Source organism: Elephas maximus, chromosome 1, assembly GCF_024166365.1.
Source record: "Elephas maximus indicus isolate mEleMax1 chromosome 1, mEleMax1 primary haplotype, whole genome shotgun sequence".
NCBI lineage: Eukaryota > Metazoa > Chordata > Mammalia > Proboscidea > Elephantidae > Elephas > Elephas maximus.
In genome coordinates this window covers 89717507-89787033 of record NC_064819.1, presented here as the reverse complement: position 1 = coordinate 89787033, position 69527 = coordinate 89717507, and the positions used below count along the sequence as shown (strand labels likewise).

The following is a 69527-nucleotide window of genomic DNA, read 5'->3' as shown; positions in this document are numbered from 1 at the left end:
TTTTGTCAAATTTTCTTGTGTCTTAGCTACAAGGTGGTAGTAATTACTATTTGTGAATGAATATCAGTAACTTTTGATAATGAAGTAGTAATTAAAGGAAAAGGAGAAAAATTTAAAAAGGCTCCCACTCAGTTACTAATAGTATTGTAACTAATAATGTTGTAATTTAATGTAGATTTTACAAAACAATTTTGTTAGCATTCATATAATCTAAGAAATACTACATTTAAGTGATTTACAACTGTATTTATCACATATTATTCTGTGATTAAAATTGATAATAAACATTACTATGGATTCTGTATGGTCTGGCCAGGAGGAGGTCCATGGGCGGATGACACGATGAGTTACTACACTGGGTGACACCAACCCTAGTGACACCACTGCTCTACCTCAGCACTCTTCAATACTATCCATCCTTGAATATTCAGGAAACAATCTATTTTATACAACTATATATGCGTAAGAGGCACTTCAGAGAAATCACAGAAAAAGGTGCTCTGCTCTGTTTGGTGATGTAGTTCTCAGAAAAACAGGAGCCTCGAGATTTGAGAAGAAGTCCTGGTGGCACAGTGGTTGAGTGCTCAGCTGCTAACTGAAATGTGGGCAGTTTGAACCCATCAGCTGTCACATGGGAGAAAAGAACTGGCAATCTTCTCCCATAGAGATTACATCCTAGCAAATCCTATGGGGCAGTTCTACTCTGTCCTATAGGGTCACTCTGAGCTGGAATCAACTCAACAGCAACACAACAACAATAAGATTTGAGGCTCAAAAAACATGGAGAACTCAGCAGAGACCTTGAGAGCTGCTGGCGAACCTAATAATTTCTTGGTGGAATCCTCAGAATCCCACCCAGTGGCAAGGAGGAAACAATTAGCCTGAAATGTATTGAAAGTATTAGTTATTCACCAGGCTGAATAACTTATTCTGAGTTCTGTGGAACAGCTCCTGAGGACCGGCAGGTGGACCTGTATGGATGCTTTGGTTATAGAAGGACCTGGTAGACAGGAATGAATCCACCCCTTTAATGGAATGTTTAAGTGGAGACCAGTTGTCATTACTTGGCTGGACATACCTTCTCAACAAAAAGTCAGGGCTAGGCAATTAACTACTTCCTCATAATAGGTGAATTTATGAGCTTCCAATTCCAAACTCATTCAAGGAAGCATGGAGAAGAGTCTAAAGGAGTCAGCAAGTACAGACAGTGATGTTAGATGAGGCTGAGAGTGAGGGTCAGCCTTAAGAGGGACCCCAGCAGGGAAAACATCAGAAGCAATCTTGCTACAATGGCAGGGTGGGCAGAGGTGGGTCTACAAAGAAGCTCCTTATTTGCACTGGCTCTTTCCAAGGCCCTGGGAGTGGCCCTGAAAATGTGTTTACATGGATGTAATGTCTTGTAAAATTTTCAAAAGTAGTATACCTTAGCCACAGTCAAGACTATTGTCTCCTTCTATTTCAACTTCCCTTTGTCACATTTTCCCTTGGACTAGGTGGCATTTTTGGGATCCAGCTAAAAGGAAAGTGAGTTGGGCTTACATTGTTTGGGTTTACTAAGAGACATTATGTGGTTCACAATCACTTCTCTGTATTGCTAGCTGTTTCCACATAGGAATGCCTTCCAGGGACACCCCTACCACCCACTGAGACAGCTCACCTGACATCAGAGACTAAAGTTTGGGGTCAGAGGATGTGTCATGATAAAAACGTGTCATGTGGCATGAGGCATCCGACATCTGAACAGAGAAGCCTATAAATTCTTCACCCCTCAGATGTAGAAAATTTTGAGTGTAGGATTCAGTTCTCATCAATGCCTAGTCAGAATGGAAGGTCTCTTCTTCAGGAATATATTTAACAATGTAACATATATAATTACCTACACACCCAAAAACCCATTGCCATCTAGTTGATTCCAACTCATAGCAACCCTGTAGGACAGAGTAGAACTGCTCCCATAGGGTTTCCAAGGCTGTAATCTTTACTTTACAGAAGAAGACTGCCGTATCTTTCTCTCACGGAGCGGCTGGTGGGTTCAAACCGCTGACCTTTCAGTTAGCAACCGAGCATTTAACCACTGCACTACCAGGGCTTCTGCATACATACCATACAATAAAATTATTTTTTACATATTTCTATATGAAATCAATAGAAATTATTCTGGCATCAAAAAGTGACTTGGAAGAAACTTTTTTCTTCATATCAAACCAAAATCAGTAATTTTTTGAGAGGACGAGATAAAGTTCAAATAGCAGTAATGAATGAAATGATAAGTTTAGACAGAAGTAATGAATAGAATGATTTTTTATAATCAGTTGGTGAATGAACTATACACACACTGAAACTTTTTAAAATGTCTTGCTTTGACATGAAATATTGGCATCTTCAAAGATAATCTAGAACTTATAGTACACTTTTGCAACAGAACAGAACAAAGACGTTAATAGCCTTTATTGATTTAAAAAAGTATTTAAGGTTAGTCATTAAGAAAACTCGAAATGCCCTGAAATCTTAGAGCTCACGTAAGGAACTCTTGACAGAGGTTTCCCCACATGTAACAGTACTAAAAATTGACTTGTTATTACCAATAATGTATTGTGGAAAGCTGAAATGAACTTTTCTAAACTTTCAATTGTGGAAAATAAATTTCGATTAACCCCACTAGAAGCAATACCAAATTATTTATTCTCTCCAGAGAAAATACATTACAAAACTGTTGATAAATGAAGAGGCAATCAAAAAGCGTTGTCAGGAGGGATCAGTCCCTGGAGAAGGACATCATGCTTGGCAGAGTACAGGGTCAGCGGAAAAGAGGAAGACCCTCCACGAGGTGGATTGACACAGTGGCTGCAACAATGAGCTCAAGCATAACAACGATTGTAAGGATAGCTCAGGACTGGACAGTGTTTCGTTTTGTTGTGCATACGGTCGCTATGAGTCGGAACCGACTCGACGGCACCTAACAACAACAACAATCAAAAAGTATAAAGCTAAAAATGCAGGTAAAATACAGCAGTGGTTCATGCCGTTAATGAAAATATTTTTCCGGATTTTTTCATCATTGTGGTATTAGCTTTTTAAAATTTTGTCTTTTGTTGTCATTGTTTTCATTCTCAATAAATACCTGCTTTGATTCCTAATTTTATATTTTTAACTCTGTATCTTTTTGCTTGAAAGAGGACTCAAAATTTTGCAAGCTTCTAGCCCCACACACCTGGGTCCTCGCACTGGACACAAGACTTTTCAGGCAGTGAGAGGGCAGACGGAGCCCAGTTTTCCACCAGGAGGTCCTGAACAGAGTTGATTCGGGAAAACAAGTTACTTGGGAGGACTGGTGAGCTGGCCAGGCTCATTGGACAGTGACAGGTGACAAGCAGAGCTCACACCCAGGCCCGGTGTGCCTAAGGGCAAGCCCAGTTGGAAGTCTTTCCAGCCCCGTTCCGTTCCGAAGGGGCTCCACATGCTGCGGCTGTATTTTCAGTTTCTGTCTTCTCAGGGCTCCAGAAGAATTCCTGTGGTTTGCAGAAAGCCTTCACCGATAAGCATATGGGCCCTCAGGTGTTTCCGGCCCCACCTCCTCGACTTTTTTTTTCTTCTTCTTTTTTTTTTTTTTTTTGGCTTTCATGATTAAATATATGCTTTAGGATTTTAAAATTATGTTTAACCCGTCTCTACTGAAGGTGGAACAATATAGTCAGGGTTACTCCCCAATAAGTTGTTTTTTAAATATTACCTTTGAAAACTCTGTTATTTCGGTTTGGGGGCGCGTGGCCCGTCCCTCCCCCAGCGCGCTCTCATCCTCGCTCGCGCCCCAATCCCCCCAACCTCTCCAACGTTCCGCAACCACCCCCCAGCCGCCCACTCCCCATCCAGCTCCTGCGGCGTCCTGCCTCTCGGCACACTAACCCCGTCGCCCCGCCAGAGGCCGCTACCGGGACCTGACTGCCCTCTTCGCCGTCAGCTGGTCCCCTCGAGTCTCCACGCCGCCTCCCCCGCGCCCCTCTGTGTCAGCAGAGTTCAGGTCGGAGCTGCAGATGCCTCACCTCTGTCAGTTGCCCTTGAACCTCTCTCAGCGTAGCCATCTTCTGCTCCAGTCCACAGATGGGAAACCGAAGCCCATAGCGCTGAAAGGCGGGCCCCAGCGGCCCCTGAGAGTGGTCGCCCACAGCAAGTACTGTAAGTGACCCGGGAAAGATGAAGACTTGATTTCCTACAACGGACGCAGCCACGGGAAACCGGCCTCCAGATCTTTCCCCTGGCGACCCTCGGTCCTTCAAGTACCCCTACAGCAATCCAGTTAGCAAAAAGCTTTAGAAGTAGGCTCTAGGAGTAGTTTACTCCTAACAATGCTGTGAAAATCCTCGTTCAGAAGAGGAACCACCTAAATCGTTGCTGGCCTACAGGTTCTTAATGCATCATCGTCATCTACGGGTGATTTCTGTTTGGCTCCACTTTCTGCCTCTAGAGCTGACTGCAGCTCCAATCTTGTTGTCACGTCCTGGTCTGCAAACTGAGACCTATCAGGGGCCTTTATGCCACTGGGCAGCCGTTATGCTGGTGTTGCGCTAAAGGTAGAACTCTCAGAGCTGCAGAGACTCTGTATTTTAGAGGCCTTGGCCTGAATACATGCGCATACAGGCTTTTGTTTCTGAGCCTGGTGAGGAGGACTGCTCTGACTCCAGCTCTTATGAAATATTCGGTGAGCAACATGGAAGATTCTCTTCCAGCCCTGACTGGAGGCGGTGGGGGGACAGGATGTGTGTGCAAGAATTTTTTTCTTTTTTTTGAAAGCTAAGGTCCAGACAAGAGCAAACGACTGAGAAACCGAGCCCTGGCTCAGAAGGGCTTCCACTCCTGTTAGTGGACTGGGTGGTTGAGACCTACCCTCCAAGTGAAGACAACTAAAAAGCTGGATAAAATATTTTTAAAGTGTCTTTCTAAAATAAAAACCTTCAAAGGGTTATTGAGGAATTGCTGGGTCAAAATTGGGGAAAGGAAGGGAACATGTAGAGGCTAGCCTGGAACATAGGGTTGCTTCTGCTCTGGAGGCTTTTGCAGATCCTGAAAAGGGGGCTGAGACTCCAAGCTGCATTTTTAGCAGCCGTGAAGGCCTAAGGGAACTAGAAGTGGAATCCTTGGCCCCAGAAAATCTCATCTTGAACTTAAGGTGATTCTAGACTGGTAGTTGCAAAAAAAAAAAAAAAAATCCTTTGGGGAGGAAGATGACTTCATCCTAGGCCTCAAGTTATTTCTACAAATACTTTTTCAAATAAAATCTAGCACACAAGAAAAGATGACCAGGTTCCAGAGATATAAGACACCAGAAGTAAGGAAAGCAGAAACAACAGACAGCAGAATCAGACCCACGGGGACTCCAGACACTGCTATTATCAGACACAGACTATACAACAACTATCTATACACTGTGGTCAAGGAGACTAAAACCAAGCTCGAAAAACTTGGCAGTGAGCTAGAAAATATAACAAGCGACATGGCAGATTTGGAAAAAAAAGGAAATTCTAGACTGAGTGGAGAGGAATGCTAGAGTTGTAAAGTCACAGAGACTCAACTATGGTGCCTTTGTTGGCCCATTTGTGAGTCCAGGAAGAAACAAAGAGAGACTATGTGACCACAGAGAGAAATGGAGGGAATAGCTTCCTATTTTCCAGTTCGGCTTTTTGTCATGACAAAAAGATATCACCAAAAATTGGAGTAAAATTTAATTTTAAGTACATAATTTAATTTTTTTCTTTTAAATCCAATCTTTTTCTTTAGGGATTGGAAACATTACATATAAACTTACTGATATAGTTTAACATTGTATGTAGTACATATTACTAACAATAAGATGTACAAAAAAAAGAAAAATAGATGGTCATAAGTACAGCTCATTGTAACTCAAAAAAGGTTTTAAGTTGGGAACTACCTGTACACATAATTTTCTTTGAAGTTCACAGTCACCTGATCAAGAAGAGCCTCATACAGACCTGACAGGGAGTTTGATGTAGTGACTAGATTGAACATTGAACATTGGGCTGTCTTCCCTGAGACTGGGTTCAGGTATCCTATGTGTGCGAAGGATACAGTAGAGAAATGGAAATTTGATGACTAGAAAAGGCAGGCGCGGGCAGACACTATAAGTGCCTACCAAATATTCATATGTTTCCACCACAAGGTACTAGCCTCTACCTAGGACACTTACAACAAAATTTGATCGTGTTCCCCATCTTTGTTGCTCATCGTATTTGCTAGGAAGTGATCACCTGGAAACTCACAACCAGTAGCCAACCAAAACCATTGCCCTGTCTTCCGTGGTGCCTTCACTGAGGCCCTGCCCTGCTCTGCTCTCCCCTGTCCCCTGCCCTTGAGTATGCTGTCCAAGCCCCATCCCACAGTGAGCTTTTATAATCCTGATTATCTGCCCTGACACAAGACTGCCCCTCCCTACAAAACCAACCTGTCACAGAGGGTGGTGGCATTTGCCCAAATATGTCTATGCTTGCCTCAACATTTTCTCCTTATGAGAGAACTAGCCCCGCAGTTGGCTAATAACCTTGATTTTATAATTTTTCCCATCCTATTTTGTATTAATAGCTAACATTCTGCCTTCAACTATGATCTTTTCTTTTTTTGTGTACTTTAGGTGAAAGTTTACAGAGCAGATTATCTTTGAACAATTAATACACAAATGGTTTTGTGACTTTGGTTACCAACCCCATGATATGTCAGTACTCTCCACTTCTCAACCTCGGGTTCCCCATTTCCATTTGTTCAGGTTTCCTGTCCCCTCCTGCCTTCTCATCTTTGCTTTTGGGCTGGTGTGCACATTTAAAGTTGCATACATGCCCTGAGGGAGCAGGAGATCAATGGGATGCAGACCCCAAATTCTCATAAAAAGACCAGACTTAATGGTCTGACTGAGACTAGAAGGACCACAGAGGTCATGGCTCCCAGACCTTCTGTTGGCCCAGGACAGGGACCATTCCCAAAGCCAACTCTTCAGACAGGGATTGGACTGGACAATGGGATGGAGAGGGATGCTGATTGAGGAGTGAGCTTCTTGGATCAGGTGGACACTTGAGACTATGTTGGCATCTCCTGTCTGGAGGGGAGATGAGAGGGTAGAGGGGGTTAGAAGCTGGTGAAGTGGACACGAAAAGGAAGAGTGAAGGGAGAGAGCGGGCTGTCTCATTAGGGGGAGAGCAATTGGGAGTATGTAGCAAAGTGTATATAAGTTTTTGTGTGAGAGACTGACTTGATTTGTAAACTTTCACTTAAAGCACAAAAAAAATTCTAAATGAAAATAAAGTCGCATACATGGTTGATTTACCTGTGTTGTTTGTTTTGTTGTTGCTGTGTCCCATCAAGTCAACTCTGACGGCAACCCTATAAAAAAAAAAAAACCCCTATAGGACAGGGTAAAACTGCCCCATAGTGTTTCCAAGGAGCGGCTGGTGGATTTGAACTGCTGACCTGTTTTGGTTAGCACTGAGCTTTTAACAAAACACTATGCCATCAGGGCTGCAATTAGTCCTGTCTAATCTTTGGCTGAAGGGTGAACTTTAGGAGTGACTTCAGTACTGAGTTAAAAGGGTGTCCAGGGTCCATATTCTTGGGGTTTCTCTGGTCTCTATCAGACCAGTAAGTCTGGTCTTTTTCGTGAGTTTGAATTTTGTTCTACATTTTTCTACTGCTCTGTCCGGGACCCTCTATTGTGATCCCTGTCGGAGCAGTCAGTGGTGGTGGCTGGGCACCATCTAGTTGTCATAATTTGATTTTTAAAGGGTTATATATTCATTGGATTCAAAAATTAAAATATAAAAAGGTGTACATCAGGAAAATTTGCAACTACCCTGCCCCTGTACATCCCATGTATCACAACCGCCATCCCTGCCCCACAGGTGAACACTTTTATTAGTTTCCTGTGTATCCTTTCAATGTTTAAGCAAATACAAGTATATATATTTGTATTTTCTCCTTTTTATTAAGCGAAATTTTGCATGCTAAACATACTGTTCAGCATCTTGCATTTTTCACTTAACTATATGGCCTTAAGAGAACCTCTATAAAATGGCTCAGTTTAATATGACAGCAAAAATTAAGCACTATTTTACACCAACTACTGCAGTAAGTGCTGAGGACGTCAAGATGGAAAAGCATGGTCATGGGTAAGAACTTCATTCTCACAGTCTTAAAGGGAAATCATTCCTAGAATTTGACCTCGGGAGGGATTACACTGAAGGGCTGCTCCTGGGTGTGACATCCAACTGCTCCCCATCTGTCTGAAATGTGGACATATTGGAATAGGTGGCCATTGCTAGCTGGTTTTGTGATTGGGGACACTGGATGTTAGCCCCACGAATTCCTGGCAGCCTGGGCCCAGCAGCTGCCCTGTGCTAACTGTGAGCCAGAGCACACTGCTGTCTTACAGGAGAGAGAGGAGCATCAGCCATCTACCCTGCAGACTGAACTGACCTTGTGGTGGGACCATGAGTCTGACCAGGAGACCAGCTCTAAGGTGCTCTCAGGTGTCTGTGGCGCTAGTGGAGGGGTAAGGAACAGTGTGAAGCCAAAGGCAGGTCAGGCAAATGGATGTGTATCCTCATTTGGGACAAACACTGCCCATTTTAAAGCCCCCTTAAATGGTCGCTATGAGTCGGAATTGACTGGACCGGAGTGGATTTGGTTTTTTTTGTTTTGTTTTGTTTTAAATGGTTCAACATTAAAAAAGAAAAAGCTATTTTAAAACTCTTGGTTTAAAAAAGTTTTTACCAAAGACATTTTAGCTGAGCTAAGTTAGCTGAACAATTCTAATGAAAGTCCTGTGTAACTAAAATAGAGCTTCTTCTCTAGAGAGAACTTCAGAGCCTTTGAACTTTCACTTGTTGACCTGACTCCTAGCTTGGGGCCTCTGATCATTGGCATATTTTTTACTTACAGGAAAGTCACAATCCAAGGTCAAGAATAAGCCCTCTTAACTAGGCAGGCTTGCCTCTCATTCTCACCCTCCCAGCCCCCAATCCCAGCACCCTCGCTCTCCAACTAAACTGAAAAGATTTGGGAGGATAGAACAGAACGGCTACGCCAACAGATCGGGGAGAAAGATCACTGTAGCACTGCCACAAAATACAGTATATCCAGTTAAATTTGAATTTCAGATAAACAATATTTGGAATAAGTGTATTCCAAATATTTCATTATATGCTGTTCATCTGAATTGAAATTCAAATTTAACTGAGCATCGTGTATTTAAATCTGCAGGGTGAACGCCCAGGCTCTAAATTAAAGGTTAAAGATAGATTCATATTTAACTGAGTGTCCTGTGTTTTTATTTGCTAAGTCTGGCTAACTTACTTGGCAAGATTGGGTCATAAAGTATTAGTCTGACTGGAAAAGACAATTTATCTTTGGGAGGAACCAAGATAAGTTGAGATGGAAGGGAGGAGGCCTGCAGAAGCCCTTACAGAACATCAGAAGTTTAGACTTTGTCCTTTAGAAAAAGGAGGCCAATTGAAGATGGTTTTTTTTAGAAGTCTTATTGATCATGGATTTTTTCCCTAATTGTAAAAGACATTGTAAATGTAAGTGTAATATATTTATAAAGTGTAGAAAAGTGTAAAAGGAAATAATTGCCCATAATTTCATCAGCAACCAATAACAGCTGTTGACATTTTGCTTTTAACTGCCTTCTTGTCATTGCCCAATTATCATTTTCTCAGGCCCATTTTGACCACCCTATTAAAAATTGGAACCTTACCACATGCTCGGGTGCCCCCTTCCTATTTTTTCTCCATGATATTTATCACCTCATATATGACTAGTTAGCTAGTTTATTGTGGGTGGAATCTTTGCTCTTTTCACTGTGGTATCCCCAGTGCCTAGAACTATGACTGGCACATAGTCATAATAAGTATATGTTGAATGAACAAATAAATCCCTTTTCTCTGCATATATATGCCTTTGATTATTTCCTAGGGTAAATTTTTAGACTTGGAATTGTTGGGTCAAAAGGTCTAATGTGCATCTTTAAAGGACGTTAGTACATATTGCCAGAGTGCAGTCCAGAGAGGCAGAACCAACTCACATCCCACCTACAGGACGGGAGAGTGTCTGCCATGAAGAATGTGGGAAGAAGGAAAACCAGCTATGAGCATCGCTGCATCCAGGGGAGGTTGGAGGTATAAGGAGACCCCTCGTAAGGCATTGGAAATTGAAGTCTGGGGTGAGACGGAAGATGGGTTCTACAGCAGTTTGGGAATTAATCTGCATAGAAGTGTTGAGACTGTAGGTGGGGGAGAAATCCCACTACAGACCTTGCAACATTTAGAAGGCTGTTGTTGTTTGTTGTTAGGTGCCGTCGAGTCGGTTCTGACTCATAGGGACCCTATGCACAACAGAACGAAACACTGCCTGGTCCTGCACCATCCTTACAATCGTTGTTATGCTTGAGCTCATTGTTGCAGCCACTGTGTCAATCCACCTCGTTGAGGGTCTTCCTCTTTTCCGCTGACCCTGTGCTCTGCCAAGCATGATATCCTTCTCCAGGGACTCATCCCTTCTGACAACAGCCTTGCCTTCCTTGCTTCTACGGAGCGTTCTGACCGCACTTCTTCCAAGACAGATTTGTTAGTTCTTTTGGCAGTCCATGGTATATTCAATATTCTTTGCCAACACCACAATTCAAAGGAGTCAACTCTTCTTCGGTCTTCCTTATTCATTGTCCAGCTTTCACATGCATATGATGCGATTGAAAATACCATGGCTTGGGTCAGGTGCACCTTAGTCTTCAGGGTGACATCTTTGCTCTTCAACACTTTGAAGAGGTCCTTTGCAGCAGATTTGGCCAATGCAATGCAAAGGCAGCTTTAATATATATTCCTGAGTCTCTTTAGGGCCAAGCCTCGCCAGATTCCTAGTCCATGCCCTCTGCAACAGGATTCCAAAGCTACTAGCCATCCCAGTTATCCTCCTCTCAAGGTAGCTCCAGTCAGTAGGTATCTTTACTAAAATCAGGGAGAGGCATTACAACACTACAACAGCAAGAGCCCTGTGCTGGGCTCTGGGGACACTACTTCCTACTACAGGAATGTTATACAATCCGGTGTGTTCTGATAGAAGTGTGTTTAGATTTCTTCTTGCCAATTTTCCTTAATGTCAGAGCCCTGAGTGGCACAAACAGTTAAGTGATCAACTGCTTAGCCAAAAGATTGGTGGTTTGAACCCACGCCTCAGAAGACAGACTTGCTTCTGAAAGGCCACAGCCTTGAAAACCCTAGGAGCTGTTCTACTCTGTGCTCATGAGGTTGCCATGAGTTAGAATGACTCCATGGCGGCTAACAAGTATCATAACTATTGAGGGTAGGGGTGGAGTGTTGACAGGCCAATCCAATTGCTTATAGTCTCTTTAGGTAACTGAGCCAAGTGAAGGCCAGGTCTTTCATCTTCCTCTTCCTGCCCCTGCTCCTCCCTAAAGTTGGGATGTGGTGTTTAGCAAGCCTGCAATTTCTCCTTGCAGTGGGAGGGGAGTAAGCCTGCCTGCCTTGGGATTTTCTGTTTGCATTGACACAATGGCCTTTAAACTATCTCTGGAATTATCTTTAGTCTGTTCATGAGTCTAAGGAAGCAAACAAACATTACAATTTGTTGTTTTTAATCCCATGACTGATCCTTTTATTGAGCAGCTCAGCCTAATGTTATACTGAATGCCATAACTATTAGTTACAGACTGACCTCTATTTCCCCATATATTTATTTTTATGGTTATTTTTCTTCTCTGTTATATACTCTGTATATACTTTCTGTAGAGGACTTTAAACTCTTTATTCCTTTAGATGGAATCATATGTTAACCTCATCCAATCTATCTACTCAAATAAAATTTGAATTATCATATGATTTTAACAACTGTTTTTATTACTTTCAGTTTCTGTTTTTAAGTAGCATCTAGTTCCCTCCTAGGGATGCTGGCTATGGGATATTTCTCTGTAGGCTGCCCTTCATCTCATCCCTACCCCATAGTCCTTGACTTAACTTGCTGTCTGGAAAGCTTTTTGAAATCTTATTTACATTTTACTTTTCTCATAATATGTTTTCTAATAACCAGTTAATTGCATTTTATATAATTCATTTTAACTACTATATAGTATTAAATATTAATCAATTTTGGTTCCTCCACTGAGAGTCAATTAGATTATATTCAGTATTTTGCTTTTATAAACATTACATTTAACACTCTTAATATATGTCTCTGATACATGTGTATTAGATTTTCTCTTGAGGAGCAGAATCATATAGGGTGTAAATAGGCAGCTCTGGAGTCTACCTGAGTTCAAGTCTCCACTTTACCATTTACTTACTAGGTGACCTTGGGCAAATTGCTTAATCTCTTTCAACCCCAGTTGACTTGTCCTCAAAATGGGGATAATAATACTTGCCAGTATAAATGAGCAAATAAATGCAAAATGCTTGGAACTCTGCCGGGCACATGGTAAGCATTCAATATATGTTAGCTTTTATTAGTAGTAGCAGTAGTAGTAGTACTAGTAGTGGTAGTATTGTTAGTATTATTTCAATTATCATTGGAATCATTATTATTTAACCTTGAAATGAAATTGCACATTTTCAACTCTACCACATATTAACAAATTGCTGTAGTTTGTACTCCCATCAACAGGGTGTCAGAGTCCCCATTTCCCCATGTCGTTGGCCACATTTAATATTCCCAATCTCATAAATTTGAGGGATGAAATGCTGTTCTCCTTTAATTTTATTTGCATTTCCAAGATTACTGTTTTCCTGTGTTTATTGGTTAATAGGTTTTCTTTCACTGTGAATTTCCAGTTCAACCTTTACTCGTGTTTTGTTTTATTATTTAATTTTGTGAAAAAGTAATATGGTTGCATAGCTAAAAATTTACAGCCAGTTCACCTCCTTGAAAACCAAACAAGGAAACCCACTGCTGCTGAGTCCATTCCGACTCATGCTGTACAGGACAGAGTAGAACTGCCCCACGGGGTTTCCAATGATTGACTTGCAGATTTGAACTGCCAATCTTTTGGTTAGCAGCTGAGCTCTTAACCACTGTACCACCAGGGCTTCTTCACCTGCTTAGAGGAAACTAATGTTATATTGGAGCCTTATCCTTCCAGAGATAATTTAAATATAAACCCCGTTGCCATCAAGTCGATTCTGACTCATAGCGACCCTATAGGACAGAGTAGAACTGCCTCATACAGTTTCCAAGGAGCGCCTGGTGGATTTGAACTGCTGACCTCTTGGTTAGCAGCCATAGCACTTAACCACTACACCACCAGGGTTTCCAATTTAAATATATATTTAAAAAAATACATATAATTAATTTTACCCATATGGTAACATGGTATATGCATTTTTATGCATTTTTTTTTCCTGTGTAGCAATATATCTTGGAGGTATTTTCTATTTGTGAATAAAGAACTTCCTCATTCATTTAAATTTTATTCCATTATAGAGCTGAATCATAATTCATTTAAACATTTCTCTGCTGATGGCCTTCTAGGCTGTTTCCAATCTTTTGCTAATACAAACATTACCACAATGGATGACCTTGTCCAAAGTAATTTTACATATGTGAGTATATCTGCAGGGTAAATTCCTAGAGGTGGAATCGCTGGGATAAAAGGAATGAGCATTAGCAATTTTGAAATATACTGCAATATTGTCTTAGTTATCTAGTACTGCTGTAACAGAAATATCACAAGTGGATGGCTTTAACAAAGGGAAATTTATTCTTTCACAGTCTAGGAGGCTAGAAGTCCAAATTCAGGGTGCCAGCTCCAGGGGAAGACTTTCTCTTTCTGTCAGCTCTGGGGGAAAGTCCTTATCATCAATCTTGCCCTGGTCTAGGAGCTTCTCAGCACAGAGGCCATGGGTCCAAAGGGTGAGCTCCCCTCCTGGTTCTTCATTCTTGGTGGTAGGAGGTCCCCCTTATCTCTGCTCGCTTCTCTCTTTTATATCCCCGAAGAGATTGACTCAAGATACAACTTAATCTTGTAGATCGAGTCCTGCCTCATTGACTTAACTACCTCTAATCCTGCCTCATTAACATTATAGGGAGCCCTTGTGGCACAGTGGCTAAGAGCTATAGCTGCTAACCAAGAGGTAGGCAGCTTGAATCCACCAGCAGCTCCTTGGAAACCCTATGGGGGCAATTCTACTCTGTCCTATAGCGTTGTTATGAGTCAGCATCAACTGGACAGGAGCAAGTTTTTTTTTTGACATCATAGAGGTAGGATTTATAACACATAGGAAAATCACATCAGATGACAAAATGGTGGACTATCACACAATACTGGAAGTCATGGCCTAGCAAAGTTGACACATATTTTGAGGGGACACAATTAATCCATAACAGATACTGACCTCCATAGATATCATACCAATTTAAACAGGCTGCAAATTTTTCCATATATTCAAGTCGTTTGTATCTCATTTTCTGTGAACTGTCTATTCATGTATTTTGACCATTTTTCCACAAATCTTAACTGATTTATAGCACTTCTTTTATGTCTTAGAGAAATTGGCCCCTGCTCTGTGAATCACCTGATATAAATTGCTAATGTGTTTACCAGTTTGCTATTTGTCTTTTGAATTTACTTTTGTAGTTTTTGTCACACAGGAAGTATTTTAAGTAGCTAAATGTATCAATATTTTATGGTTTCTGGATTTTCATATCATATTTGTAAAAGTTATAAAATAATTCTCCCATGGTTTCTCCTAGTGCTTTTCTGTTTTCATTTTTTTACTCATAAATATTTGATATGTTTGGGATTTATCCTGGTTTAAGATATGGGGATATGGAGAATCTTATTTATTATTCTATTCTTATTTACTTTTCCCTATGATCTTGAAAATCTGTCTTTCTAGTTCTTAAAAATATCCTGATAGGTATTTTTATAGATTATAGGTTACTTGATTTTACTTATCAATTTATAGGAGTTCATTATATATTCTGGGTTTTAAACCTTTCTTTGATGGTTAAAAAAAAAAAAAAACCAAACCCAGTGCTGTCAAGTCGATTCCTGATGGCTAGATATCTACTTCTATTATGTCTTTTTTGTGTGTGTTTGTGAAATTTTGGTCTTTAAATCCTCTGGAATTATTTTTACCTTGGCTGTGAGATATGGAGCAAATATCCCCCTCCAGGAGGAAAGTTATTGACCAGGCACCGTGTATTGACTACTTTACCACTTCCCCACTGATTGGGATGATGCCTGTATCACCAACCAAGTTACCATTTAAGAATCCATTGGCTCTGGGCTTTCTATGCAGTTCCATTGATCTGTTTATCTCCTTTTGTGACAATATCACATTGTCTTAGTTATTACAGCTTTAAAATAAGTCCTGCTAGCTGATAGGATAATCCCCATCCCCTTGTTTTCTTTTTGTAATTGTCTTGGCTCTTTTGGTACTTTTTCCCTTTTATATGAATTTTAGAATCAATCTATCAACTTTAACATATACAATACACACACATATAAACAATCTTAATTGGACTCTAATTGGAACTACATAGGATTTATGAATGGATGGGAATTATTATATTTACTACATTGACTTTTCCTCTCCATTGACATGGCATATTTTAAAAATTTGTTTAGGTCTTCTTTTATGTTTGATCTTTCCCCATCTTTTGACATTTTTCTTTTATATATATTTTCAAATTAATTGGTATGAAGTTGTTTATTGTGTCTTCTTGTAACTTTTTGCAAACACTGTGAATAGCTATTTTGCCATTTTTAATCTAAATATGCTTCATTTGTGTCTTTTTTCTTGACAAGTCTTGCTAAAGTTAATGTCCATATTATTAGTATTAAAAAATTAGTAATTAGTATTCATATTTTCAAAGAACAAAGTTTTGGTTTTATCGATCTTTTTTTTTTTAATTTTTTTAACAAGAGGAGTGCGCTATCTCATTGAGGGAGAGCAAGTAGGAGTACATAGCAAGGTGTATATAAATTTTTGTATGGGAGACTGGCTTGATTTGTAAACTTTCACTTAAAGCACAATAAAAAAATAAAATAAAATAAATTTTGTTAATAATAAAAAAATAACTGCTTTTAATTTCTTTCCTTTTACTTCCTTTGGAAACCCTGGTGGCATAGTGGTTAAGTGCTATGGCTGCTAACCAAAGGGTCTGCAGTTCCAGTCTGCCAGGCACTCCTTGGAAACTCTATGGGGCAGTTCTACTCTGTCCTATAGGGTTGCTATGAGTCGGAATCAACTTAACGGCACGGGGTTTGGTTTTGGTTTTTTACTTCCTTTGAGTTACCTTTTTCCAGTTCTTTATTTTAAACTCTTAATTCATTTATATTTAGCATTTTATTTTTTTTAGAAATTTCACGTTAACTTATAAATGTCCCTCCCAGTACCACCTTAATTAATCCCACAAATTGTGATACAGAGGATTGCCTTTGTCACTCACTACTGAATATTTCGTAATTTCCATCATAATTTCCACTTTAAGCCATGTATTAAGAGCTTATGTTTTAGTTTGCAAACATATGAGTGAGTTTTTGTTCGAATTATCTTTTTTGTGTTTTTGCTCATTTTTATTTAAATTATAGAGAATATGATCTGCATCATAGAAATACTTTTTGTCGAGACTTCTTTATGTCCTAGAGGGTAATCAGTTCTTTGAGTGATCCATGCACACTGGAAAACAACACGTTATCTCTTTGTTGAGTATAAAATCCTATGTAAAAATATCTGATCAAGTTATGTTGCTCAAATTTTCTATATCTTTAAAAATTCTGTCTCTGTGTCATCTTTCAATTTCTAAAAGAGGTGATAAAAATCTCTCCATATTGTGGATTTGTCCATTTCACTTGTACTTGTCTTGGTTTTTGCTTTATGTCATTTGAGGCTATGTTTTTAGGGAGGTCCACGAAGTTCATGATCGTCATGTCTTCTTGAAGATTTTTCCTTTTTGACAACATGGAGTGTTCGTCTTTATTTGTTTAATGAATTATTTTACTTTTGTTGTTTTTGTTGAGAATCTATACAGAAGAACATAGGCTGATTCAACAATTTCTACATGTACAATTCAGTGGCGTTGATTACATTCTCTGAATTGTGCAGCCATTCTCACCCTCATTTTCTGAGTTGTTCCTCCCCCATGAACATAAACTCACTGCCCCTCTTTATTTCATGCTTTTTATCTTAAATTTTATTTTGTCTGACATTCCTGTTGTTGGGCAGATGTGAGTTAATATTTTCCTACGTCTTTTATCATCCCTTTATTTCTAGACTTCATTTCATTTTAACTTTGTTTCTTATAATCAGCATACAGCTAAATTTTAAAAAGATACATATGCTGCAAAAGACCTCTTTAAAGTTTTATAAAGCAAAGATGACACTTTGAGGACTAAGGTGTGCCTGATCCAAGTCATGGTATTTTCTATCACCTCATATGCATGGGAAAGCTGGACAATGAATAAGGAAGATAGAAGAATGGACACCTTTGAATTACAGTGACATAATTTAAAAAAAAAAAAAAAACCTTTTTTTTTTTTTTACATACATATGCGGGGCCCTGGTGGCACCAAAAGCTTGGCAGTTAAAATTCACCAGCTTCTTCTTGGAAACCCTACAGGGCAGTTGTACTCTGCCCTATAATGTCCCTACAAGTTGGAATGACTCGTCGGCAATGGGTTTTGCTATATATGTATATATATGAGCTATAATCTCATAATCTCTGTCTTTTAAAGGCTATCTTAATATATTTATATTGCTGATGATTACTGATACATTGGACTTAGCGGTGAGAATTACGTTTGCGATGTAACACACTCAGAATACATGCAGAAGAAATATGTAAAGCAGGATCATAAGGTCCAATACTCCCATGGGCCTAACTGACATGATCTAAGGAGCTAGGGGGTGGTGGGGAAAATAGATCTCCTCTCTAAAGGCATCAGAATTATGGTTATTTTTTCAGTCACCATGCCTGACAAACAAAACCTGTCCAAAAGTTAAATTCTGCTTCCAGGGGCCAGCAGTTTAGGATGTGTATAAACAGTAAATCATTATACAAATGTTAAGATGCTTTAATTCATCCTCAAAGCAAACAAACAGAAAAGCCTGGAGGAATAGACTTTCAGAAATTCTTTGACTTTCAGCAATTGCTATAATTAGGACAACGATATAATTTATTGTGTGAACTGAACATTTTGAGAATGAACGGAGAAGGTATTAATAATTACTCCAGGACAATGAAACCAGGGGCTGTCCCAGACAAATCAGAATGTATCTGGCTATAATCTTATAATCATCTGCAATCTCTGTTTGACCTAATATTGATATCCAATGAAATTAATGGTTACTTCCTGGTAAGGACAGAGGGCAGATGCTGGAGAGAACAGAGGTTGGTTAGAAGTCGGAATCCAGATGAAGACAAGTGGGAAGGAGGAAAGGTTAGGACACAATTGTGTTGAGTTACAGAAGGGAGTACAGATGATGCTAGTTAATAAATTTCCTAGTCAGGACAGAAGGCATAGGCCAAGGCAATTCAGGGATCAGAGAAGCAACAAGAATCAGGAAGAAATACAGATACATTAAACATTGTTATTGTTGTTGCTATGGAGTTAGCTCTGACTCATGATGACCTTAAGTATAACAGAACGAAATGTTGCTGGGTCCTATGCCATCCCCATGACAGTTGATAGGTTTGAGTCCATCGTTGTGGCTATTGTGTCAATCCATCTCATTCAGGGTTTCCCTCATTTTCACCGACCCTCCACTTTCCCAAAGATAATGTCCTTTTCTAGTGAAAACAAAGAATGGGCATGGAGACACCAGCATATTTATGACATACAGGAAACGACAACAAAGGACAGACTGGTTCAGGTGCTACACGGAAGTAAGGATCCATTAGGGTCAAGAACAATGTACAAATCAAGAGAATGGACTTGCAATAAATTTCTTGTTTTCCCACTGGACCAGGAATCTCCCCATGAGAGGGATGGTGGCTTTTTCCTTGTGACTAGAAATTCCCTGAGGTGGCTATCTTCCCTAGTTTCAGAAAACTCTTCAAAGTGAGCAGCCAAAGTACCTGACTGAGGTAAAGAATCCTTCCCTCCTCTCCATATGGAGTCCCTAGGTGGTGCAAATGGTGAACACATTTATCTGCTAACTGAAAGGTTGGCGGCTTGAGTCCACCCAGAGATGCCTCAGAAGAAAGGCCTGTGATCTACTTCTGAAAATCAGCCACTGGAAACCCTGAGGGGGCACAGTTCTACTCTGACACATGTTGGGTTACCACGAGCCAGAATCCACTCTCCAGCAACTGGTTTTTCCTTTCCATGTGCTCTCCCAACATCTGGGCTCTGCAGACAAGAGATGTCCAAAGCCATGGCTAGTGAACCAGCTGAACGGTCCCAACATGTGTGACCTCCAAAGGCCTCACCCAGCCTCTCCACGCCCTGCTGAAACTGACAGGAAGTCTTCTGTCCTGTGGACTTCGGTACCATGGTCTTTTAGGAATCAGTTAACTGCCTTGTATCTTTAATTAGTTCAAGGTTCAGAACAAATTGCCCAACCTGATAAGCAGTATATATCCATTTGATCTCAAGAAGTAGTAAGGTAGATTGGCCCATCTGTTCTCTCTCTTTAAAATATTCTCTACATTCTAATTCTTACTCTTTTTTTATTCGTTTACTCTTTTATCCCCCTTTCCCCCCCCTCCCTTCTCCTCTCCTTCCTTCTCCCTTGCTCAAACCAGTGTCCACAACCCATCTCCCCGCAGCTCAGAGAAACCTTCCTGCAGACCTGGTACGACTTCGTACAGACCAGAAGAAGCCCTCCTGCTTCATCATGGCCAGTCCACAGTTTGTCAGTAACCTGCAGGAGGAAGTGATCTGCCCCATCTGCATAGATATTCTGCAGGACGCTGTCACCATCGACTGCGGGCACAGTTTCTGCCTCAGCTGTATCAGTTGGACACAGGATCCATCAGACGGTTTACTCAAATGTCCCCTTTGCAAGAAATCTGTGAGGAAGGACACGCTGAGGCCCAACTGGCTGTTGATGAATCTGGTAGAGAAAATCCAAGCTATGAGTCCCCTTGAGGCACAACCAGAAAGGGAAGAACCAAGATGTCAGAAGCACCAAGAGAAGATCCATTACTTCTGTGAGCATGATGGGAAGTTTCTCTGTACAGTGTGTCGTGACTCCCAGGACCACAAATCCCACAAAGCCAACTTGATAGAAGAAGCTGCCCCAAAGTATCAGGTAAGCATTTTGGGTCCCTTTCCTGTCTCGCCCATCAGACCAGGAGCTCGGTGAGGACATGGGAATGGTTACTTCTTTCCTCTGGGTTTGCACTACTACCACCCCCGCCCCATACACTTGAGTGGGCAGTTCAGAGTCAGGCAGGGTGGGCACTCTAGGGATCTCATCATCTCTGGCATACCATTTAGTTCAAAAGTCTGAAGTGTTTTGAAGTCAAACCATAATGAAAAATGGAAAAGGCAAAAAATTTTGAATCAGAAGGTTCGGGCTCAAGTCCAAGCTCCTGAGTTTTCCATAAGACATTCAAGGAGTCACTTTACTTCTCTGAGCCTGTCTCAGCTTTCAAATGGGGCCAACAGAACAGAATTTACCTTTATAAGGCAGTCTGATAGAACAAATGAGGGAAATCCTTTATTAACCCCAAGGCACCATTCAGATATTAATTGTAATTATTCACAGATGACACATTCTTCTCCTGTAGGTCACTGAGGCCCCAGATTTCTTCCTCCCTATCATAACCAGCTCCCAGCTCCCCCCAGTCTCACCCACCTTCCCGAGAGATCAGGAGGTTTTGTGAGGCCAAGAGAGCTCCCAGGCACAGCTTAGGAAAATTGTCCTTTCCCCACAGGGACTAATTCAATTACAACTCAAGGACTTGCAGCAAAAGGAGAAGATGATAGTAGAGGTGAAAGCACAAGGCGAACGGAAGATCGATGTCTTCAAGGTAAGAAAATGCTCAGGTGTGGGTCTCTCTGTCCAACGGTCCTTGGAAGCAGATACATCTTCTCTTTCAAGCCCCTAGAATCTCTTATTACACTCACCACCCAGAAAAAGACCCAGTGACAAACAGAGTGGCTCAGAGTGGGGCAGAGTGTAGGATGGGCAGGCTGGAGGTACAGAAAGACTTGAGGCATCATGGTTTAGGATGTGTTCATGCCTTCTCCTCTACCACAACATTTGCTTGTCTGCGATAGCACCTTTGCACCTGGCCTTGCGTTATTAGAGTAGGTCAAACACTCCAGTCTCCTCCACCTGGAGATAGTGATGTAGGGAAAACGGGCTGGTGTTAGCATCAGAAATACCAATTTAAATACCTACTTCTGCCTCTTACCTACTGTCTTTACCTAGAGACTGACTCCCCAGTTAAAAAATGAAGACAGTGTAACTCCACCCAACCTCTTTACCTGTTTTGTGTGTGTGTGTGTGTGTGTGGGTGGGTGAGTGTGTGTGTGAAAGGAGATTATAAATTGAAAATGCAAGATAATTTTAAAGACTCAGGCCCTTGAAGGCAAAAATGATTAAACATTAAATAAGTTACCCTAAAACTGAGCTCATAGTAAATGCTAAAATAAGTTAGTTCTCCTCAACTTTCTTTTTCCAAATCTGCCATGGAACATTGTTCTACATTGACAACGTAAGTGTAAACAATAAAATTGCAAATTGGATGAGATGGGTGAGAGCCTCTGAGGCCATCCTGTCTTCTGAGTGTCCATTCTCCTCGCCCCCAGGCCCAGGTGGAGCATGAAAAACAAAGGATCATCAGAGAATTCAAGCACCTGCGTCAGGTTCTAGAGGAAGAGGAGAAGTTTCTCCTGTTACGACTGGACTGGCTGGCTCAGGAGGGAGAGAACGGGGGTCACTTCTTTGGCACTTCCACTGAGGCACAGCTGAACTCTCTCAATAGGCTTGTTGATTTCCTGAAGGCCAAGCAGCAAATGTCACCCCGTGAGATGCTCTCGGTGAGAATCCCTTGGGGGAGAAGCTGCAGAGAGGGACCAGCCCATCCCTAGTCACAGGTCAGAGCGTGACCACCTGGCAGAATACTGCTTGTTGTTTTTGTTAGTTGCTGTCGAGTTGATTCTGACTCATGGCAACCCCATATGTGTAGAGTAGAACTGTGGTCCACAGGGTTTTGAAGGCTGTGACCTTTTGGAAGCAGATCCTAGGCATCTCTGATTGGGTTTGAACCACCAATCTTTCAATTAGTAATACTGAGATCATCCCAATCATTTTACCTCTGGCACAGCACTGTCCAATACAAATACAATGCTAGTCACATATGTAATTTAGAAATATATTGCAAGCCACATATGTAATTGAACTTTTTTTTTCTAGTAGCCACATTGAAAGAGATAAAAAGAAACAGGTGAAATTAATTTTAATAATATATTTCATATAACCCACTATATCCGAAGTATTATGATTTAAATCAACAACAATACTTAAAAGTATTGATGAGATATTTTACATTTTTTATACTGAGTTTTGAAATCTGGCACACATTTTACACCTCAGCACCATCTCAATTCAACTGCTAAATTTTCAATGGCTGAAGTAAAACGTAGTCCTACCAAATCAATAAAGTTGTGTTTGATGGAAAAAGTATTTTACACTCCTTCAGTTTTTAAATTTAAATTTGTCAAAATTCAATAAGTTAAAAAACTCAGTTCCTCATAGTACTAGCTACATTTCAAGTGCTCAGTAGCCACATGTGGCCTGGCTGCCATATCGGACAGCATGTGTCTAGTTGATGCTCAAAATAAGCGGAGATCCCTCCTGAATTCACCTCCTACTCCCATCAGTGCAAGAAGCCATTTCTTTCTTTCAAGAAAGACCATGCAAAGCCATTCCAGTCCTCCGCCCTTCTCACCAGCCCCTGCAAGCAGGGTTCTCCTGGTTTAGTCCCAGAGACAAAATTCATTTTCAGAATCTCACTCCTCTTCCCTTCCTCTCCACTCAGTTCCTCTTGAGGTCTAGCCATTTCCCCACCCACTGGCATATCTTGGAGGAGCCCTTCATGGTGGGTGGGAAGAAAGAGATTGCTCCTCCCCTTTACCTATTCTGCACCACACCAAAGAGGCTCTTTACTCTCTGAGCACCAAGAACAGGCTAAAAGCTGAGGCCGTGCTGTTTCTCTTTCTCTTCTAGGGCATCAAAGTTGTCTTGTACAGGTATGATGGGCCATTCCAAATGCATTTTACACGCTGATTCATTCATATATAGAATACTCAACATGTACTCATATAATACTCAAACCTAATCAACACTCCTGCCCCACAAATGCCCGCAAGCTGTCTAACTTTGTGACCAAATACTTAGGCTACAAGGAAAGGCCTAAGCCAGTGGGATGGTTGTGAAAGAGAAGAGCTACTGTCTCCAGCTTCCTGTTTTTTCAGCATAGCTTCTCCTATTTTCTGGCACCTCCTACATGCCTCTTTGCTCAAATGGATGGCTCCTGCGTGCCCTATTCCATCGCCCTGAACCCTCCATCTCCCTGTGCTCCAACTCATCCCTGACCCCAGGTCCCTTGCCCTGGCCTCCCCATTTCCAGTTCCCTATCCCGTGACTTCTACCCCCACCCCCAGGACTCCAATTCTACATCCCCATCTCCTTGTCATGGTCCTCCCTCCCCAACACCCCCTCCCTGATCTCACCACACAGCTCAGCCCTGTCTTCTCAGGAGTCGAGGGTTTCAATTTCTCCAACCAACCGCTGTTTCTCCGGACCTGGAGAAAAAACTCAGTGAAGCTAAATCAAGACATGACTCCATCACAGAAACCCTGAAGAAATTCAGAGGTAAGGAAGAAGCTCTTACCTACTCTGTCACGTGCCTTTAGGGGATTCTCTCCCCATCGCCCCAGGAAAGCTGAACTGTAACTTGTACATACCAGTAATAAGTATAAAAAGAAAAAATCCAGCTACCATGGAGTACTCTGACTCGTGCCAACCCCATGTGTGTCAGCAGAGTAGAGCTATGCTCTATAGGGTTTTTTAAAGGTTTTTCTTCCGAGTCACTCCTGGGTGGACTTGAACCTCCAATCTTCTGGTTAGCAGCTGAGCATGCTAACCGTTTGCAGCACCTAGGGACTCCAAATAATAATCATCCCATTGCCATTGAGTTGATTCCAACACTTTTACTGGGATTTGGAGGTTGAATCATAGTTTATCAGGATTAGAACTTTCCCCACCTACCCACTGCAATAGCTCGGGAAGTAGTGATTCCAGTTTCTGTTAAAACACTTAGGAATGGGGCCATCATTCTATCTTCTGATTTATTGTCTAATATCAGACCTTCATAATACCACCTGCCATGGAGCTGGTTTGGACTCATGGCAAACCCACATTGTATCAGAGTAGAACTGTGCTCCACAGGGTCTTCATGGCTGTGACCTTTTCAGAAATGCCAGACTTTCTGTACATTGCCGTGCTTCCTTTCAGGCATTCATCTTAATCATATTTTACTTGTTCACATCCCTAACTCCTGTGCGAACCACAGAGGGGGGCCTAGACTGATGTCTTATTGACGGTGACCCCCTGCCTAGCACAGTGGTTGTCAGAAAATTGTGCTAGGTTGTACAGCTACTTGGTAGACCAGACTGGAGGCAGGGCCCTATCTTTCCCACTCAACCTAGGCCTGTGGGACCTCCAGCAAGTGGTTTTGGCTTCCCAGGCCCACACTGGAGCTCTGTCTCTTCCTGACTACAGACAAAGAGAAAGTAGATTCAAAGTCAATGAAATCTGGGGGAAATTCATCTTTGAGCATTGCAGGAAAATAGCAATCAACCAGAACAGAAGTGGATGACTTGGACTCTCGATTTGCAGTCAGATATTTCTTAAGAATTTGGGTTTGCAACTAAGAAAAGTTTCAGTATGTAAGGGATTCTGTACTAGCTTCTTAGTGCTGCTGTAACAGAAATACCACAAGTGGGTGGCTTTACATAACAGAAATGTATTTTCTCACAGTTTAGGAAGCTGGAAGCCCAAATTCAGGGCACCTCTCCATCTCATTCCATTTTCTCCCCACAGACAACCTCCAGGCTGATGGAAAGAAAGATAAAAGCAGAATTTCCAGAGGCATGAGTGGGGATTTGATGAAGAGCTGTAAGTGGGGACCGACGGTTGGTCCTGTCATTTGGGGAAAGTGAGAAAAGCAAAGGGGAAGAATTTTGTCTCTGTGATTACACGCAGCCCAGATATGGGAAAATGCCTAGTCCTCAGGCAATTAAGAAAAACAGGCACATGGATATAAGTTTGATTATTTTAAACTCCAGTAACTCACAAAAAGGGTGGTAGAAATGGTTAAGTGCTCGACTACCAGCCAAAAGGTTGGTGGTTCTAATCCACTCAGAGGTGCCTCTGAAGACAGGCCTGACAATCTGCTTCTGAAAGGTCACAGCCTGGAAAACCCTACTGAGCAGTTCTACTCTGCACACATGGGGTTACCATGATTCTGAATCTACTTGACGGCAACTAACAACAACAACAACTCACAAAACAGCATCTAATCCCAAATATTTCAATTATTCAAAAGTAATAAAAAATTTCATTTCTTCACTCCTCAGAGAAAGGGAGGTAAAGTGGGACAAGGAGGAGGTGGATGCAGCTCTGTCTCTGCAGTATTAGCTGCTCTCAGCCACATACCTGGTTTTTGGGCACACCTCTCTTGGTATGAGGTCAGAGCAGCCCAGGGGATGGAGACCCACTGTAATAACCGCCTGTGCCAAAGCCATGAGTCAGTTCTGCCACCTGAGATGGCAGCACTTGAAGAACCATTTCTTAAAGGCCCACTATGTGCTCAGCACCCCACAACCAATATTTCAAAACCCTACAACTCTTCCAAGGTAGGTGTTATTACCTGCAATATACAAGTGGGGCCCCTCGAACTCCAGAAAGGTGAGAGAAGTTACCCAGCTCACGTGACTATTGAATGGAAAAAAACAAAATTAGAACTCATTTCTCCAGAGCAGTCCAAAGCCAGAGAGCATTTAGGGGTTCTATTCCACCAGTGGAGTTTGTGGATTTTGGAGGAGGCAAGTCTTTGTTGTGCTCCATGACTTGGGCTCTGTTGAATGTTTAACATCCCAGGCCCTCCTGGGAGGCGCTAAAGGCCAGTAGAGGACACCCTTCCTGCTGTCACCGAGACAACCTGAAAGGTTTCCACACTTCCCCATGGGTGGGTGGAAGCCCCCACTGAGACCCACTGATTCTTGTTCTTGTTGGTGGTGGCAGGGTGTTTGTTTTTGTTTTTAATTTGCAGCTTCTGGTTATCATGACCAAAACTGGTTTTCTTTCCCCAATTCCCAGGGATCCTGTTAGAGAATAATAATTCTAAACTGAACAAAACCTCGAAGCCCGAGTCAACCTCTCCAGGTAGGAGTTCTGCTTCCTGATGCTGAGGCTTCCTGTGGTAGAGAGAAGGGAACTCCAAGTGGGCAGTGGTCAACATATAGGAGAAAGGGCTTTTCCCTGTGCTCCATCCGTCCAAAGCACAGAATGGGAATGCACTGAGCTGACACTGCTGGGGAAGGGTGCAGGTTAGACTGTAGAAGGAACTTCCTAACATGGAAAATCATCCTCTCTGATGAGAGTTAGGTGGGATGATTTCTCTCCATTCCAGCCTGAGATGGAAGGGAGTAGGGAGGAGCAGGGACAGGGATTTAGAGAGATTGTAAGAAGGACTGGAGGTTGGTAGAGGGCTGTGGAGCTGCAGTTCTTGAAGACTTCAAATGCCAGAAATGGGAGGAAAGGGGTAGGCATTTCATCTAACTCCTTCACTCCTTTCCAAATTACACCTCCTCCAGGAAATCATGTACTCCTAATCTGCTTAACCCTGGCTTGTTCAGGTGCACTTTTTTGAGTCTCACCTTTATCCCTCCTGCTGTATCTAGAGCTCAGCAGTGCTTTCTGTCAATGGAAGATTATTTCTGCCTTGCTCCCACTGACGTCTCTTTTCTTCTCCCTCAAAGGCAGCGGAACAACTGAACCGGCATCACCAAATCCGCTCCCCTCAACTGTATTCAGTCTTCTATCCCCGATCTCCTCTGTTCGGAAAGCACCCCCTCCCGCATTGCTCCAGGCCAGAAACAGGATGTCTTTTGCCGAGGTCCCTCAAAGCCCAGCCAGTTCTGAGAACTCGGGGAGTGCTGGCTCCGCATGGGGGGAAGAGCTCAAGGTGGCGCCGAGTGAGTGGCTGAGAGTGGTGAGGGGTCACTGCTTGAGTGGAGTCGGGCAAGAAAGTGGGGCCTGGAGGAGAGTGGAAATAAGAGGGGTGAAGACCTGGAGAAGGGACCGGGGTGTCCTTGATCAGAAGGCGAAAAGACAAGCACCCCCTCCCCACAAACCATGCTTCCCTTCTTCTTATTGCTTTGATTGGGGTGCCCCCTGGTGGATAAAGGAAGTCCCTACTGCTGTCTCCTCTCCTTTCCATTTTTCTTTTTCTCCTCTTTTTTAAACAACTATTTACTGAGGCAGCAGTTCAACCAGGTGTGGGGGACCAGAAATGAGTAAGGCCTACCTGAGTCACAATCCACCTAACCCATCCCATGAACCTAACCACTGTCTTCTGCCTCACATTTCCATATACTCCATCTCTCCCAATCCCCCAAGGCCAGCAAGGGAAAATTAATTAATATTGCAGTAAGAGGGTTTGGGAGTCCCTGGGTGATGCAATGAGCCCTGATGGTGCAGCTGCTAAGAGCTCAGGCCGCTAACCAAAAGGCTGGCAGTTCAAATCCACCAGATGCTCCTTGGAAACCCTATGGGGCAGTTCTACCCTGTCCTATAGGGTCGGTATAGTCAGAATCACCTGGACAGCAAAGGATTTGGTGTTTGTTTGTTTTGGGGGGTGCAAACGGTTAACATGCTAAGCTGTCAACTGAAAGGTTGGAGGTTCAAATCCACCCAGAGGTGCCAGTTATCTACTTCTGAAAAATCAGCCATTGAAAACCCTATAGAGCACAGTTCTACTCTTGACATTCATGGGCTTGCCATGAATGACTCCGTGGCAACTGGTATATGAGGGTTTGAGACTAGGTAATAAGTAGGGAGGCAGAATGAGGCCACCCATTCCTAAGTGTTTTAGCAGAGACTGGAATCACCACTACCCAAGTCATTGTAGAGGGTGGATGGGGGCCCTTCCAACCCTGATAAAACTATGCTTCAATGTCCAAATCCTAGTAAAAGTGTGTGTGTGTGAAGGGAGCTAACTATTCCTCTTTCTGTACCACAACCCCACCCATGCCTGTCTTTCAGGAGCCCCACTTTAGAAAATGACTGGAGCTCAGGAAGTCTAAGCCTCAGTATCTCTTGCTGTTGTAGTGGTGGTGTGCCCTCCAGTGGATTCCAACTCATGGCGACCCTACAGGACAGAGTAGAACTGCCCCATAGTTTCCAAGAAGCACCTGGTGGATTCAACTGCCGACCTTTTGGTGAACAGCCATAGCTCTTAACCACGTCGCCACATTGGGTTTCCTAAATCTTTATAGCAGCAGATCACCAGGCATAGCCACTGGTGGATCCAAAGCGCTGATGTTTTGGTTAGCGACAGAGCCCTTCACCATTACTCCACCAGGGCTCCTTCAGTATCTCTTATACTAGCCCCAAATCTTGTTTTAGATAGGTAATCAGAGACTATATGAAACGCGGAAGGATGAGCCGATGGCCTCAGCCTTAAATGTTGAAATGACCCTCCACCACCACCAGTGGGGAGCTCTCCTCTGCACCTGCTGGGTAGTCCATGGTGAAATTTAGGGACTAATTCCGAGAAGGAGGGGGAGGGACCTAGAATTTATTCTTTGGGGACAAGGAAGGCTGAGACTGGAGAAAAAGCCTCCGTCCGGCAGCATCCCGAGGGTGCTCAGAGGTTGGTGGCTGGACAACTTGACCCACGGCTGTCCCTCTTTTTCCTCCCATCTCACGCAGCCCCCGTGACCCTGGACGCTGCCTCGGCCCATCCGGACCTCGTCCTTTCTCCGGATCTGAAGACAGTGGCGCTGGACTTCGTCCCTCCGGGTGACTCAGAGGAGCCCGCCCACCCAGAGTGCTTCTACCCGTTCCGCTGCGTGCTGGGCTCGCCCGGCTTCTCCTCCGGCCGCCAGGCCTGGGAGGTGGAGCTCGGAGGGGCCGGGGGCGGGGCCTGCGTGGTGGGCGTGGCCTCGGAGCACGCAGCGCGCAGGGGTTTCTTGGCTGTGGAGCCCCGGGCCGGCTTCTGGGCGCTGCGCATCGCGGGCCCCGAGTGCCAGGCGCTCATCGAGGCCAACACCCGGGAGGAGCTTCCAGCCCGTACGAACAGAGTGGGCGTCTGTGTGGATCACGAGCGCGGGGAGGTTGTCTTCTACGACGCCATCACGAGCCAACATATCTACACCTTCCAAGCCTGCTTCCCGGGGCGGATCTTCCCCTTTTTCCGGCTCCTTTTTCCTGGCACCAAGATCACCCTGAGCCCCTAAAGTTGTTCCGAGTCCTACCTCTCCTTCCCGCTGTCCGCTCACTTTGGGGATGTGCCGCAGCTGGTAGGGTTAACGCTAAGCTACGAAGAGCTGTTTAGGAGGGTTACACCCTTCGGGCTCCCGGATGTCTGCGCTTACTTTAAATTTTTCTTTTTTCTCTCAGCCCGCCCCCACCCCCACCCATATGCCTAGGTAGAAAAGAAAACTTCAAATACACTAAAAGACTATACGCAGGCTATTCATTGCAGCACTGTAACAGGACTGGAAATAACTCAGATGTCCATCAATAGGTGATGGTCAGAAAACGAGATGAGAGAGCAGCCAGCTGCATTCTGTTTGAGACGCAGGTGCGGGGAGCTGCCTCTCTCTCCCCCTCCACCTTCTCTCCCACAGTCCTCGTGGCCCTGGACGCAGCCTCAGCCCATGGACCTCATGCTTACCCAGTGTCTGGAGCAGTGATGCTGGACTTCGTCTCTCCAGGCGACTCGGCCAGGTTCAATAGCATCGCGCTTTATATCCGTTAGGTAGTTATCGCGCAAGCTATGAAAAGCAATGAGGAATGTCTCTATATATTATAGGATAATTCCCAGGATATATCATTAAGTGAAAAAAGCAAGGTGGGGAACAGTGCATATACATATTGTGTGTATATGTATATTTTTTAAGTGGAGGGATAAACCAAAAACTAATAAAAACCATTACCTGTGGAAGGAAGGGGAGAACCAGGTGGAAGAGATGGAAGATATTCTTCTCTGAATGTGTCTTGTTTTGTATATTTGACTTTGGAACCGTGTAAACGTTTTACATCATCATAAAACAAAATGAAAATGAGACAAAATTAACCTAGCTGTGTATATAGTCATCGACTGCACTGGATTTTCTGGGTGGGTGTATATAGTTGATAGCTTAACCATCCAAAGAGAAGTTATTTTAAGTGACTTTAAAACACAGGAATTTATGCATCCTTAGTGGGATATACACTAATAACAAAAATAATTCCTAATAAATTTTAAGTAATCGTATCTGTGATAATAATAAAGAGCTCTCCCTCAACCATTTAGCTATCCTGAGAGATTTGTACAAAAATGTAGAATAAATGAGTCTCTTTATTTAGAGAAAGGCTATTTCAGAAAGGTGAGTGGTTTTCACTAGTATCCTCCAAAATAACAATTGAGTTTATTCTTAGTTATCACAATTAACTGATGAAATTTTTTTATGTATTTGATGTGCTTCCCAAGGAGGGGAGGAGATCTACAGATTAAAAGAGACTTAAAAGACATGAACTAAATGCAGTGGTGAATTTATTTGGGTCCTAGTTTGAACAGATTAATTAAAATTGAATTTTTTAAGTATGAGAAAAACGTGAACATTGTATATTTGACTATACTAAGGACTCACGTATTTTTAAGGTATAATACTGGTACTTTGTTTTTTGTTTGTTTTGTTTTTAAGGAATTCTTCGAATAGTGAAATTTTTACTGACGACATATGTCTGGGATTTGCTTAATAACCCAGTGGGGAAGGGCGGGGAGGGAGTACGAGGTAATAGATGAAACAAAATTAGTCATGAGTTTATAATTTTTTTTTTTTATAATTGTTGAAGTGGGTCACGGGCACAAAAGAGTTCCTACTGTTTTCACCCTGTGTGTTTGAAATTTTCATAATAAAATTTAACACACACACACACACGCAGACATCCTCTCAGTACAAACATTTAAGAGCGACTCTGACTCAGAAGTCAGACATCCTACCGGAGATGTTAAAAGGTTTTATCACCAATGATTGACTGTAGCCTGGAGTGGGAGTGGATGTAGTGATTCCCTTTCCAAGACAAACCCGCCCGCCTTGTCTGGCTCCCCGCACTCAGAACCCAAAGTTAATACCAAAATCACATAGATGCGCCCTCCCCTCGAACCCTCACCACCACCACCACCCGCAACAAAAATCCTGCTCATTTACAGTGTTGCCATCAGAGGGATCAAAGTTTAGACTCAGCAAAGGACAACCCCTGTTTCCGGGATGACCCTGAAGAAGTAAAAAGGGCGAGGAACTAGGAAGCACCAAGCCAACAGGACGACGAGATGACCTACGGAGAGCAAGACCCAGGATTTGCGCCGGAGTTAAAGCTGAGTGTGAATTCCTTCCTCGCCGGCTCACTCCAGCCGGGCGGAGCTGGGCAGGCGGGCCGAGAAGGTTACTACCGCGCGTTCGGGTCTCGAGCCCGCGCAACGACCGGAGGTGCGGGGAGTCGCCGGCTGACCGCGGGCTCCGGCGCGCGTCCCGGCATCGGGAGCGCGGATTCCAGGAGCTGCCATCAGCCCCTGCCCGGCTCCTCCTTCCAGTTCCCGCCGTCGCCTGCTAGGCGCCGCCTATTACATAAGCAGGTGCGAGGCCTTCACCTGCCTGAGGAGGGGACGCCCACAGGCTGCGGACGCGCGCGGGCCGGGACCCGCCAGCAAGCCCCCTGTGGACTTTCGTTCAGAATCAACGCCACCCCAAAAGAGGGAACAGAGTCCAATATGTCTATTTCCGGTACTCTAACCCCTAATCATTGACATCACGTACTTTACTTCGTGCTTACTTTAATTGTATGGAGATTTATCTTCCTGACTAGAGGGGAGATCTTCCTGAACTGGGACCTTGCACTGTCTTAAGTTGATTTCACGTTTTCTTCCTCCATCTCCTTACCCCTGACATCTACCACAGCCCCTGGAATCAGGTACTTGCTTAATCAATATTTTCTAAATTGACAAAACAAAAAGCCAAGCCAGTTGCCCTCCGGTGATCCCAACTCATGGTGACCCCTATGTGTGTCAGAGTAGAACTGTGCTCCTTAGGGTTTTCAGTGGCTGATTTTTCTGAAAGTAGATCACCAGGCCTTTTTTCGTAGGTCCTCTGGGTGAACTCAAACCTTCAACCTTTCTATAGGGGCTGAGTTCATTAACTGCACCACCCAGGATGCCACCATCCCCTAATTTCCCTCCCCCACAAAATACTGATGTCTTGGAAATCCCATTCAATTTTCATGGCTCAGTGCCACATCACCTCCTCCAGGAAGGCTTCCCCTGGCAGTGTTACTGGCTTTTCCTGCAGGGAGTGTGTATACTCCCAAAGCCATTGCAGCCAGCTCCATCACAGTGCTGATACTGAGGGCAGTAGACTGTGAACTCCTTGAGGGCGGAAGCAGCGTCTTACAGTAGTTTCACTCTCCCATTCTTGCCCAGTACAGTGCCTGGTTCACAGTGAATGAAGGGATACTTTGTGACAAGGTTTACATTTGGAGAGGTCTCCCAACCTGGACCTTAACCTTGAACTATGACCTTCTCCTTTTCTGTCCCTGGAAGGAGGGGATCTCTTTAATATTTCAGAATCGGATATACCTGAAGAGTGTCCTGGCCATTCTTACAGTGTTATGGCTGGGAAGTCAAGTGGTCAGAAAGACCAAGGCCCTAGAATCCCATTCCCTAGTCCAGGGTGTTTTCTACTCCTCCGCACAGTTGTAATAATACTAATAACTTGTTTACAGTGCTTTAGTGTACTAAATGCTTTCATAGACATAATTCTATTTACTTCTCACAATCTCTTAAATTAGGTATCATCACACCCTCACTGATGCTCAAACTCGGGTATCTTAACCCAAACCCCTTGCTGTTGAGTGGAGCCTGACTTTTGGCAACCTCATGTGTCACAGAGTAGAACTGCTCCATAGGGTTTTCTTGTCTGTAATGTTTACAAAAGCAGATTGCCAGGCCTTTCTTCTGTGGCACCACTGGGTGAGTTTGAACCCCCAACCTTTCAAGTAGTAGTTGAGCACAAACCTTTTGTGTCGCTCAGGGACATCTTTTTTTTTAACCCAAAGCACATATAAAAACAATCTTCAAAAATCAAAATCCCAGAAAAGATATGATAGTATAGTTATAATACATAATAATCTTTCCATGGACTTGCCTCCCACCTTGTCACCCTTAACTCCATCTGTCACCCACTGGAAAAAGTGGGTATTAAAAAGAGAGAAATAATGGCATTGGAAAAGAAATTCAAGGACATGATCTGAGGAAGGCTAAGGTAAGGAGAAAGGAAGGTCAGGAAGTGGGAAGAGAGACTATATTCTCCAGGAAACATGAAGTTTGGACACCTCGGCTGGGGGACCAGAGGAAGAGGGGAGATGGTCTTCAAAAGGCAGAAGCGCAAAAAGCACAATGGAGATGAAGCACTCAGAAGACACAAGAGCTGCTCCCTAGGGAGGAAGACTGAGCAAGAGCCACCCATCAACTGGGAGGGTCAGTGAAAACTGGAGAAGAGCCAAGAGAAGGAGGACCAGAGGGCTCAGCTTCCCTTGTCCCCCAGAATAGCCCCCTTGAGGAGGCAGGGACCCCGGGCTTCCAAAGCAGGTTTCTACAAACACTTTGAGATCCTCAAATCATCTTGTCCCCCTCCCCAGATCTTCACCCACTGCCCTGTTTTATACTCATTTGTTGCCACACACCCCCACCCAGCTACCCTCACCTGGGTGTCATCCTCAACCACTTCTTCCTCACACTCAACCCTGTAGACATTACCACCTACCTCAGGGCTCCACCCACTTCTCTCCCTCCTCACTACCACTGTCTAGATCAGGCCATCAGCCCCATCTGGATTATGACAGCTGCCTCCCTTGTGACCCTGCCTCTAGAATTATCCTGCCTAGACAATCCTCCATGGCCCTAAATTCCAAAAATTTTATTATGAAAATTTCAAATATGCAGAAGAGTTGAAAGAATTTTACACTGACCGCCCAAATACCCACCACCTAAATCCTATCAACATTTTACTATATTTGCTTTATCAAATAGGCTTCCATCTACCATCCGTTTATCCATACATCAACCCATATTAAATTGTATGCATTTCAGTGTAAATTTCAGACCATCAAATGTTTTTTTAAAACACAATCTGATCATGTCAGGACTTACGCAAGCTTTTAATGATGTCCCCTTCTCTCAAGGACAAAGCCCAAATTCTACATCATGGTTTATAAGTGCCTCCAGCCTAACTCCTTCCCCTTACCTGCTTCCTAATTTTTATTCTAGAAAAAAATCAAACTATAAAGGTCTCCATTCACCACGCTGTTTCTCATCTCCCCGACCTACTCTCATTCCCCTCATGAGTTTTCTCAGCTCCAGGGCCTCAAGTATTCCCTTCCCCAGAAAGCCTTTCTTGAATTCCCCTCTCCTCTTCCACACTAGTTTAGATGCCCCTCCTCTAAGAGTGTATAGCAGCCCACAGAGCCTACCTCAATGATTGCACTTATCTCCATAAATCATAATGACCTGTTTACATGTCTTTCCTACCCATGCCCCCAACTGAGAGCATCCTAAAAAGTCAGGGACCCTGCTTTATTTGCCTATTGTTCTTGCCACCTAGAACAGCATGTGGCATACGTGAGTACTCAATAAATATTTGTTGAGTGAATGGATAACTAGTTTTGTTCCTTCTGACAACACCTCCTGGCTTTGTATGTCTCTCCCACACAACATGGATCCTGTTTTTCAGTGTGGATCCCTGACGGTGAGAATGAAGAAAAGGACGCTGGCTGTTATCGATGTCCTCCATCCAAAGACCCCCCAGGAACACATTTGCAGCTGAACAAATTGGGTTTATCACTCATTGAGGAAGAACACACACTACTGAGAGCCATGGGGCAACTCAGTAAGAGTGTTAGAAAAAAACCTATTATAGGATGTGGGCTTTGGTTAGGCGATTTGGGGTAGGGTCTAAGGAAGCTGGGGTTCACTCTGGATTGAATGTTGTCAAAAAGTGGGGACAATTCTATGGTTGATATCTCAATCTTATCTATAGGGAGGGGACACTAGAATGAGGAATAAGCTATCATTAGTCAAGAAGTAGCAGTCATTCATTTTGGCCAGGAGACAGGGTATTTGATATTTTGTGGGTGGCACAGTGACCTTTTTGTGTTGTGCTTAGACAAAATTATGAAGTGGCCTTGCTTTGCCTCATTTTAGCATGGTCTCGGACTAAACTGGCATTCTGTAAAATGGTTTATGCCTAATAGAAACGCATGACTTAGCTGTGGATATCAGACCAGCTTCAGAATGTCAGCGGCTACTCTTGTTTTTTTTTCCTTGGTGTTTATAAATAAATAAATAAGAGCGGCTACTCTTGTTTTTTTTCTTTGGTGTTTAGGTGAGGAATTGGGGAAAGGATGAATTAGTGGGGTTGGGACACATACAAAACCCATGCTAATGCAAGAAATTTTTCAAATAGAGCAAGTCTCAGCTTTGTTCCCCAGCCCAGCCACATGGTCCCACGTTACAGGCTGGCCCTTTCAGCCCTGGCAGAGACTCTGCAGTTTGTTTTCCTGGCCGGGCTATTTTTGTTGTCATCCTGCCTGGTATCACAGCCTCCCAGTGACTCCCATGGCTGCCCTTTTGAGCCCTGAGGAAAACCTATTAGATATGAATTCTTTGTTGATTCTGTGGCAGTGGCCTCTGACCAGACAGGTTCAACTCCCTGGACCCCAAGGGCCTTTGTTATCTCTGCTCCCTGCCTTTTGGGGTGATGACCTCACTCTTTCCACCAGTTTCTGGGATCCAGTGACTCAATGCAGAGTAAATCAACAGCCTGGCAGATGCCAGGCCCCTGAGTTCTTGGGGAACACTCTCTAAGGACATGGGGCCTTGACCTTTCCTCCTTCAGTGCAGTGCTTTCGTCTGGTTGTTAATTGACTCCTCTCTTCACTGAACCCTTAACGTTTCCTTCAAATCCGACAACCCTTAACGTTTCCTTCAAATCCGACAGCTCCGGACGGCTTCTTTGTTCCTGCTTCCTGCCCTCATTACTGTTCCTGCCAAAGGCAGCCTCTCTCCAGTTCTTAAAGGTTCCTCATCTCCCCCTTCCACCTACCAGTGCCTAGCTTTCTGTCTCACTTTTTCTTGGCCTTGCCCAAGCTTGCCCCTTTTCTTCCTTTAGGTTCAAATCTGGTTTTTACTGGATTTACTTGATTGCTGTAAGACCTCAAACAAGTTACTTAAGTCTTTGGGCTTCAGTTTTCATATCTGTAAACTGTGGATAATGATAATTACCTTTTAGTATTGTTATGTGGATTTTTTTTCTACACAAATGATGAATGTATACATTCATTTATAAAGAATTTAAAACAAGATCGAATGAAAGTCTCCCTTGGCCACTGTCTCCCTGAATCCTAGTTGAATGTGGTCTTTCAAGACCTTTTTCTGTGCATTTATACACATATTCGTGTGTGTGTGTGTGTGTGTGTGTTTAAGTAGCCATAAAGTGAGATGGTAGGGATGGTAAGGATATTTGTGGACCAAGTAAGATTGCTATTAAAAAAAAATGCAAAAAAAACAGGCTTTATCTTCAATAAAAGTGAATCAGTTCATAATGTGTAAAATTTAAAGAGCATCCAGTAAAAACATAATCCTGGTATTTATAGTTTATGGAAGTAAACACCGAAAAGCAAATCAGCTAAAATAAAAATGGGTGTGGGGGCTGCTAATTTTTCTAATAACTCATCTAATTATTTGACTTTTTATGTGCACATAGAACTTTGGTTAAATGTTCAAGATCCTGAGAAATTGTCTAACTGTGTTGTGTGTTCTTTTATTTCCCCATCAGCTTTGTCAGGATTTGCTGCCCATTCATTCCCTCAGACCAGCTTCAATCACTTCCTCCACCTCTCCATTCCCTCAGCCATGACACCTAACTGCCCTTCCTCCCTCTTTCACCCTCACCCCCTCCAATCCATCCTCCACCTGTAGCCAGAACAATCTCTATGAATTGTGTAACCAGAGTGTTTCTTCCCCACTTAAAAACTCTCCAAAATTCGCCAAGGAGAACAGGATTGATGTCAAGCCCTCAGTAAGATGAGCTCCACATTCCCCTCAGCTCCAGGCTAAGTCACAGCCCACTGTCATCACCACACACTGTCACCTCAGCTGGAGAGCTGCCTGCATTCTCCAGGCACACCCCATTCTCCAGGCTTCCCTGCCTCTGTACTCCCTGTTCCCCCAAAGAAACCCTTCTCCTTTGTGCATTTCTTTAACATAAATCATAACTCACAGTACACAATGTTCAGTACTTACTTTGTTCTTTGAACCTTAGTTCTTAGAAATCTTCTCATATGTCAACCCAAATATGTCTTCCTCATAGTTTTTAACAGCTACATGGATTAAGTTAGATGATGTATGTGAAAGCACTTAGCATGCTATCTGGCACATAGAAATGCTCAATAAATGTTAGTTACAGTCATGGATTGAATTGTGTCCCCCCCCAGAAATGTGTGTATTAATTTGGCTGGGCCTTGATTCCCAGTACTGTGTGATTATCCTATGTGTTGTAAACCCTGCCTCTACGATGTTACTGAGGGAGGATGGGTGGCAGTTGTGTTAGTGGGGCAGGACTCAATCTATAAGACTGGATTTTGTCTTGAGGCAATCTCTTGAGATATAAAAGAAAGAAGCAAGCAGACAGACAGGGGGACCACGTGCCACCAAGAAAGAAGCACTAGGAGTTGAGCGCGTCCTTTAGACCCAGGGTTCCTGCAGAAAAGCTCCCAGTCCAGGGGAAGGTTGATGAGAAAGACCTTCCTCCAGAGCCTACAGAGAGAGAAAGCTTTCCCCTGGAGCTGACACACTGAATTTGGACTTTTAGCTTACTTTTTTACCGTGAGAAAATAAACTTCTCTTTGTTACAGCCATCCATCTGTGGTATTTCTGTTACAGCAGCACAAGATGATTGAGACAGTTACTTTACTTCACTTAAGTTCCTATCTGTCCTATAGGGTCTACATGAATTACAATTGACTTGACAGCAGTGAGTTTTTTTTTTTTTTTTTTAAGTCCTATCATTCGGTCATAATGGAGAAATACCCTTGTAAAGGTGATCCCTCCTCAACCCTTGCCAGAGTTGTGCAATGGTTTTTAACAGATCATGAGTTCTTCACATCTTTTCTTTAGCTTCTCCACCACTTCCCTTCATATCCCTCCTTTGTCTCCACTGAGTTTTCCTTGAACACGCTCAACTCCTTGAGCTCTTCCTCACACTGTGCCCTTTCACTACCGATTGCTTTTCCTGTAAGACACTCTCCCAGTCCCTCCTGCCCTCCACCTAGGGAAATGTTTCCCTCCTTCCAAGACCCAGGCCATGTCACTTCTCCTGTGAAAGACTCCCTAACTGCCCCTCCCTCAGAGGAGGGTGCCTTCATCCTCTGGGCCCCCTCCCTGACCTGTTTGTACAGCTCACATCACTCCCCAACTAGAAGCTCAGCCTGTTGAAGGCAGGCTGTCTTAAAATCATCAGTGCTTAGCATATTGCTCAGCATATAAAAAGCACCCCCTAGAAAATCTGGAAACAGATAAATGGCAATAGTTGAACAGCAGAATAAACATAACTAACGTCACTGAATTGTATACTTGAAGAATGTAGACATGGCAAAGAATTTGTTACATATATACTTACCACACACAAAAAAAAAGTTTAAGTGCCCGTAAATGTTTGTTGGATGAAAATCTTCCACTTTCTAAAAGCCTAGTCTCTCTTTTCTATATAATATGCTGCACACAGAACCAGGGTGGTATAACCGAGGGTGGACAGCATTTAGATCCTTCTAGCTGTGTGATTTTGGGAAGTCACTTCATTTCTCTTAGCCTCAGTTTCTTGATCTATGAAATGAGGTAACGATGCCTACTTAAGAAGGATGAAACAAAACATATGCCCTGCCCTACAAATGTAAAAGCATTAGTTTAACCCTCATCCTAGCTCATTTCTAGGTTTACCCGATTCTGACAAAATCCCCTACCCAGGTCCAAGCCGCTTCTGTGAGGCCTTTCCTCCCAGCCTCCGTTCCCTGCTCATTTCCAGTGCTGCTGTTTCACCCTCTCTCTCCTTTATCGAACTCGGTGGGGCCTGTTCTCCCATAACTCCTCCTCTGTATCCACTTCTCTGCTGCCTTCGCTTTTCCTAGACATAGATGCAACTTCCAGCTTCCTCTGAGCCATCCAAGAGCTTCCGTGGGTTCCTTTTCCTCCACTTCCCTGAAGCTCCTCACTGACCTTCCTGCCCTGGGGGCGGGGGAGCGGGACGTGGGCGTGGATGCTTCCACCAAGCTCTGGTTTCAAGGACGCTGGCAAAGGTGCTCTGAGATCCGGGATAAAAGGGCGCCAGATGCCACGCTCCGCATTGGGAGGGGCTTGGTCTTGGGAGCCATGAAGTCCAGGCAGGTCCCAGGGGCCAGTTTTCCTTGCAGAGACTCAGGGCAGGAGAGGGCAGGGCTGGAGGGGTGTGTTGGCAGGGCACATCTGAGGCTGGGGAGGAAGTCAGAGGGAGAGGCTCCTGAGCTAATTGGCCGGCTGGGTGCCACCAGCATGCCAGTGATGCTTTGGTGACAGGTCACTAGGAAAGAGGAAGGGAGGGAGAGTCTGTCATGTGGGCCAGGAGGAGGCCACACGTGGGGCTTGCTCTCAGCTGTCTCAGGGGTTTTCTAGGTCACTGCTGACTGTCTCCTTCACCAGGTGGCCTGCTCTGCCTCATGCTTCCACTCTTTGCTCTGACTCAGGTTCTCTGACTCATTGTCTGTGTCCTTGATATTCCCTGTGTTTCTGTGCCCCTGGGAGTTAGGAGACTGGGTTCTAGCACTGTGTTAGAGTAAGAAGCACTTGTTGGAGGAAGAGTCCTGGCCTTGATACACTCCTGCAGCCTTTGACCTTGGGCCTTCAGGCAGCCACTTTTTCTGCAAGGGCCCCAGTTTCCTCCCTGTAACTGGGAGTTCCTCTTTTGGTGTAGGTAAAGGATCAGCAAGACTTAAAAAAAAAAAAGTTCCTTTGTACTGTGCAATTTTGTTTTTGACTAGCTTAGTCAGAACAGGCAAATTGATTTGTCTGTCTAGGCCTCAGTTTCCCCAATTTTAAAATGAAGGGTCTGAACTAGTTGATTTCCCATCTGCTGGAGGATGATGTCTGCTCCTCCTCCAGTGTCTCCTCAACTGCTGAGCCCAAGGCTAAATGGTTTACCAGGTCCACTGGGACCACATAATCACAGAACGGCTCTCCATTTCTAATTGCTTTCACTCCGTCTCATTTAATGAACCTCTGATTCTGTCCAGTAAATAGAATGACTAGAAAGCAAAAGAATGGAGTGAGAATAAGAAAGAGAAAATGTTGGAGAAGGAAGGGAGGGAGGAGGGAAGGAGAGGACGAGCAGCAGGTGAGTGCAAGTTAGGAACTACTCTGCAGGGAGGAGAGGCAGGAATTGTGCAAGATTGTCCAACTGATACAAGATCCTGATCACTTTGTCCTTACTTTCTCGCTTATGAAGCCATCTCAACACCCAAAACTCCTTAAAGGCTTTCTTATTTGTGTAATAGCACTTTCATGGGCCCAGTTGTCTATTCCAGGAACTGGGAATTCATTCCTGACTTTCCTCTTCCTCACCCTCCAGTGACCGGCAGTCTTGTCAGTTCTCTATATAGAATATACTTCAAATTGGTATGCTCGTTTCCAGCTCCACTGGCTCCCTTCTGACTCAGCCATCTTCATCTCTCATCTGGATTACTGCAATAGTTTTCTTTCTTCAGGAAGACCACCTTGCACAACTATGAGAACCTAACTAATGTGTAGTGGCCTTGGGTCTCCCCCATTCTACTCTTGGCTTATTCCACCACTCAAAACTTAAGACCCTGCATGACCTGGCCTCTGCCTAAGTCTCTATCCTCATTTTGCACTACTTTTACCCCAAGCTCACTGTGCTCCAGCTTTGCTTAAATAAGACCAACTTGTTTTGTTGGCTTCTGGGTCTTTGCAAGCTGTTCGTTCTGCCTATAATGGCTTTCCATCTTCTTTGTGCCTGGTGAACTCTTACTCATCTCTCAGGTCCTACCTTAAATATCACCTCCTCAATTAGGCTTTCTTCAAACCCCTCATCTAAATTAGGGCCCCCTGCTTTTCGCATATGTGCTGGGTATGTGTAGGGTTAACAGATTTAGCAAATAAAAATACAGGACACACAATTAAATTTGAATTGCAGAAAACCAATGAGTAATTTTTTTAGTATAAGTATGCCCAATACAATATTTGGAAAACTTATACTAAAAAATAATTTATTATCTGAAATTAAAATTTAACCGGGCATCCACTATTTTATCTGGCAACCCTAGATATGTGGATTGATTTCATTGCCCTATTTGGAGAGGTTGGAAATGCAAAAATTTTTTTCCTAGAATTCCTTGCAGTTAGGGTTCTGGGTAGGAGCCCTGGTGGCGCAATAGATAAATGCTTGGCTGCCAAACAAAAGGTCAGTGGGTGGAGCCGCTGGTGGGAGAAAAGGCCTGGTGATGGTCCCATAAAGATCATAGCCTAGGAAATCCTACGGGGCAGTTCTACTCTGTCCTATAGGGTCACTATGAGTCGGAATCCACTTGACGGCAATGGGTAGAGCTCTGGATATGAATTATTTCTGCCAATTAGATGTATCTGCATAAAATTTGAAAGGCAGACGTGAAGTGTAGGCCATTTTCCTACAGCAGAGGGGGTGGACAAGCTCCATGGGGGTAGGACAGCTGGGGCAGTGGCTGCTATACTAGTAGTAGCTGCAGCATTTCTGACCTATGGTCATTGACCTTGAAGCCAACAGTCCAATTAGAATGCTCTGGCTTCTAATCCTCCAGCCTTTTCAACAATTTTGTTATCATTTAGTTCCCTTTTTAAAATACCTGGAGTGGTTTCTGCTTCCTGCATTGAGGCCTGCCTGATACGGCTCTCGTCACCCTGAATTTCCTTCAAATCACAGTTTGTATACACTGTGTGTATCTCTCTTGTTCAGTATCTCTCTTGCTCACAGACTCTAAGCTGCCTGCATAGAACTTGTCATTTGCTCCTTTTATTTCCTGTGGAGCTAGGCTCTGACTCTGGACACATTCTGAGTGCTCACGTAATGCCTTTTTAGTTGAAATAGGTGCCTGAGAGACAGGCACTCCTGCACTCCTGAGGGATGGGGACCAGAAAGATTCCCCCACTTACACACCAATTCTCTTAGACAAGTGAGGTCACCTCTCTGGGCCTCAATTTATTTATCTACAATGTTAGACTACATGATTGTTAATACCCTTTCAGCTCTAATAATCCACAAACCCATGATTTTTTTAACTCTCCACAACAAAGATTGGACCCAGAATCAAAATTGCTACATTTGTGCACTTAATAGAGAGCCCAGATAGGTTAATAAATATTTGTTTGGAAGATTCATTTGCCTTGTTGGGGAAGTGGATGTGGAATGGGGTGCTCACCCAGAATGTAAATAATGTGAAAGGGGACCAGAATTAGGAAAGAAAATGGGGAGAAAATACGATGATGACAAAGTGAGCTTCTAAATACCTAAGTTGGACCATGTAAGTCCCTTACGTGTAGCCCTTCAGTGACATCCCATTGCTCTTAGAACAAAATCCAACTCCTTATCCTGGTTCCTAAGGCTCTGCACTGCCTGGTTCTTACTACCTCTCCAATCCCATATCAAACCATGCTCCTCACACCTTTCACTTCATTAAGATTGCTCCCACTTCAGGGCCTTTGCACCTGCTGTTCCCACTGCCTGGAAAGCTCTTCCCTGGCTCTTCTCATGGCTGGCTCTTCTCATCACTGGCTCGCTCTCCTTAGGCAGGTCTCAGCTCATATGTCACCTCCTCAGAGATGCCTTTCCTAACACCCTATTAAAAGCAGTGCACACCTCCTCCAGGTAATTCCTCTTCTATTACCTGCTTTATATTCCTCAAAGCACCTACCACAATCTATAATCACCTTAATTTATTTGTTTATTCTTGGTATCTCCCAATAGAATCTAAATTGCCAGAAGACAAGGGACCTTGTCTGGCTTGTTTGTCACTGTAACTCCTGGAACAGTGCTTGACACATAGTAGGTCCTTAATAAATAGTTGTCGAAAGATGGAATGAATGGATGAATGAATGCATAGCTCTTAAAGAGATGCTGGTAAGGGGTTGGGAGGATTTAGAGGATGGATAAAAGGATACCAATGGCATTGATGGGGGGAGATTGTTAGAAGAGGAAAAAATAAGCACCCAAAAGGAACTTGAAGGATGGGCAACATCTCAAAGAAACTGACTGGAAGGGAGAGGAAAGAAGGAGGCTTCTAGGAGGGACAAAGAAATAGTAAGGTCTTAGAAGAAAGGAAGTAATGTTTAAGGAAAGGAGCACAGAATTTGGAGTCAGCCAATCTGAATTGCAGTCCCGGCTCTGCCTCTAACCAGCTGTTTGGGTCCAGTCAAATCCTTTGCTCTGCCAAATTCCAATTTCCTCATTGTAAAATGGCCGGACTTTGGGCCCCATGGCTATTATGAGGGTTAAATGAGAGAACAGGCTATGAGAGTAGAGTTCCTAGAACACTGGTCATGTCTCTGAGCATCAGGATTGACTGGATGAATCTACTCCCTCTATTTCCACTTCAGATCCATCCCTCCTGATGCTGCCCTCCCCAACAGGGGATGCTTTACCTGGACAGAGTTTTGGGGCAACTGCCTAGGAAAGCTGCCCTGCTCTAATACAACTTCCAGTTATGTCAAAGCTCATTGTAAACTACTAAGTCTTTTTTAAAAATGAGCCATTATAGAAACAATCGAGGTTGAGGACAATCTTTGGGAGGGAGCATAGCAAGCGGGAGTTGAGAACAAATTGTGGTCTCCTTCATTTGTGCTTCTTACCTCCTGACTCTTCTTTTTCCACTTTGAATTTTCTCCCCCCAAGATGCTTCACATTCTTTCTTCAGGCTTTTTCACTTCTCTCCTGCTCAACCCAACCTTCCCTTCATTCACAGTCACCTCCTCCAGGAAGCCTCTTGAAATCCTCTCACTCATCCTCCCACCTGCTGACATAATCCTCAGCCTGCTCTTCCCCTCTCAGTGTACCTTTATGATTCAGTAATAACAAATTTCTGTTGATGATGGATACACTTTATCTGCCTTATCACACTCCCTGAAGACAGTCCTGTCACCAGTCTTCCAAATGCCTCTTCATACCTACTTCTCCCCTTTGAGTATTCCTAAAGACCTGTGGACTGTTTAAAAGGATGGGGATGTTACTCATATGGAAGAGAGACAGAAGAATAAAGAAATGGAGAGAAGGAAACAAGACAGAGGAAGAGGAGGCAAAGAAATGAGGGGATGGGCTAAGACCTGTCCCACCTCCAGCATTCCTTAGTGCCGTGCATGGGTATTAAGCTGTAACATTCCACAACACCACATGCAGCATCCTGAAAGAGTGGAAAAAGGGATGGGAAGGGTTATGGGAATCACCTATAATAAGGTAGGAGAAAATGTGGGTGCTAACAGAGAGGCGGGATCCAGTCTCCGTCAACTGCAGCAAGCAAAGCTAAACTCACACAAAATCACCTCCACCCTTCCGGCTCCTAGCATAAGGATCAAGCATAAAGGTGTTAGGGGTTTTGGTGAGGGAGGGAGAATGTCTTGAGGAGCGAGACATTTCCTAGCAGAGCTTCTCTTCAAGTGCCTTTTCCCTGTAACAGTGTCCTAGAATCGTAGGTGTGAACTCATGGTAACTAGGGTGGCAAGGCTGAGCTGGAGCATTGCGAGCAGAAATCATCATTATCTGGTTATAGAAGCCAAACGACAACTAGGCCATGAGGATCTTGAACTAGACTGAGCACCATGTCTCATATCACTTGAGCATCTCCCAGCACTGTGCCTGACATCTGCCAGTGAGGAATGGCTGTTGAATTGAGGAGGATAAGGGTTTCTTTACCTGGCATTTAGAAAGGTCTGAGTAGAATCAAAGGACCCTTTGCTTTTGCCCAATCAGTGATGGGCAATTCAATCACTAGATACACATTTATTGAGACCTACTGTGTGCCAGGCACTACTCCAGGTGCAAAGAATTCAGCATCCAACACAAAGTCTAGTTGCTATTCCTATACGGCTTACTTTCTACTGAATGGAAATAGGCCCAAAACAAATAAGAGATCATTTCAGATAGTGATAAATACAAAGAAAACAGTACATCTGGGTAAAGAGATAATAAGTGCCTTCAAGGAAACTACTTGAGATGCAATGGTGAAAGAAGCCCTCTCTAATGAATAGAGTCAAGGTGTAAATGAGAAGATGGAGACAGCATGTGAAGCTCTGGGGGTAGAGGGACCCAAGCAGAAGGAACCGTGAGTGCAAAGGCCCAGCCTTGGTATGTTCAAGGAACAGAAAATGAAAGCCATTGCGGATACAGCACAGAGAGTGAAATGGAGAACACAGATCCACCTGTTCACTACATCATATAAGACAGTACTTCCCCCTCAGCTAAACATTGGAATCACCTGGAGAGATGTTAAAACTACTGGAACTACTGGTGTCCATCAACAGATGAACAGATAAACAAAAGTACTACATACACACAATGGAATACTACTCAGCCATAAAGAGAAATGAAGTCCTGATGCATGTCACAACGTGGATGAACTTTAAAAACATCACGCTGAGCAAAATAGATCAGTAGCAAAAGAGCAAATATTGTAGATCTCACTTACATGAAATAAGCGAATACGTAGAAACCAAAGGTTATTACCAAGAAGAGAGGGATAGATTTCGCTTAGGGGGCATTGAATTTATGTTAATGGTGGTGGAGTGATTTGGAAAAAGACAGTGAGGATGGCTGCACAACTTGAAGAATGTAATCAATGGCACTGAATTATACATGCAGCAATTGTGGAAGTAGTGTATGCTTTGTAATGTATATTTTTGTCACAATAAAATTTAAAAGAAAACAAAAACTGGGACTCATCCTGAGAGATTCTGTTTAATTGGCCTGAGGTGTGGCCTGGGCACTGAGAGTTTTAAAAGTTCCTCAGATGATTCTAATGTGCAACCACAAGGTTGCAAACCACTGATCAGGCCTTGAGGACCTTGACAAACCATTTGGATTCATGACAATACAAGGTTCCTGAAGACACTCAGAGGTATTTCCCTAGTACCCCAGATCCAGAAAAACCTCAGTGTCCAAAAGGCTTTGGAGTTGGGCGTGGACCCAAGAAAATGAAGCAATCCAAAGGAAAAGAAACAGAGGGGGACCTACTAGAAGGCCATGAGAGGAACAGAAACCCAGAAAATGTGACAATTGGAAGGAACAGAAACAGACAGCTACAGACAGACCTGAGGGAAGTAGTGCTTGGGTGGTGGAATCCTCACCCTCCGTGCAGACACTGGGTTAAATTCCCAGCCAACGCTCCTCAAGCACAGCTTCAACTCACCTGTCAGTGGAGGGTTGTGTGGTGCTATGATGCTGGACAGAAACTTCCAGATTAAGACACATTAGAAAGAATGGACTGGGGATCTGCTTCTGAAAATCAGCCAGTGAAAATCATGGTCACACATCCCATCCCATTTTGCATGCCCTGTCCCCCACCCAGTGAACTGGGGCCTACTGGACAGCAGCCAGCAACAACAGACAGACCCAGAGGGCCAGAGACAGGAGAGAGGGAAAGCATGTGCATTTGTTTTCTATTGCTGCCGTAATAAATCACCACAAATGTAGTGGCTTGAAACAACACAGATTTATTATCTTACAGTTCCGTAGTTCAGAACTCTGAAATGGGTTTAATGGGCTAAAATCAACGTGTTGGCAGGGCTGGGTTCCTTCTGGACGCTCTAGTGGGGCATTCCATTCCTTTGCCTTTTGCAGCTTCTAGAGGCCAACACTTTCTTTGGCTCACTGCCGCTTTCCACCATCTTCAAAGCCAGCAACGTTAAGCTAAGTTCTTTTCCTGCTGCCATCTCTCTGGCTCTCCTCTTCTGATTCCATTTTCCTCTTTTAAGGACCCTTGTGGTTACATAATATAGGGTCGCTATGAAGTGGAATCAACAGCAACGGGTTTGGGTTTGGTTTTTTTGCGTGTGTGTGGTTACATTGGGCCCACCTGGATAATCCAGGATCATCTCTCTACTCTAAGGTCAGCTGATTAGCAATCTTAATTCCATCTGAAACCTTAATTCCCCTTTGCCATATAAGGTAACATTTCACAGGTTCCGGGAATTAGGATGTGGCCATCTTTGGAGGGGCATTATCCTACCTGCAGCAACATGGAAGTCTGCCTGTTACACAATGGATTTTGGTCTTCTCTATAGTCTTTTGCTCAGGTATCTGTGCGTTTTATGAGCATTGAGTTGTAGGTTTACTCCAAGATGTGTGTACATGTGTGTGTTTGTACAGGCTTGTTTATCAGGGTGTCATATTTGAGTGTCTCCCCGATAAATATGGGGGAGGGAGGGTGCCTGGAGGGGGTGCCTAATAAAGCACTGCTGCTCCCTAAAGATTCACTGTTATTCCCTAAAGATTCACTGTTGTTGTACTGTTGTTCTTACTGACAATAAAACTAATGCCAGTGTCTCTTTGCATATTTTCTTTGAGCATGTCCATCTGCCCCTAAATAACACTGGGTGTCTATCCCAGTGATATTCAGCATGCGTGAGACTAGTTGAGTACATCTGTGATGTTTGCATTATATAAGTGTATCTGTCTGTAAGCTTGTGCACACTTGGACATTTGTACATTGGTGATGTATATGCATATTTGTACAACTATGAGCAGTGTAAGTGCTCACAGTTGTAGATATTTGGGTGTTTACTTATTCACAGTCCCCAAGGGTATCAGATGGACAGACAGTCTACCTTGAGAGAGGCGGAGTGTCAAGGAACAGGGAGGAGGAAGGAGGGAGGAGTAGGAAAGAGAAAGAGACAGAGAGATGGAAGTGGGAAAAGAGGGCACTAGGAAAGATCAGAAAAGAAAGCATGGGGAGTTCCAGAGATCTAGAGTGAAAAAGAAGGAAGGTCGGGTCACAGAAAGGGTGTTAAGTCTGAAGATTTAGATTACAGTTCCACTTCAGTTATTCTCTTGCTGTGTGGTCTTGGGCAATGACAGCTCTCAGGGCCTCATTGAATGAAGAGAGTAAAAATAGATAACCCCTTGAGTCCATTCCAAAGAAGTAGGGAAAGAGAAAAAATGAAAACAAAAGCATTCAGAGGAAAAAGCAAAGAGCGAGAAAGAGAGACATAGGAAGGAAGTAACATAGAGGCCCTAGGAGGTAACCAGAGGCACAGCTGTGAGGCCGACCCTGGCTCCTGGAGGCTGGAGTGTGGACGCCTTCTTTCCCCACACCTGCGGCCAAAGCTTCACAGGGTCCTTAAGCTCTAAATAGGTAAGGCAGGAAGATGGAGAGGAGAGAGGTGCTGGAAATGACAGCCACACAGAAACACCCAGAGGCCTGCCAAAGCCACACAAACCAGGATCGGTGCTTCCTGCCCCCTGATGTAGGTGTGCCAGCCACCTGGAATGACTCACACCCTGGCGATGTGGGCACACATGCCAAGAGCGAGCACGGGCACCCTGCCCAGTGTACACCACGGGCCGAGGCGTAAGTGAGATTCCGGCTCTTCACGGTGCCATAGGGGGCTATCCTCCCCACACATTGCTACCTTGCCCTCAGAGCGCCCCATAATGACCACCTCCTGGGCTGGAGACCTAGGTGTCCTTGCTTCTCCACTCTCCTCCCCTAAACCTTCCTCAAGAAGCGGGAGAACCAGATGAGGTGTTACGCAAGGGCCTGATGTTTACCTCCCGCGGGCTCCTCCTCCCACCCTATAAAGCCTGAAGAGGCGGGGAGATTCACGAAGACTAAGGCTCGGAGAGGAGAGCGAGGTAGTCCCAGGAGAGGGGCAGCAAAAGCGCAGAAAGTTAATGCGGGAAACAGAGAGAGGGTCAACTAGTCAGCAAGCAGCAGGGCGAGGCCGCCATCTGCGCGCTCGACGGCGCCCGCGGTGGTCGCGGAACGGGTGGTGCCTAGACCCGGGCTCCCCATGGAGGCGCCTGCGCTGGGCTCGGGGCTGGTGGAGCGTCTGGAGCAGCTGGCGACTTGCCCTCTGTGCGGGGGCCCCTTCAAGGACCCGGTGCTCCTGGCGTGTGAACACAGCTTCTGCCGCGCTTGCCTGGCCCTCCGCTGGGGCCCCCCGCCAGCGACCGGCACAGCGGCGACCCCCACGGCCTGCCCGTGCTGTGGCCGGCCGTGCCCCCGCCGCAGCTTGAGGTCTAACGTGCGGCTGGCGGTGGAGGTGCGAATCAGCCGCGGGCTGTGCGAGAAGCTGGCAGAGCCCGGGGCCCGCGCAGTCCGACGCCGCGGGGGCCGCATCCCCACCATGGGCTGGCTGGATCCGCCGGGAGAGGTGAGGCGGAGCGCTTTGCGGGTCTGGAGCTGGCAGTAGTGGAGGGTGGCAAATCCACAGGTTCCCTGGGGAAATTGGCAATGACACCTCCCGAGCCAGGGCTCTTAGAGATGTTTAGGCAAGGGATGGAGCTGATGAGAGAAAAGCAAAGGATGGGAGAGCGGGGGCTGACCATAGGTCCCCAAGGTGAGAGGTTCCAGGAAGGACGGTGGGAAGGAGTTGACACTTGGCCCAGAGGGGAGAGGGCTGGACGGATGCCAGGGTCTTGTGAGACAAACTGGAGAGAAGGGCTTGGGGAGTGAACGAAGGGGTTGAGGTTCCAGACAACTCGATGAGCCCCCAGGATACCCTGCGGAGAGCGCGGGAACCGAGGGAGTACGGTAAGGGCCGCCGCCCGGCCCCCTGAGAGAAGAGGGCTAGCAGTGGGGAGGGCGCTGGCAGGCGGCGAGCGACTGGGGCTAGAGCGAGCCGAGAGCGGAGCAGGGGAGGCGGAGGAGAAGCTGAAGTAGAGCGCAAAGGCAGGCGCTGTCAAGCGGAGTGGGGCGGGTAGGGAGGCGCAGCAGCAACTGCCCCGGGAGCATCGCGGCCCTAGTCCCTGGCCTCGACTCTGAGCCGGAGCTGCGTATTGTTTATTATTGTTGTCCTCGGTTCCTCCCAGGGCCCCAGGCAGGGGCGGTGGTGGGAGGAGGCAGGTCCGGGAGAGCAGCTGGGGGCCCCTCTGGCTCCTCTCCACGTCCCTGCCCTAGCACCCATGCAGCACCTCACCTGAAGGGCTCCAGCCACCAGTCAACCTCATTTCCTCGCCCAGCCCCCAGACATCCGGATTCCCACTTGGCTTCTCCCCAGCAGCCTTCCTTCCTTTGAAGCCTTCACAGAGCTAATTAGTCTAGGTGTAATTGGCTTATTTAGGCAAATTGTCTTTCCTCTCTCCCCATTTCCACCAAACTGGCTTGTTCCTGTCACCTCAATTGGAAAGTGATGTGTGTGTGCTGGGGGGTATCTAGTATTAGAAGTGAGAGGGGAGCACTCCACCCTCTCCTGCTTCCATGATACCCTGCAGATCTGTTGGGCCTCTTGGGGTACATCCAAGCCCAGCTGCCTACTTGGTTAGGGTAGATAGATACAAAGCAAAGGGCCAGTAAACGCTACTGGGCTTTTATGGCAGCTTTGTTATAAGGTTTTTAAATATCAACTCTTTGGCCAGCTTGGTCCAAGGACTTTGTGTGTGTGTTTGGTGTGTGTAAGGGGGCGGGGAATAGCTGTGTGGGATAAACTCAGGAAGGTAGAAAAAGATAGGAGACAGATGATAGATAGACACAGACAGGGAGACAGACAGGGAGATAGATAGGAGAAGGTAGAAAGAGAAGGGCTGAGGAACTCTGAGGGCAAGAAACAGCATGGATGAGGCTGGGGAAGGGGAACCAAGTACCTCCGGGGAATGGATCAGGGAGAAGAGGATAGAGAGGGTAGAGTTTGGAGGATGAAGAGAAAGCAGTGATGGAATGAGAGAGGGTCATGAAAGTGGAAGGGGAGAACAAGAGGAAAAAGGGGCACAGGGGATAACGAGGTGAGATCACTCTGAGAGGTGGGGAGGGGCATCACCAACTCATACCTGGGGAGAGGGGAAAAGGGACAGGGCTCCCACAGTATGAAGCCCAGAGCTCACATCCATGTTTTCTTCTGACCACCCCAGGACATGAGGAAGACATGGAGCAGGTGAGCTTCTTTTACTGTTCCTTCATTTTCACTATTTCTCACCACACCCATCACCTTCCCATTGCTCCCCCCCGCTGCCCGCACACACACCTCTGCCCCCACCCTCTCTGGGTATGGCCTAACCTCTTCCTGTTTTAGAGGTGTGAGTGGGATGGTGGTGGGGCATCACAGGGCAGAGGTGTGTCTACTGACTTCCTGACCCTGCTCTCTGATCTGTTCAGATTTGATGCTCCAATGCCCAAGTCACCGAACTCAGAGGATGACCTCCCTGAAGATTACCCAGTGGTCAAAAACATGCTTCACAGACTGACTGGTAAGGAAGCAAGAAGGGAGAGTAACTGATTGAGCTTGTTTTAGGTTTTCTCCCTTTATCTCCCAAAGATCAAGCCCTTTTTGATGTCTATCCGTAACTCTTCATCTTGCAGGCATTTTTTCATCCTCCTTTTACGTACACTCACAGTGCAGACCCCTAGAGGCCAGCTGCCTCCCAGGCATCTCTGTTCCACCACCTCTCATCACCCCTTGCCATAAGGGTCTCAGGACCCTTGCATCTCTCTGCCCCGGGACTCTGGGCCTTCTCTGCAGCTTCTGGGGTGCTCAGAGTTCCTTCTTCACTCACTCCCAAGGCTGTCCCCCACCACCCTTCTTTAAACTGCCTAGAGAAGATGCTTCACTTTCTTGGTCACCCACCAACCCATGCAACCCAGATTTTTTCTAACACCCCTAACCCAGAAATCTTTCCTCAAAGTACTCCATACATACACATCAATGGTTATTTTTTCTGGTCTCTGGCTATTATCACCTTCTCTGTGCTCCTCTGCCCCACCCTTCCTATACAAATAGGTCTGTCTATCCCCACCTATTCCTGTGGGTGGGTGGGCTGGTTTCTCTGGATACATTAGACTCCTCCCCTTACCTCTCCCCTCTGTCTCTCGTGGTCCCAGTATCAGGTATGTCTTTCTCTTTAGATTCGCCTTCCCCATCCTGCTGACCTAGCTCCCATGCCACAATCCAGTTGTCACTGCCTAGCTATCTGTCTTCACCCCTCCCTAGAAGTCCCTGATCAGCCTCACTCTCCCTCCTCTTACCCCACAAACCAGGCATCCTCCCCTTGGATCTCTGAGCTGTACCCCTGTCCTGAGGCAGCAGGGCCAGTCCGTAGTCCAATTCTACAGAGGTCAGTGGTGCATCAGTGCCCATGGCCTCTTGCCCAGGCCTGATATCATATACCTTTGCCTTCTTTGGTTCTGCAGCCACCTGCAGCTGTTGGGGGCCTCTAGCACCCTTACCCTTACCCTCTGGGAGTATTCTCTGCCCCTCTCACGCGGTCTTCTGTCTGCCCTCCCCTCTCCAGCCGACTTGACCCTGGATCCTGGCACAGCACACCGCCACCTGGTCATCTCCTCCGATTGCCGCAGTGTCCGACTGGCCCCACCAGGGACGCCCGCGCCCCCTGACAGCCCCGCGCGCTTCGACCAGCTCCCGGCAGTGCTGGGCGCACAGGGCTTCGGCGCTGGCCGCCACTGCTGGGAGGTGGAGACCGCGGACACCGTCTCCTGCGAGGATTCTTCTGGGGAGGATGAGGACGATGGGGAGAGCCGCTACGCCGTGGGCGCGGCCGGGGAGTCAGTGCGACGCAAGGGCCGCGTAGGGCTGTGCCCCGCGGGGGCTGTGTGGGCTGTGGAGGGCCGTGGAGGCCGCCTGTGGGCTCTCACGGCCCCGGAGCCCACCCTGCTGGGGGGCGCTGGGCCCCCGCCTCGCCGCATTCGCGTGGACTTGGACTGGGAGCGGGGCCGAGTCGCCTTCTACGACGGCCGCTCACTGGACCTGCTCTTCGCCTTCCAGGCGCCTGGCCCCCTGGGGGAGCGCGTCTTCCCCCTGCTCTGCACCCGCGATCCCCGCGCCCTGCTCCGCATCGTGCCGGCAGAAGGCTGAGTGTGGTTCTCGACTGGTCTCCAGATTTCCACATCCTCACCAAAGCTGGAATCCATTCCTGCCTCTCCCTCTTGGGACCTTCTCCTCCTCCACGCCTGCCCGTCTTCCCCAACTGACCTTTCCACGTCTTACAGGATTCCCAGGCTGAATTAGAGAGCAGGCTCTGCTCCATCAGTATGGATGAAGGACCCATGTTTACGACACAGATGCCCTGGTAGTCAGACATTCAGCTCTCACTCCAGCCTCTCCTACCTCCACAGAAGGGCCCAAAGCCTTCTCCATTCCCTGCCTTGTGCACTTGGAAGCCTCTCCTACACAAGAGCTGCCTACTAAAAAACAGATGGCCTGACTCTGGCCAAGACCTCAGGGCCCTCTGGGAAGCTTAATAGCCTTTTTTTTTTTTTTTTTTTTTGTGGACCAGTTCTCCATCCATGACTGCTTCCTATGCTCACAGCCTTTCTCCATTAAGAGCTTTCTTAAGATTACCACCTGTACGTACTCACAATGGAACCAATGGTGCTACCTCTCCTCTCTACCTGGGAATGGCCCAGACTCCCCGAAACAACCCTGTACATAGGCTCGCATCTTTCCCCATGTGTATAAATGGGCCCGTATTTAACACGTTTTGTGACCTTGGGTTATTTATTTTGTGCATCTGTGGCAATAAATGAGATCTCTGGTGGTATGGATTTGATTGATCTCTGCAACCGTGCATGTCAAGAGGCATGAGAAGTGATACTCAGATCCCAGTAAGGGGTGGAGAGGACCAAGAGAATTGGACATCTGGGCTGGCAGAGGCATTAAAGCCTAACAAGGAAGGGGTAAGAGTGTGAGGCACACACCCCCATCTCTCAGCTCCCGCCTTTCCCTCCCTCCTCTAGGGACCTAGGCCCCTGGGACTATGTTGGATCTGTCTCAGAAGCTGGAAGACCGATGCTGAGGAGACGATTCTAACTGGCCAGTTTCAGAGCCAGTTCTTTCATGAATCCTAGATCTCTGAGAAAGAACACGACTATTTCTTGCTCCATTTTCCATTACAGATGAGAATGACAAAGACCTCTCTCTCCTAACTCCTCTAGACAGAATGAGGGAGTGGTCAGAAGGGGAGGAGAGGTAGGGCTGGGAGCCCTGAGGTCTTCCATGAAACCTCACATCCCACAGGTGAGGACTAAGAGTTAGGACTGTGTAAATACATTAGTGGAAGAGCTCTAAGCCAGGATTAATGGGCATAGCTGGGGCAAGATTGCCTGGAATCTGACTGGGACCCTGGCAGTGAAAGCTGGGGCTGTTGAAAGCCCAGTTTAAGTGTTTGGGACTCAAGTAGAGTTCAGGGGACTGAGATAACTGGATCCCAGGACAGGCTGTTTGGCAGTGAGAACAAAGGGAGGGGACTAGAACCAAGATGCCTAGATCCCTGGGGAGGGGAGGATGGGTCTTGGGAAGAGAAATCAGGGCTGGGGGAACCCAGAAGCCCGGGTTCTGGTATAGCAGCAAGTCAGAATTCCAGGATCTCTGTCCACCCTCCTCTTCTTCTTCCCTCTATCAGGCAGAGAAGAGGGAAGGAGGGGGACTAGAGAAGGGATCAAACCATGAGTTTAGTCCCCAAGTAGCCACATGGATACATTCAGGGCCAAGCAGACAATGGAATGGTGGGGGAGAGAGGAATTTAGTGCTGCATTGGCCCTGGAGGGGGCTGAGAGGGGTCAGGAGGCTGGGGAGGGGTGGTGGGGGTTGGTTCCTGGGATGTATGACGCCGTCCTTTGCGGTGGCCCCGGACACAGTGTGTATGACCACAGCCCTCCTCTTCCTCCTCATCACTCTCCGTGGAGCTCTCGCCAAAGGCCCGAGGTTTCTCATAAATACAGCAGCCTAGATTTGGAAGTGGGGGGAGGAACCCAGTTAAAAAGAAGAAAGTGTAAGATGTAGAGTCAGCTCCATTCTCACTGGATCTCAGTGAAAATTCCTACATCTACCACTGCCTCCTCCTACCTTCCAGGATCCAGCTTCCCCAGGCTTACCCTCTGGGACTCACAGACCCAACCCTTATGTCCTGGGCTCTCCTTTTATAGAGCCAGGAATCCAAAACCCCATTTCTCTAACCTCTGCTACATCTTGCCTTCAGACCTAGGCACACCCCAGTTCTAGCCCTCTCCCCACCTCTTTCCCTCTATTATTAACCTCCTCTCTCTAATGCCAGAGAACCAGCAAGACAGTGACAGGATCATAAGCATCTGGGGTCCTTGGGGTGGCCAGTGGATATAAGAGAGATCTGCAGAGGGGAGCCAGGACCTAAGGGCTACTGTGGGCCAATGATTACTCACATTTTGATGAGCGGCGCCCCATGTGCTCGTTGTCCACAGTGTCACTCGTCCATTCCACCTTTTTCTCTGGCTTCCGTTTCCGAAGTTTGATCGTTAGGCTCCGGTTCTCCTGGAGGGTTAAGACAGATGGGCATACCTATCTACTCCCCTCCAACAGACCATTCCCACTCCCTCCCAGGGGCCTTTTCTCGTCCCTTTCCCAGCTTAATCAGTACCACAAACGCAGTACAAGAGGAGCTGAGGGCTGGGAAAAGATAAAATAGAACAGGTCTTTGGCCTCAGGGAGTCCCCTGAGGAAGATTGAAGAATTATTTCCTGTTCTTGATATCCAATAGTGCACGGAGAAGACACAATTCCTAACCTAGGGAAGGTCTCAGCATATGTTCAAAGGAAAATATAATCCTCGCTCTATCTCCGTCTTCCTCCCAAATCATACTTGGTGGTATTAATACATGAAAATTATTTTCTCAGTCCCCAATGCCTAATCTTTGATCTTTTCTTTATTCAGACCCCCAATTCCTTTTTTTCCGTTACAGAAAGACCTCCATTCTCACCCCTCCCATCCTCCAGTTCAGACCTTCCTACTTCCCATCCATCTATTCCCTAGCATCCTGGCATATCCAGTAACGACTATTCTAAACTTCCTTAATCCAGGCATTAAACCAATGCAACCCTCTTCCTTTGAAAGCAACTTAATCTCTATTTTTGCAAAAATGCAACTTATTTCTCCATCTCACATCTCCCCTCTCTGATTTCTCAAAACACTTGTCGCCATCTCCCTTCTTCCCTCATTCCTTCCACTCCTCTTTACATTCAATTAAAAAAATATTTATTAAGTATGCTTCCGGTTGAATTCCTCTACTAACTGGCCTCCAGCCATGCTTCCTTACACGGCCCTTCATTCCCCACCCCCCAGCGCCCTCCTTGGTCCTCACCCCCAATTTCTCATTCTTTCATTACTTAGTTATACCACCATCACCCCAAGCAGCATCACCTATATCCTAACTCTAAGCCACTGCATGTCCTTTGACTAGCCGCTTGCTCCATCCAATTATCCCCAGTATCTTGTGATTCTCGAAACCCCAGATATTCAACCCCACTCCTCGCATATCCCCAAGCGCAGTTCCTGGAGCAACTCTCTAATAACCTGTCCCTCCCTCCCAATATCTCCCAGACCCCTAAACAGCACCGCCCCCCGCCTTTCTCACGGGCTCAGTTGTCACGGTAACCGTTGTCTCAGTGACGGTCTCACTCATCCCGGACCCTGCCTCGGCCATGGCTAAGGCTGAGGAGAGGGTGGAGGGGAGGAAGGGGTACAAGACACCCTTCCCTTTTTCAGTATTTCTGAGATCTGAGAGAATCGGTATCGGATTCAGTGTAGTAGCCAGGACCCTCCGCCTTCTTTTTTCCCCCTCCTCCTGGGCGTCCGCTTCCCCACCCCTGGGATAACCTGTCCAACCCCACTTCCGGCTCTCCGCTTCCGGGTGTGAGGACTGCTGTAGTTCCCCTTCTCCCTGCCCCCTCCCCTCAGCTAAAGCGTCAGAGCGCAGGCGTCCCCAGGTTAGTTCCGCCCTCCTGCGCAGGCGCCGCAAGAAGAACTAGCTATTTGGCGGAAGGAGCGTCACTGCAGGGGAGCGTCACTGCAGTGGGTTGAAACCGACCGGGTAGCTCGTGAAAGCGCACTAGAGATAAAGGAGGAGGGGCGGTCTAGTAGAGGTGGGATGGGCCCGGCGCTGCAGACATCTTGCCCCGCGGGCTACGGCTAGCCCTGGCGCGAGCTTAAGGTTTGTGATGTTCTGTAACTGAGCCCCAGACCCTTAACCCTTGCGGTGAGGGTTGGGTGGAGAAAACTAAGGGGCAATAGTAAAGACCCTAGAATGGCCTATTCCCGTTTCCTGGTCGTTACTCCTGGGAATTAAGGAGAGGAAGCCTTGGTGCAGTTGAAAATACACTTGAGGAATCAAACGATCTCGGTTCTAGCCCTCGCCCTGTACCTGTAAATGTGCAGGCAAGGCACTTCATGCATCTTCAACTTGGGTTATTCCAATTACTGTGCTAGGCCCTGGGAAACCCCGGTGGCCTAGTGGTTAAGAGTTCGGCTGCTAACCAAAAGGTCAGCAGTTCAAATCCATCAAGTGCTCCTTGGAAACTCTATGGGTGGTTCTCTTGTGTCCTACAGGGTCACCATGAGTCGGAGTTGACTCGATGGCAATGGGTTCAGGTACTAGGCCCTGAAGATGGAAGCGCATGAACTACTCACTCCCATACTAGTGGTAAAAACAGGCACGCAGATAATTACTATAAATCATTAGGATATTAAAACTGAAGTAAATTTGTGAAACAATTGCCAGCGTACTCTCGCTTGAGTTGGTTACTGGGGTGGAGATGAATAAGACTAAGCGAAGAAACGGCCAGAAATTACAACATAGGGCAATTTGTGCTGCAATAGAAATATATACAAGTTCTTGGGGAGCAAAAAAAAAAATTGGTAAAAAAGGGAACCGGGAGGTGGGCAAAGGCTTTTTAGATTGAACAGCTGACAAAGTCAGAGGTGTGTGCACAAACGGTTTTGTATTGCTGGGATGTAAGAAGAGTGCCAGATGACACTTGATGGGTATGCACTGGTTATATGGGAGGCCCTGTATGCTTTGCTATGAAATTTGGACTTTATCCAGTTAGTGTATGAGCCAGGTAATGGCTTAAAGTAGGGTGGAAACATGCACAGATTTGTTTCAGATTTTGGGAGCGGGGCAGGAAAGTCAACTACAAGAACATTCCAAGTGTATGGCTAGGAAGACTGCCCTACCCATCTCTCCAGGTTGCTGTAGGGATAAAACAGGGTGGTGTGTTTGAAAGGTGTGAGTATATGAAGAGACACACAGTTGTGTGCTACATTTATCTCCAGGGCAGTTGAATGAATGATTTCTTTTGTAAGGATCAGCACAAAGCTGATTCCTGAGGCAGAGGCTGAAGATGTTCCAAACGTCCAACTTTTCCAAACTGCTGTACCACTCCATCATCTCTAACGTCAACTACTCCCCCTCCCCTCAGTACTCTCCCTCCAGTCTTTGGGTTCCATAATTCGCTGCAATGTCTCACAGAACTCACAAATTGTACTTACAGTTAAGTGATTTATTAGGGAAGTAATAGGGTACAGCTCAGGACCAGTAACTACTCAGAAGTAACAGGAACAACTCAGGATACAGTTCTTAATCAAGACAGCTTCTTCTCACCCTCTGCTGCTGTGCCCTGCTTGGGGCCTTCTCCGGCAAGTTACAACTCTTTAACTCGGTGTCATCTCATGCTGGTCTCGTGGTTCCTGCCAGCTTGCACCACTATCACTCTTGCTATTGCTGTGCCGCGGTCTCTCGCTGTCTTCCCTGTTACAACTCCTCCCTCTATTTCCCCGGTGTCTCGCTTTAAGCCTAGTGGGATGTCAAAACCGACCAATCCCCTTGTTAGGGTTCCATAAACCTTATGTGCATGGTCCCAACCCCACAAGTGTTCCATGTACCTTATTTGCATTAGCAGCAAGCTGTCCAATCCCCTTGGTGGGCCAAAAGCACCTTATTTGCATAGTCCCACCCAGTCATTGTGCAGAAGTCACAAAGACTATGGCTAGAAGGGCCACGTTAAGTAATTCACTGCATCACAGCAGCTAAAGAAAAAATATTTCCATTTAAGTAATTTCTTGTTCACTGTCATAAGTATACACTGGTACTCCCTGGTATCAAATTTGTTGCCCAAACTTATAAACCAAATAGATGCAGATTTTTGGTTGAACCTCTCACTGTCCAAACTTCCACTTTTGTTTTCCTAAACTCAGTAACCAAATAGATTTAAATAGTGAGGGAATACTTTTAATTGCTTTTTTATATTACCATCATCTCTGGTTCCATTTTTTGTCCTTGGGTTTTTTGTTTTCTTTGTCTTATATTACTAATTTATATTATCTTTCTGAGTTGATACATTTGCTGAAAGAATATATCTCTGTAAGCTCATTTACATTTCTTTTGAAATAAGGCAAATTAAAAACAGCATATATATGTTAGAGTCTTCTAGAGAAATATAACTTTAATAAGGAAACTTAACTAGGGGTTGGAGTGCTCTGGAAACAACGGTAGTCCCCACATGATCTAATCTTCCTTCTGAGAACAAGATATTGCAACCAACGATCATGGACAGGGTATCTAAGGACCCAATACCCTTCACCTTCCAAGGAAGAGGAGAGGGAAGGAGAAATTGTTGAGTAGCCCAGAAAAAAAACATCAAGAGTCTTCCTTCTCCTGGAACCTATGGAAAAATAAAGGACTCAGTACATTAGGCCAAAGGAAGAGTTTGTAGCAGTGTAAGATGAGACATTCAGTTAAAGAATTAAGGAAGAACTTTTATTTATGCCACTGTGGAAAACTAGATTTCTTAGACAACGTCAGGACAACTAAAAACACTGTGACTAAAAAATATATATGATGAACTATATGACCTTGAGGTGCACAAAGATTTCTTAGAACACAAAAAATATTAACCATAAAAGGGGGAAAAATGGATAAACATCAAAATAAAAAACTTCTACTCATAAAAAGTTAAGAAAATAAATAGGCAAGCCAGAGACTGGAGAAAATTCTCTTTCTAAAATCCATTGATGAGTTGGCTAGAAAGTACAGGTAATCTTTTCACTGGTCAAAAATGATGTAAAACCAGGAATCCAAAAAAGTAAGTTAAAAGTCCCCTGCTACCTTTTGTGCCCCTGAACTACTGTTTTGACAGCCACACGGAGCATAAGAAACCAAAGACAAAACCTGCAACATCTGCTAGGAGATCCCTATAAATCTGCACACCACCCCCACCAAAGGGCTACCGGTCTATGTAAAAGTAAACGAATCCATCTCTGCAGAAGGGGAATGTGACTCAATAGGTAGAGGGAGAGAAAGACCTTGCCTGAGAAGTTCTAACCATAAGCTTGGCCCTTACATGGTTTTACAGCCCAAATTCATACTACCTGTGCGGTTTGAAAAACCTGAAGCTGAGAATTTATTTAAAGTGATTCCAGCTTTGTAGTGCCCCAAAACCAAAAAAACCAAACCCAGTGCTGTCGAGTCGATTCTGACTCATAGTGACCCTATAGGACAGAGTAGAACTGCCCCATAGAGTTTCCAAGGAGCGCCTGGCAGATTCGAACTGCTGACCCTTTGGTTAGCAGCTGTAGCACTTAACCACTACACCACCAGCGTTTCCATAGTGCCTCAAGACACCTGAAAAAGCAAACACAAATGCTGACAATACAGCATTCACCCCAAGCCTCAAAAAATTCCCATAAAGTTCTAAAAAACCTGAGTTTATAGTAAAAACACAAAAACAAGAAAAGCAGCACCATGAGCCAGTCATCAGAAACAACAGCAGCATCAGATCACAAAGGCTGTAAAACCAAAAAACCCACTGCCGTCGAGTTGATTCCGACTCATAGCGACCCTACAGGACAGAGTAGAACTGCCTGATAGAGTTTCCAAGCAGCACCTCGTGGATTCAAACTGCCGACCTCTTGGTTAGCAGCCTTAGCACTTAACCACTATGCCACCAGGGTTTCCATAGATACCAGAATTACCAGAAACAGAATATAAATAACTCAATTTAAATGTAATATGCATTTAAATTGAACTAGTTATTTTTAAAAAAACACTAAAAAATGACTTAAAAATGACTAAGATTTGAAAACTAATCAAGTAGAACTCATAAAAATGAAAAAATAATAACCGAAATAAACTGAAGAAAGAATTAGTAACTTAGAAGAGAGGCCTGTAGAAAATACCCAGAAGGCAGCATAGAGAGGAAAAAAGATGGAAAATATGAAAGACAGTATTATAGACTGAATTGTGTCCTCCCAAAATATGTGTTGTAAATCCTAACCCCTATACCTTCAGTTATAATCCCATCTGGGAATGTTTTTTCTTTGTTTTATGTTAATGACGCAGTATTAGTATAGCGATGTGTCTTAACTCAATCTCTTTTGATATATAAAAGAGCAGATTAAGCAAGCAAGCAGATGGAGGAAGACAGATACCATGCCACATGAGGATCACAAGAATCAAGGAACAGAAGCTGAAGAGACAAGGACTTTCCTCCAGAGCTGACAGAGACAGAAAGCCTTCCCCTAGAGCTGGTGCCCTGAATTCAGATGTCTAGCTTCCTGAATTCAGACTTCCAGCCTCCTAAACTGAGAAAATTTGTTTGTTAAAGCCACCCACTTGTGGTATTTCTGTTTTGGCAGCACTAGATAACTAAGACAGACAGGTTGTAAGAAATAGTGAACAGAGGGTTTACTACAAAACTAATTGTTGTTTGCCAGTGAGTCAATTCCAACTCATGGCAACCCTACATGTGCAAAGTAGAACTGCTTCATGAGGTTTCAGAAGCAGGTCACTAGGCCTGTCTTCCAAGGCACCTCTGGGTGGGTTCGAACAGCCAACCTTTCAACTAGAAGGTGAGTGCTTAACCCTCTGCACCACCCAGGGACTCCTTACACAATTAATTAGAGATCCAGAATGTGAGAATTAAACATAGGGGAAAGACAACATTCAATGGGATAATGGTTAATCATTTATAAGGTTGTTTAAGAAAAAAAATCAATCCCTAGTTTTGGAAAGTCCAACAAATCCCAAATAGGATTAATAAAAGATAGCCACATCTTGACACATTATAATGGAACTACAGAACACCAAAGACAAAGGCCAGTTCTCAAAACCATTCAGAGTCCACACTCTTTACTAATTCTCACCAAAGTAAAAGTACCTTGATTGCAGTGGTAGGCTCCAGCATAACATGGTGGCCACTAAGCAATACCTGCCTTCTGTATTTTTTCATCTTCTTATAAATATTTTTTAAAAGTTTAGTTAACTGCTATAAAAAGGGTAAGAAAGAGTAATTTACTTAAAAAAAAAAAGGCCACATATCTCCCTATTACCTAAACTGTACAGAAATGTTGGATGAGATCAAAGAAAAGAAATGTTTAGTAAAAATTTAAGCCACTGTATTTTAGTTAGTAAACAGACTGAGAAAGCAGAGGAAGAGGAAATAATACTTACTTGCAGTTGGTACAGGTGTAGAAGACAGTTTGCCCTTCATCAGCTGAGCGCATCTGTCTGGTATGGTATGCCATTCCCTCATGACCACATCGGGAGCAGCGTCTATCAATCTGGGAAGAGAACTAGTGAGGCAGGGGAGGCCTAATCAAAGCCCCCTACTTCTCATAGGAATCAGGCTATCACAGACATATCTGCTCTAAAGACCCCTCTTCCCTCTTGGAACTGGGTCCAAAACCCTCCAGATCTTTGCAATCACACTCTCCCCCTATGGACAGTTCTTGACTTCATTAACTTACCACAGGTCCCTGGAACTCAGGCCCTTCCTCTACCGACATAGGCATGGCTGTCCCCAGTTTGTGGAACACAAATGAAGTTTTGACAACCTTTCCTTCAAAATCTGCACAAGAAGTAAGAACTGTTTGTAAAGTCGAAGAGAGGCCCCATATAATCCCCAATTGTGTCCCCTTCTGTACCAAAGGTACAAGTGCCTGATTTCCTGCTCCAGAGTCCCTTCCCCAATCCCGCCCATCTCGGGTCCCCAGGTCTCCGACTCTTCCACCTTGGGCCCTCCCGGGACCATTGAGTACGAGTTTCTCACCCCGCACGTTGACGGAGAAGCCACAGCGAGTGCAGGTGACCGTATCCTGAACCCCGGGCAGAGGCAGTACTGAGCCGCAGTCCGGGCAGAAATCCAGGTCCGACTGGAAGGTGGAGCAGGTGGCAGCGAGATCCATGACGGGACTGATGGTAGAGGCTTGGGATGGGAGGATGACTTTATCAACAAAAGGGAGGCTTCTTAAAACCTCCCTAGTCAGAAGGCTTTCCAATTGTGTCCCAGGACTTGGGTATATATAGGTCAAGCCCTCATCCCACGCACGTCTCCTGCCTCAGCGACTAGAGAACCGAAGTGTTAGGAATACCCAAACCTCATCGGGCATCACCGGACCTACAGACCTTCCAGCGGAAGAGGAAAGCGGCAAGTCAATGCCGCAGGCTACCACGCTGTCTCCGCGCCGGCGGCGGAGCAGCGAGAGCGTGGCGGGCTAGAGCGTCAAGGCTTTCCGGCTCACGATTGGCTATGACGTCATAAGAAGTTGCGAACCGGAACCAGAGAGCCTTTAGGAAGGAGCCGAGGGTCTACGAAGAGAAATCGGGGACGACATTTATTTAGCCTGGTACTGTGGCGTCGGATAGAAAACGGCTAACTTGGCTGCGGGTCCGGCTTTTTCCCCCAGGACCCTAGAATGTTTATTTTCTTGGCCTTGCAACCCACAAGGACCTTCCCCTCAAAACCGTACTAACCTCCCTGAATACTAATTTCTTTGGACTAGAAAACTATAACTGTCGCCATTTCTGAGCCTGTATCTCCCTGCTGCCGCGGGAGGAAGATGTGGCAGTCTTAGAAACTCTATGGGGTAGTTCTGCTATGTCCTATAGGGTCCGTATGAGTCGGAATCAACTGGAGCGACGGCAGCTGGTTTGGTGTTTTTCGTTTTTGTTTGCTTATCTCCTTTCTGCGGCTGCGCAGTGGTTCAAAACAAAGCTAAGCATTCTGGGAGTTATAGTGCTAGTGCACGTTGCCGCTTGAGGGGCAAGAGTAGAGGCGCTTGGAAGTGGGTAGTTGGCTTAAGGGATAGAAGGTGGCGAAGGCGAAGCAAGGATGCACAACAGGAAGCAGAGAGAAAGTGGGATGTTTGGGAAAGGGTTCAGGACTTTGGAAGTGGTAGAAGAGAGGCGGTTTGGGGCTTCCTCCGCCCTACCCCTGAGACGCCTGCCACAAGAGGGAGGTTCCGTTAAGGGGGCAGCCGTTGGATAGGATTTCACTAAGACTTCGGCTGAATTTGGCTCAGTTGGGGACCGCCCTCCCTCCTCTTCCGCCCCTGCCCAACCAACTCTAAATCATTGCCATCCATTAGGTGGTCCGTTGACATTTCTGTAATCTTTTATAAAACACAGATCTTTAGAACAGATATCTTTAGACAAATATCTTTAGAAAAATCTTGCTATTTTCATTCGTCTGTAACCTACAATCTGAGTAGACTTCTTGTCCTGAGAGTGCAGCTTCTAGATGACTCTTCTGCCGCCCAGCTCTCCCATCTTCAGGTAACTGTGCTAACCTCCTTCAGTATAGAAGTTTTGGAGTCATCACTATTTTCTTCCATGAAGATTACAAGCTGTGGTCTCTCTTGGGGAGAGGCACCGGTCTGTCTTTGCCACAATGGAGACATATGTAATAGTGAAGGGCTTAAAAACTCTTAGCCACTTACCGGAGGGTAACAAACGCTATAATTTCACTTATCCAGATGTCATTTTCCCTATCTTACAAAGGGAGGTCTGTTGCTGGGCCTGTAATGGTAGACAGTTTTTATCCTCACCTTTCTGTGTCTGTCTCCTTTGCAAATGGAAATTTAAAATTAGCCCTCGTCCCTCTCCAGTTCTCCCTTTTCAGATTTGACAGCATTCAATGAGTATTCACCATGAATTGGATAATATCATAAAGGGACACAAGCGTTATAAGTCATGGCCCTTTCACAACAAAAACTCAAAAGTGAATCCAGTACATAATGAGCACCTATGCCAGGTTTTGAGCTGAGGCTGGGGCTGCGATGTTGAAAACTTCTCTGACCTCAAAAAACATAAGTGAATAATTAGAATACAATGACAGTACACTAGTAGATACAAAATGTGAGAGCCCAGGATAGGCATATCAAACAAATATGCCTATATAGTTCAAGGAAGACTGGTAAATGCTTAATTAAAAAGATAGATACAGTGCTATGGAGAAAGATGCTCAGATATTATAAGGTTCATCAACAAATCATTAATTTTGGGAACTAGGAGGGAACTTGGGATCACAGGTTTTAATGTTAAGTCTGTGTTAGAGGCTATATACAGAGAAAAGTAAAGTCACATTTTTAAATCTACAAATAGATAAACGTTAGGCAATGTGAATGTACCTAAGAGGTCAGTGTCACAGAATTTTTTATGTCAGATTCTGATAATATAGACGGATCACATTATCTTTGTAGATAAAATAGTTCCTGCCCTTTATGAGCCTAAATTTCAATTGAAAAGATAATGCATCAAAATATGAAAAGTGATATATCAATATAGATGTTATAAATCATGATTGATTTTCAAATGAGTTGTAGAAATAAAAAGTTTTTTTGTTCAGAGGAAGACAGACTCACTGTATACACTGGCAAGAATTTATACAGAATCAGGGCTTGGCTTGTGAAGAGTAGATCACTGCCATTTACTCACCATATTCGAAGCACGTGCCAAGCTTTTGATATCGGATTCACGTTTGTTGTTTTAACCTTTGTAACCCCGAGAGACAGATTTTTGTCTTGAGTCTTCATTTTATAGGTAAGGAAACCAACATGGAGAGCTTAAGTTACTTATCACGGGTAACCTAGAAGTGGTGGAATTAGAAATCAAACCTTGCCCTCCCATGCTCTTAACCATAAATACTGTAAACACAGGCACAGAGATGAAATGCCAGGCATCCTCGTGGTTTAAATAAGACCTCACAGTAAACTCAGATCAGACCAGGGATGATACATAAAAAGTTAGTAGCTTTCACTTGTCTTGCAATCAACCTGTCCCATAAATAAACCAGAGTAAATGTATATTCCCATCCCGAGGGGCTCAGCAGTGAATGGTCTCATAATGGAGTTAGGGTGAAGGATGATTGACAGCATAAGGCAGGTAAGCAGAGGGGTGGGAGATCAAATAAGGACAGAACTTCAGAACAAAAGATTAGAGCACAGAGATGCTATATGTCCTGATAGAGGCAGAGAGGGCCCGGATCAAAAGACTACAGAAAGAAAATGAACTGAGAACATTACAGTCTAGAATTACCTCAGAAGGCAAAGGAGACCAGGAGACTGAGCGATCTGACATAGAAGTGTCTGGGCAACACCTTGCCAAGAAATCTGTCTCTTCCTACTTCCAATCCCAGATACAAGATTCAGAATGGTTCAGGTTGAGTCCACAAGACAAGTACGGTTTTAGGTTATGTGAAAGGAAAGATCCTCCTCTTATTAAAAGAGCATTCATCATTCTCTACCGCAGGAATGCATTGGTTTCCCTGCGGGAAAATGGCCTGGCTGTAGCCCTGCCTGTTAGCAGGTTTTTCTCTTTGTGAGGGGAATACCCTTGTTTTTGGCCAAAACCTTCAGGTTCCTTGACTCAGACATTATTTGGGCAGATGTGCCCTCACACTTCCACATTCTAATCTATTTTTGCTTTTTTTGTCTTCCAGATTAGCCTGGGCTAAAGCATCTAAAGACCCTAGGATTGCTGTAGGTCAGCAGTCCCCACTGGAGAAAAAAATTTTGGTAAATATTTTCACAGCATACAGTTTGTAACCTCTAAAAGAAGAAATGTTAGTTTTAAAATTGTTCTGCCAAAGTGGCATCTTCAGGTAGTAGGTCTACACTGGCAAATATTTCCCAGCTATATCCCCGGTGGAGCGGCCCTGGGGCCCGAGGGTCCGAGGCCTTTTTTTTTTTTTTTTTTATCCACAGTTGTAAAACAAAGTATCATTTTTAAAACCCCAAACAACGTATTTTGCAAGAACTAATTATTGGTTTCTTTACCATGGGTTGGACATTATCGTAATTCAGTAAAGGGTGATGCTCACCTGGGAGTGATGGGAGTAAAACCACGATTATTACACCAAAATAAATACAAGACCATTCATTATCTTTTCTTGATTTCAATAGTGAAGGTGTTTAAGTGTGTTCAAAAAGGTCACATTTTAAAATGCTATACCTTACTTTGACAGAATCTAGGTGGCTTGCATACAACAGCAGCAAGAAGACTGATAATTCAGAAATACCAAGAAGAGTATGAAATGCTTTATAAGGAGCAGGCTGTCTCTCTTGACTACTGGCTTGCCAAAGCAGAGTCTTACTATAATAAAAGAGTAGTGGAGATGATGAAAGAACAACAGACAGACAGTGAAACTGAGGAGAAAACAACCCAAAGCATAGAGGGACAAAAACGGTGCTATTTTGTACCTGAGAGAGAGCTGAAACACATAGAGAGGCACATACATCGAACAGGAGGGGCCAGAGAACTTAGGAATAAAACCTTAAGACAACTGCTTCGACCCATCAGTGAAACAACACTCCCGAAGATTGTGCCAGAAGAGCATGGCATGCAGAACCCACAGAGAAGAAAGCAGGTACATGAGAGGGAGCAGATACAAATTAAAGATCACCAGGAACGCATGATTCGAGGGAGAGAACTTGTAGAGCAAAGACTCAAGGAAAGGCTCTTGAAAATAAACCAGAGCCAGTCACCTACACATGAGAAGCACGGGAAAGTAAAGAAAGAGATAAAAGAGTTTGAAAGGGTTACTGCATATCCTCTTTTCCAGCCGTGCCATGCAAATCTGATTAAAGTAAATATTCTTATGGAAAAGTCTCAAGATAGAAAGGAAGAGAATACAGTTATAAAACCACATAAAAGAAAGTTCTTAACTATGCCACCCTTTTTGAGAAATCAAATAGGAAAAATAAAAGAATGGTAAAGTTTCAGTGGTTTTTGTGATAAAATCATGACTCTGGAATTTTTTTTTTTGATGCAAGTTCTCATCTCTCCCCAGGGTTCAGTGAATATTCCCATTCTGGGAAGTATCAGATAGTTCTGAACTTAAAACTAGCTTAGCTATTTTTAGCTGCGTTGTGTTTGGTTAAATTGCTTATCCTCTTTGATGTTCAGTTTTCTGCTCTGTAAAGTGGGTGTGATAATATTTCATAGCATTAATTGGAGGTTGTAATTTTTGTGAAGTGTTAGTATGTATTAGGTATTTAATAAAGGCTTGGTCCCCACTTTGGGGTGTCCCACACTGCTGATAATTGGAAGGCCTGGTTTGGGTGATAGTGATGAATAAGGATTTGCTCTAATCTGCCTCTCCTATTCTCCCTGCTCCCAGCCCTTCACAGTTATCTTGATGAGATTGCTATAGTTTAGTATATGGTCTTTCTTCATTTCCAGTTCATGCCTTCATCAGGGAACTACTAACCAGGCTCTAAAAATCTCACTTGCACCATACAATATATTTGTGTGAGAAACTTAATTTTGAGAACATCTTATGTGTCAGGCATTGCGTTAGTTGCTGGGATGAATAAGAAGAGATTCCTGCCCTTGAGTAGTTCACAACTAATGGCATAGAACACTCTATAACCTGATAATATAACATGGTAATGGGTATGATAGAGGCATGTACAGAGTGCTGTACAGAGGAGGGACACGTGAGCCATCCTAGGTGAGCAGGGTGAGAAGGAAGAAGAATGAGGTCAGAGAAAGGAGTGTAATGATCTCTCACGTTTCTTCCAGCTCCACATTTTCTCATTTTCTATCAACCATTTAAGCAAGATGTCGCCAATGTTTAGGTCCACTAAGGGGTAAGCAAACTCATGCTCTCTCAAACACATGCAGACACACATCCCTCCAACACTCATTATCAGTCAACAAATTCATGTACTTGCAGTGAGAATTGTAATCACCAAGTAGAATGAAATTTGTTTTCGAGTTCACTCTCTTCCCAGATACCAAAAAGATGGGAAAGTAGGGATTCAGAGCTGGTGAGTAGAGAATCAGAGAGATGGAGAGCGGATACCTTAAGGAATATTATAGTTAAGTGGTAATGGTCCTAATGCCCATCCTGTACTAGAAGGAAACCCTTTACCCTGGATATTGCTGCATCAGGGTGGTCCAATAGAACTTCCTGCCA

General features: G+C 44.8%; 5 protein-coding genes across 7 annotated transcripts; 3 read left to right on the top strand and 2 right to left on the bottom strand.

Moving 5' to 3' along the window:
- The first annotated feature begins 19847 nt into the window (after window positions 1-19847).
- On the top strand, window positions 19848-29549 carry TRIM31 (tripartite motif containing 31). Its single transcript, XM_049868509.1, has 9 exons — window positions 19848-20264; window positions 20893-20988; window positions 21773-22003; window positions 23193-23215; window positions 23725-23840; window positions 25071-25145; window positions 26349-26414; window positions 27098-27226; window positions 28965-29549. The coding sequence occupies exons 1-9, from the start codon at window positions 19848-19850 to the stop codon at window positions 29489-29491; spliced, it is 1680 nt and encodes a 559-aa protein (XP_049724466.1). The 3' UTR covers window positions 29492-29549.
- Window positions 29550-49195: 19646 nt separating this feature from the next.
- Window positions 49196-53868, top strand: RNF39 (ring finger protein 39). The gene is made up of 4 exons (XM_049882822.1): window positions 49196-49728; window positions 51422-51444; window positions 51666-51757; window positions 52799-53868. The coding sequence occupies exons 1-4, from the start codon at window positions 49366-49368 to the stop codon at window positions 53377-53379; spliced, it is 1059 nt and encodes a 352-aa protein (XP_049738779.1). The 5' UTR covers window positions 49196-49365; the 3' UTR covers window positions 53380-53868.
- Window positions 53869-53998: 130 nt separating this feature from the next.
- PPP1R11 (protein phosphatase 1 regulatory inhibitor subunit 11) lies at window positions 53999-57144 on the bottom strand. The gene is made up of 3 exons (XM_049887621.1): window positions 56909-57144; window positions 55701-55809; window positions 53999-55248 (listed from the first exon to the last, which is right to left on the bottom strand). Exons 1-3 carry the CDS (start codon window positions 56975-56977, stop codon window positions 55046-55048), a joined length of 381 nt encoding a protein of 126 aa, XP_049743578.1. The 5' UTR covers window positions 56978-57144; the 3' UTR covers window positions 53999-55045.
- Window positions 57145-58793: 1649 nt separating this feature from the next.
- On the bottom strand, window positions 58794-63800 carry POLR1H (RNA polymerase I subunit H). 2 transcript variants are annotated; one of them, XM_049887830.1, is made up of 5 exons: window positions 63734-63800; window positions 63378-63533; window positions 63076-63176; window positions 62780-62889; window positions 58794-59993 (listed from the first exon to the last, which is right to left on the bottom strand). In XM_049887830.1, the coding sequence occupies exons 2-5, from the start codon at window positions 63511-63513 to the stop codon at window positions 59969-59971; spliced, it is 372 nt and encodes a 123-aa protein (XP_049743787.1). In that variant the 5' UTR covers window positions 63514-63533; window positions 63734-63800; the 3' UTR covers window positions 58794-59968. The 2 variants fall into 2 exon arrangements, with proteins under 2 accessions (XP_049743787.1, XP_049743700.1); XM_049887743.1 differs by having other exon boundaries at window positions 63378-63796.
- Window positions 63801-63867: 67 nt separating this feature from the next.
- Window positions 63868-68748, top strand: LOC126077363 (putative uncharacterized protein ZNRD1-AS1). Of its 2 annotated transcripts, none has more exons than XR_007517734.1 (3): window positions 63868-63954; window positions 67047-67122; window positions 67572-68748. XR_007517734.1 is itself a non-coding variant. In XM_049886674.1 (3 exons), the coding sequence occupies exons 1-3, from the start codon at window positions 64848-64850 to the stop codon at window positions 68319-68321; spliced, it is 861 nt and encodes a 286-aa protein (XP_049742631.1). In that variant the 5' UTR covers window positions 63868-64847; the 3' UTR covers window positions 68322-68748. The 2 variants fall into 2 exon arrangements, 1 of the variants encoding a protein (XP_049742631.1); XM_049886674.1 differs by having other exon boundaries at window positions 63868-64882.
- Window positions 68749-69527: the final 779 nt, after the last annotated feature.

Excerpts from the sequence above, each read along its gene's own strand:
- LOC126077363 (XM_049886674.1), top strand. The coding sequence starts at position 64,848 with ATGACTCTTCTGCCGCCCAGCTCTCCCATCTTCAG. Across the intron at positions 64,883-67,046 it reads CCCAGCTCTCCCATCTTCAG|ATTAGCCTGGGCTAAAGCAT; the intron begins GTAACTGTGCTA and ends TTTGTCTTCCAG. Across the intron at positions 67,123-67,571 it reads CACTGGAGAAAAAAATTTTG|AATCTAGGTGGCTTGCATAC; the intron begins GTAAATATTTTC and ends TTACTTTGACAG.
- TRIM31 (XM_049868509.1), top strand. The coding sequence starts at position 19,848 with ATGGCCAGTCCACAGTTTGTCAGTAACCTGCAGGAGGAAGTGATCTGC. Across the intron at positions 20,265-20,892 it reads AAGCTGCCCCAAAGTATCAG|GGACTAATTCAATTACAACT; the intron begins GTAAGCATTTTG and ends CTTTCCCCACAG. Across the intron at positions 23,841-25,070 it reads AACCCTGAAGAAATTCAGAG|ACAACCTCCAGGCTGATGGA; the intron begins GTAAGGAAGAAG and ends TTCTCCCCACAG.
- RNF39 (XM_049882822.1), top strand. The coding sequence starts at position 49,366 with ATGGAGGCGCCTGCGCTGGGCTCGGGGCTGGTGGAGCGTCTGGAGCAG. Across the intron at positions 49,729-51,421 it reads GGCTGGATCCGCCGGGAGAG|GACATGAGGAAGACATGGAG; the intron begins GTGAGGCGGAGC and ends TGACCACCCCAG. Across the intron at positions 51,445-51,665 it reads ATGAGGAAGACATGGAGCAG|ATTTGATGCTCCAATGCCCA; the intron begins GTGAGCTTCTTT and ends TGATCTGTTCAG.
- POLR1H (XM_049887830.1), bottom strand. The coding sequence starts at position 63,513 with ATGGATCTCGCTGCCACCTGCTCCACCTTCCAGTCGGACCTGGATTTC. Across the intron at positions 63,177-63,377 it reads CTTCTCCGTCAACGTGCGGG|ATTTTGAAGGAAAGGTTGTC; the intron begins GTGAGAAACTCG and ends CTTCTTGTGCAG. Across the intron at positions 62,890-63,075 it reads CTGAGTTCCAGGGACCTGTG|ATTGATAGACGCTGCTCCCG; the intron begins GTAAGTTAATGA and ends TTCTCTTCCCAG.
- PPP1R11 (XM_049887621.1), bottom strand. The coding sequence starts at position 56,977 with ATGGCCGAGGCAGGGTCCGGGATGAGTGAGACCGTCACTGAGACAACG. Across the intron at positions 55,810-56,908 it reads TTACCGTGACAACTGAGCCC|GAGAACCGGAGCCTAACGAT; the intron begins GTGAGAAAGGCG and ends TTAACCCTCCAG. Across the intron at positions 55,249-55,700 it reads GGGGCGCCGCTCATCAAAAT|GCTGCTGTATTTATGAGAAA; the intron begins GTGAGTAATCAT and ends TTCCAAATCTAG.